General features: G+C 40.6%; 1 protein-coding gene across 1 annotated transcript; it reads left to right on the top strand.

The window, feature by feature from the left end:
* Positions 1 to 22,610: 22,610 nt before the first annotated feature.
* On the top strand, positions 22,611 to 51,591 carry LOC142144008 (mucin-4-like). Its single transcript, XM_075202345.1, has 7 exons — positions 22,611 to 22,684; positions 26,593 to 26,762; positions 40,714 to 40,867; positions 44,445 to 44,639; positions 46,928 to 46,971; positions 47,109 to 47,206; positions 51,285 to 51,591. The coding sequence occupies exons 1-7, from the start codon at positions 22,671 to 22,673 to the stop codon at positions 51,327 to 51,329; spliced, it is 720 nt and encodes a 239-aa protein (XP_075058446.1). The 5' UTR covers positions 22,611 to 22,670; the 3' UTR covers positions 51,330 to 51,591.
* The last annotated feature ends 20,498 nt before the right edge of the window (positions 51,592 to 72,089 follow it).

The raw sequence follows: 72,089 nt of genomic DNA on the forward strand, positions 1-72,089 counted from the left end.
TATACCAGGTTAATTTTCTGACCCTCTGATAATGACACTTATCTGAATGGGCATGAGTCTTTGTGCACAGTTCAGCAAGGATTCTAGTACTTGGGCTATGTAATGATAGATCACCATGATACTTACACTTGGATACAGTACTGTTCTATGAAGGTAAAACAGGCAGCAGGTAATGGAAGCTAATTACAGGTAGAAAACTTTTTTCTTGGAACAATACTTTACAATTCTTTTTAAATACATATAGGTAATTATTGGGAATGTACAATTGTCAGAAGAAGTAATTTTTTCTTGAAAACTTACTTTAGAAAGAAACTGTATTTATTTCTTTATTTCTAGACATGGAAGCACAGATCAATAATACCAACCCAGCTGTCTTTCTACTAAATGATGGCTCTATTACTGCAACCTTTGAGGGACTTCTATCTGTGTCAGTGTCTGCTTACTCCGGAATACTGAGCGCTGTAACCAGTCTTCCCGACCACTTCATAAACAAAACCACAGGCCTGCTGGGTAAGTCTACAAAGCTGAGGTAAAGGTGCTAATTGTGGACCCACAATAGATTTGTTATTTTCCCATATACTTACATACATTTGTTAATGTTTCTTCTTTCTACTAATGTAACATTTGGTTTATAGGTGTTTGGAACAAAGACCAGAGCGATGATTTCTTCAGCCCAAATGGCACAATTATCCCCATCAACAGCTCAGAAGAAGAAATATTTGAGTATGGAATGCTATGTAAGTGGTCGTTAAATCATGGTGAATTGACTTGTTCAATTTGCAGGGTGCAAAATAATGGTCTCCCACATGCACAACCCTGTTTTCCTCTCCCTGTAATTCAGTCTTTCACCTCCACCGCCCCTTCTTACCTTGTATAAAAGCAATGGGATAACCTTGGTATCACACACTATCATGAACATCAACATCACTGATGGACTGTGAGCAGGCAGAGGAGGGAAATCCAGTGATGTAGTAACCACTCTACACATGTTTACAGTCTTTCAATGATCTGGAACAATTCAATGGTGTGTAATACCAGGGACATTCCATCCTCTGCGTGCTGCTTTTATGTGAGATAAAAAGGAGCAGGGAAGAGAGGATGATGGTAGGGTAGGGAAGGGTAAGGAAGGAGAAGAGAGGAGGGGGAGAATAAATTACAGGTGTGGAGAGGATAGCAGGAATGACTAATAAGGAAAGGGTGGTTAATTTATAGGTATAGGTGCTGGTAGTGGAAAATAAGCTAACATTATCAACTGCTAGAAGTTGTCTAAGTCTGACATTATCAAATTAATGCTGACAATAATTGCATTTCAGATATTAGCTGCATTGTACACACACAAATATATATAATTTGTGTGATACATCTGTGTATGTATAATCTCAGGGCATAGAAACAATGACTACATGTAAGGTTCAATAACCAAAATTCTTCTCTGCAGAATACAGATGTATTTTGTTGGTGTTAGATAAACAATGCCATTGGGTGACTGTTAAAAGGAAGCTGTATCTGCTGTGGGGTCTGGTTTGAATCATTCCACTAAGGCTTACAGCATGTTTGTGCTTTGCTCTCCTATAGATCATACTTGCCTACTTTTGGCTTGCTCCCTCCGGGAGATCACTGAAGAAGGGTGTAGGGGGAGGGCGGAAGGGGGGGGCTACGCGAATCGTGGCATTTTGGCCCCCGATCCCAGTGACGTAATGCCTTTTTTGGGTCTTTTTACAGTGGTAAAAAGACCCAAAGCAGGCATTACGTCATTGGGGACAGGGCCAAAATGCCGTGATTCGCTAAACCCCGCCCCTTTCTCCCATACACACGTCCATGTCGACTCTGATGCAGGAGAAATGCCAGCTCTCCAGGGATTCTGGGAGACCTACCCAGAATTCGGGAGTCTCCCGGACATTTCGGGAGAGTTGGCATCTATGCTATAGATATTGGCCTAAGTAACTTTGCATTTTTACTGTGTACTTTCCTACACATACCAGGCAGTATAAGTGCTAAATGCCTGATACACAAACACTGATTTGCTCTGTGAACACTTCCAACAGCACTCACAGAACAGGAAGCTGTGTGCAGGAAATTTCTATGTAAACATGCTTACCTAGGCTATTAAATGCATCTGTCACACAGTGGTGTTGTATAGGGATGGATTGAGGCCCCTTTATTTCTAGTTAACCCCTGCAAGTATGCATATAAATTATCTTATATATTCAACCTGTAAGTTCAAGTGCATAACTAGCAGCTTTAGTTCTACAGATGCAGGAAATATGTTGTGTAACATGTATGCCTTAGATTTTTTAAAAAAAAAATGTTTTGGAGGCCTTTAGATTGAAGTTGAGAACCACTGCCCAAACCCTATTACACAAGATGACAAATTAACTTTAGGGTACACCCAGCCAGATATATTATTTTCTTGTTTAAAGAGATTTTTTTTCCTTCATGCTCCATCCAGGACTGTGGAAAATAAAACAAGCCTAATTTTTTACACCTGTACCTGGTGTGTTATAAGTCCAATCATAGGTGTTTATTATGTTTTTTTTGTTTGTTTTTTTAAATTCCATTAAAGTTAAGGAAAGGCATATTACAAGCGTAACTCTGGCACTGAAACAATTGCATCTGGATGTGGCCTTAAAATAGTACTCAAAGACCACAAAACCATTTTTCAGTTGAGTGGACACTTATGTGAAAGAAAGAACTCTCAACCCTGAATCAAACTATTAATTGCTTCTAAAACTACATTTTTAAATGTCTTATTATTTTTAACTATTATCATTCTTGATATGTCCCATATAATGGAAAGCTGCTAACAATTGGCTCAGGACAATTTTCAGACATTGCAGGCATTACTTAAAAAAAAATATGGAAGTAATTTACTTCTTGTTATGGGCAGCCACTGATACAATCAAATATATGAATCGAGTTGTAGCTTATTTCCTTGGAACAGAAGATCTGCCAAAGTCTATGAATTGGCAGAATCTGGTATTTTCCTGTTCAGAGATGTCATTTAAGCTAGTTGTGAGGAGACCTTCACCTAACTGCTATTTGGGGGTACATTATCTAAGGTGAGGGGTTGCCCAAAGATGGAAACTCTTTATCCTAAAAGTAGACATTCACAAACTATTTAGGTTAAAAAATATTTTTCTTACATGTAGCGACTATTACGTAAAACTGTTACTTAGAAATAAATATAAATGGTTGTATAGAATCTAAAGGCTCCTCACTACACATGGACTATGATAGGATTGCTCTTGTCAGTACAGATAATTTGTCTGGACTATATTTTCAACATTCTCATGTTATTGTACTGTGAAAATGATTCAAATGGGATTTTTACTAACAGTGGAATGTTTGTAGCTTTTAGAAATTAATTAAAAATCATGTTCACATATGTTATAATGTTTCCTCTACTACACAGGGGAGGTAAAGGAGAAGAGCCTATTTACTAATATTCCAGCAAATGGAAAAAGCGCATTCAGACCAGTTTTCTTAAGTGATTTGTCAGAACGAGATCCAACAATGTATATTGAACTGCAGGAAATGTGTGGTAATAAAACAGAATGCATCTATGATGCCATGAGCACCAACAACACTGACCTCGGATTAGCAACTTTGAACATAGCAAACAGCTTACAGGAAACCAACAGTACTTTGAGTAAGTAATCTTATGTGCAAATACCATTACATCTCATACTTTTGATATAAGCAGTTACAATTCTAAATGTAACACATTCCCAGTTTTGATGGTCCAGCTCCAGGGTGACATTCACATGCATTACAATACAAAGTGCATTAAAAACATTTTATATTTTAATGACATATGTTCTATTCTTTATTTCTCCACATTACCTAGTTTTATGTTGATGTTTCAGTTTTATGTACTATTAAAAGAACAAATGTAATTGACTTTTAAACCAAAGGAACAAAAAACTTTTTTTATAGTATGAATCCCATCTTACTATGGATGTATACATTATTATCCTGACATGGGTGGCTCAGTTTTAGCATATATTTTTAGTAACATATTTTTTTCAGATTTGGAACACTCTGTTCAATAACTGTATGTATTTAGACATATGATTTCAGTCTTATACAATATGTAATATTGTCTGCCTGCTTTCAATTCCGTCAATGCTGCACATCATGCTTATCTTGGCTTAGAGGGCATTTTAAAAGTGATGACATAACGTTACATTATTAGTAGGACATAGCAGTATAATTGTGTTCCCTTTAGATAGTGTAACGTATCTCTTGTTGTGTGTTTCAGATGCTGTACCTCCTTCTATTCTTGGCAATGCAACCATACAAGCTTTTATTATGAGCAGTGTTACAGTACAATACACTGCCAATGGGACAGGAGTCATTTTTACTGCTAGTCCTGATGCAAATTCAGATATCATTGTAACTGGTGAGTGACTGTTCTTATTTCATATCACTGTTTAATATACAATATCTCTTCTTGCTGTCTTGTAAGCATGTACATACCATGCCCAGCAGGAAATCAATTTCTGACCATGCTTAGGAACTAATAAGCTGATCTTCAAACATTTATATCCTCTTTTTCCTGGTGCTTTACGGTTAACAAACTATATCAGATAGCTTAAATTCATTTTTACAGGCCTTCTTGAAACTGTTACTAAAAATAACTTTATCTTTTTATATTCCTTTTGAGTTAATCAAGGAAGAATTGCTTATGCTCTGTATATTGGATACAATTATCAACAGAGCAGTATATTGTAGTATTTAAGGGCAAAATAAACAATTGTGAAGTTTAGAGGTGCACAATTTGTGGGCTAGGAATCTTTTGGGGACTTCTGTCTTCCATGGCAGATATACTGTACATTCTTTTGGAAACCATCTCTTTTGGGGTTCCAAAACAATGCTATACTGACAATGGGTATCCCAGAACACAGGCACACTGATAGTTTGGGTACCAGCAGAAGAAAATGTTGTGCTTCACAGGTCTAGATAATGTAAAGTATCAGTGAGACCCCAGATTAGCACTGAATACACAGTGTAACAGCAATGGGTTTCTGAGATCCATGACCATTATATAATTCTCCATAAGTTAACAAAAACCAAGATTTATTTTAACTAGTGTCCAATAGTTATTAATGCCAATTCTATGTGATTTTGGTCTTTCTGTGCACACGCGATGCTGCTATTTCTGACAGCTATTTGGCTCAATAGCCAAAACATGGATTATGATGTCATATAGAGCCTTGCAAACAATCATAGTTTTGAGCAGGGTTAATAAATATAGGAGACTGTGGGGTCAATTTATTATTGAGCAGCGGTAACACTCATTACGTATGGCAGTGTTATGTAATGCAGTACCACTGCTATTTACTATGCTGACATTGCTCTGGAAGCCACAGCGAAGAACCTCCTTCTACACAAACTGTTTTTACTCTTCTCTGGCAAAAATAATTTCTCCTAAGTTAACCCCTTCATAAATTGTGCAAATTGATGCGATGGCCATTCTCCGGAGAAAACGGTTGTTTTCTCCTGGTTTATTGCTGATCGCAGTTTTCTAAATAGACCCCTCGGTATTGAGTGATGGTGTGTTTTTTAGGAGTATTGGATATGGTCTAGTGGACTTGTTTTATTTTCTTTCCCATTTCACAGGGTTCTTGGTGGGGATGGCAGAGTTGCCAACTTTACGGGATCCAATAACTTAGCCTAGCTACTAGCTGCATTTTCAGGACATGGGTGTGGAAATAAAATCCCTTTGCCTTTCCAACACCATTCTAGCCAATTTTCACTTTCTGAATATAGGTATTGTAATGAAGCAGGACTGGATAATGGTCATTCTAATGTCATACACCTCTAATTGAAACTCAGTTTATGCCTACATTTTTTATTGTTAATTACACAGAATTAAGTAATGTGTTATTTTCTCAGCAACTTTCATCACTCATCAATCATTAAATGCATCACTAATCACACAATAGATAGCCTCAAGCTAACCCTATTGTATATTTACCATACATATACATAGCTAAAGATGTCTTTTGTTCCTATTCATTTTCCTTTTATTTTGTTTCAGTTAACGGGACTCTGACATGGACACCAACCAGTACATCAGGATTCACCTTCAGTCTTGTAGCCACTGACTCAAAAAACCTCTCATCCATCTTCCAGCCCAACTTTGTTGTCTGCAATTGTAATCAGAGTTTTCAATGTGATTATAGCACAACAACTAAAGTCAATGACAGTTCTCATTCTGTGAGTAAATTAATCATTTACTAAAGTATTTTTCTGTTAGTGTGTAACACCAGTAATTTTTCTGAATATGCAAGCTGAGGAAATATTTATTGTTTTTTCCACATATCATACTACTTACATAGAGTTATATTACAGAAAATCTTTTGTTGATGTACCAAGATGTTAAGCAGAAGGCACATAACAAAAATTACAGTTTTCTTTCTATTATTTTTAAATATAAAATAATTACTAATAAATGACTCAAGTTTGCAGATATAGTGGTACATTTTCTTGTGAGTTTTTGGGTATCTGCTATAGTAATCTGATTATTTTGTTCTTAATGACAGATTACAGGCTGCAATTGCACAAATAACTACACAGGAGAGTTCTGTGATACCCCTCCTGATCTGTGTGTTCAAGGCTGCTTCCCTAATGTATCATGTGACAGCAATACTGGCTGTGGGTCCTGTCCTCCTGGCTTCATTGGGGATGGATTGCATTGCTCAGGTGAATATACTTATATTTTTTATAATATTGTATTCTGTGTAATAGATATCAAATTGATCCTTACAGGTGTGTTTTGCCAAAACGAAAGACATTAATTATGCTTGTTTTATTCATTTATCTATCCATATAATTTCTGAAGTATGTTTATACTAAATTAACACCACACTAATTTTGTATTTACAATCTGCCACAGATATTAATGAATGTGTGGAAATAAAGCCATGTTCTTCAGATGCTGAGTGTACAAATCTGCTGGGAAGCTATAATTGCACCTGCAAAGATGGATTTACTGGTGAGTATTTATCCCTGTGATCTAGAGAAAAGGGTGGGTTTAAATTCTAGGGATACTGACATTTGAGGAACAAAAGGTTTGGAACAGAGGTTATCAGTGAAACAAGTGTATTCAAGCAACTGCAGTGATTTGCACATTTGTTGTAATCCAGGCACTTCTAATTAAAGTGCCAATTGGCTCTGTAATACATACATCAATTAAAATGTTCTGCAAGAAACTGTACTACACCTCATTCTCTGAAGCTCGCTAAAATGTACACTTTCATTTGCATTTATACAATGTACAATACATATATTATAATGAAATGTAATTGTTTCACATATATTGTTGCATTTGGTTCAACTTGTGTACAGCTCATTGCAGAGACGGCACTAACGAGCTGTGGGCCCCTATGCAGGAAGGCATGGAGGAGGGAACGGGGGCACAAAACCCCCCAACCCTCTGCATCTGCCATGCAGCGATTCCCATTATCTCTTTGGACCCCTGTGCACCTCACCTGCTGCACCAATGGTAGTTCTGCCACTGGCTCATTGATCAGACTGTATTTATATCGGTTCTATGACTTTACAGGCCCATAAACACTTCTTGGTGAGGTTCATAGTCATTGCTCCAAAACACCAAGGTCATACAGATTGTGCAGCCCATTTACTTGTATAAAATAGAAAGTTGATGAACAATGTAACATTAATTCCTACTGTAACCATTGATGCTTACCAAATAACTACAGCATGTAATACCCTTCATCTTGGATAGAAATTTGGCATTGTTTCACAAAATTGACAATAGAAGTATAAGTATGTGAGTAGAAATGAACAGATGTTTTATAATTTTCCATACTTCAATAATTAGGAACTTGTGAATGATATCCCTGCACATCAGCTTCTGAGTTCAGCTTCAATTTGCTAATAAGATAGCAGAAAAAACTCCATAAGCACTTGCAGTATGAGTAGGCCTTGGCAATTTGTATAAGATCATATGCTGAGCTAGAGTCACATGAGATGTCAAGTGAAGTGGGTCTGTCTGCAGTAATGTTGCTTGGGAAATTTCTCCAAAAATATACCCTGTCTAGTTTGTGGGGACAGGAAAGTCTCAGATCCCAGGCACATTATAACTCACCAGTGACACTCCCTGATCCTGGGCACACCATCAACCACAAGTGACACCCTCTGACCCTAACATCACCCGTTATTGACATTCCCTGATCCCAGACTCATCATCACCACTTCTGGCACCTCCTGATCCAGAGCTCATCACCCCCCATTGGTAACTCTCCCTGATCCCATGCACATCATTACCCTCCAGTGACGCATCCTGATCATGGGCACATCAACCACATGTGACATATCCTTATTTCTGGCAGTGAGACCCACAGACCATATGCTTGTTCACAGAAGACTAGTAACCACTCATCATTTTCCTGATCTCCTTGTTCTGTTCCACGATTGAACTTTACTGTCGCTCCAGCTCCAAACCACATTGATATTCCGCTATTACACCATGTCCTATCCAGTAACCATAAAATTGCCCAGCAACCATTAATGACAGATTAAATGACACAGATTGAGAGGGTGGCTGGAGAAGGAGATCTTGGGGTCAATTTATCAAGCTGCTAGTTTACGGCGGTTTTGCAAAGTAGAGATGTTGCCTATAGCAACCAATCAGATTCTAGCTATCATTTATTTAGTACATTCTACAAAATGATAGTTAGAATCTGATTGGTTGTTATGGGCAACATCTCCACTTTTCAAACCCGCAGCTTGATAAATTTACCTCCATGCAACTTCATACACACTGTGCACACCTGCACATGTAAAGAAGGTAATATGTGTTACTAAGTCAATTTCAAGAATATCATCTAGCCACATCTGCCAAGTCCAAAATGTAGTATAGGTGTGTTTAGACTACAGGATGAAACCTCTTTTAATGTGTAATTTGTTAAGTTGTATCTCTGTGTTTATCTATTTTTTCCTTTGAAAAGGTAACGGGACCAACTGTGATGATATTGATGAGTGCCTAAACAACAATATTTGTTTGCCTAATGCAATCTGTAACAACACAATGGGGAGTTACAAATGTATATGCGAAGATGGTTTTATAGGTAACTAAATTCATTTTTCTATAAAAACTAAAAAATAGCAGTCTCAATGAACTTCTCATGCTGCACTTTCGACCCTGGTGAAAGTTGATGTGCCAAATAAAGTTAGAGAAATATGTCAATTTGAAATTCTTTTACTCAAGAACACTACAACAAATTTGACAACAGTTTTTTACATTTCACTTTCACTATACTGCACTATACCCGATTGCTATTTTACCAGCATCCTGGACTGGAGTGTCTGGATGGAATGTACTTTTTAGATTTATCCTTGACCCCATTGCTTTTCAGGCATATATCATCATTATGGTGGGAGTTACACTTTTTGCGAGATTTACTAAAAGTTTGATAGCTCAAGCAACATGCTGTTTTAGTTGTCTTGTCACTGAGAACATAAGAGGAGGCACCATTGACTTTTGAATTATGGTGGTTCTCATTAATTAGTATTAATTATTCATGATGAGGCAACACTTTGAATCAATGGAAGGGGGGATGACACACCGTTTTTTGTTATTTATTCTTTCTTTTATGTGCTGCAAGGGCGCTTATGGTCATTTAACCAGCCCTCAAGCATTCACAACAGATACTCCAGCTGATAGGTGTATCTACGTGTTAATGCAGGTCTGCGTCTTACCGCCCTTACTGTAATCGGTTTGTGTTTGCATGACCCTTCCCTCCTCCGTTCTGTCTCTCCAGGCATACGGAGGTGTAAGCGATAAATATCTGCAACTGTGCATTCGTGCATACGCATGAATTCTCATTGTGGGCATTCACAGTGCAAATTTGCATAAAGTGAGCTACAAAACTGGCTAAAGTTCAGCTCAGCATCAGAGCTATATCTACAAGTATCCTCAAATGCCTCTCAGAACCTGTTTTGCTACACTATATATATTCACTGAACTGGATCTGAAGACATATGTCTGCGCAGCAGCTTGTAAATTCAGCTTTAGTTCAGGAAATAGTGACCAAGTAGACTCCACTGACACTTGCAGTATGAGTAGGGTTTGGCACATTTTTCAAGGTCTAGGAGCCATCATATGCTGAACCAGGGTCATATGAGATGTCGAGTGCAGAGGGCAACGTATGTCCAGAAATATTAATTGGGCCCCTCCTCTTGCAAAAAGAAAATAATGCCACTCTAGATTGTTGTGGAGGCAGTAACGCTCCATGATCCTGGACATACCATCAGCCACTAGTGACACACACTGATCCTGGGCACTTCACCTATCTGTGACTCCCTCTGATCCTGGTCACATAATCGTGCGCAAGTGACACCTCCTTTTTCCGGACAGTGAGACACGCTGACCATGGGATCATGGAGAACAAGTCAACACTTGCCTCTTTCCCAATCTCCTTGGTCTTTTCTATGATTGAACTTTATTGTTGCTCCAGCTCCAATTCACACCAGAGAGTCAGCTATTACACCATGTCCTGTCCAGTCACCATTACAGCTGCCCAGCAACCATTAATGACAGATTGAGAGGAACAGAGTGAGATGGTGGCTGGGGAATGAGAAGAAGATTCACTGGGGCCAGTGAAAAAAGAATTTATGGCTGTTGTGCTGTTGGCTAATGGGCCCATGTGCACTGCCCACCCTGAACCTGGGTAGACACACGAGTGTGCTCAACCTGAGCCCACATCTTAAATGCAGAGCCAAAATGGGTGCAAAGTCTAATAAACAGAAACATATCTGTTGCCAAGTCTATTTGCAGAACAACATCTGGCCAATTTTGCCAAGTTTAATATGTGAAGTTTATTTTGGTCTGTCTAGACTACAGGAACCTACAGTATCTCTGATAATGTGTTATCAGTTAAGTTGTATCTTTAAATTAATTGTCACATCATTTCCTTTGAATAGGTAACGGGGTCGACTGTGATGATATTGATGAGTGCCTAAACAATATGTGTTCCCCTTATGCAATCTGTAACAACACAATAGGGAGTTACAACTGTACCTGCGAGGATGGTTTTATAGGTAACTAAATGCATTTTTATATAAAATCTAAAAAAAAAAAGCATTCTCAATGCACTGCTCATGCTGCACTTTGGATGTTGGTGAGAGTTCATGTGCCAAATTATGTAAGATAGTCAAATTGTTTTACTCAGGAACACTACTACAGGTTTGATAACAGTTTTTTACATTTCACTTTCACTATACTGCACTATATCTGTTTGTTGTTTTACCTGCAAATGGGACTATAGTGTTTGGTTGGAATGTACATTCATGTTTATCCTGGACCCCATTGCTTTTCAGGCATATATCATCAGTATGGTGGGACTTACACTTTTAGCGAGATTTACTAAAAATCAAGTTTGGCAGTGTTTAGTAGAGATGCTCACTGACCCCCGTGAACTGGTTTTGGTTTTGGATCTGAATTAGCTTAGTGTTTTGGTTTTGGTTATGGTTTTGGAAAAACCACCCTCATGTGTTTTGGTTTTGTTTTTGTTTTTTTTTTAAAAAAATCCTAAAATATGCTAAAATAACATCATTTTGCTCTTTTTTTTGTTCCTTCATCATTATTAACCTCCATAACACTAATTTTCAAGTAATTTGTAGTCAATTTAGACCACCTCACAGGTCACAATAATATTTTCACACACTTTCAAACAAAGACTGCAGCGACCTGGCTGGATGGTAAGCGACAGTGCAATTACACAAAAACACGGCAGTTCCTAGCACATCTAGGACACATTGGCACACAGCAGTGGTAGAAAAAATAAATGGGGGTCCGCCATCACTCCCACCCTCCATGATGTTGGATCTTTAAAAGCAAATCAAATCTCGCGAAATCTCAAATCCGACGTCATCACAATGACGTTTTGCCTCGTTTTGAATTCCGAAGGCGCACGACAGTACCGAGCCGGCTCGGATCCCCTAAGTTCCGATGTGTTCGGTTCTCGTGGAACTGAGCCTGAGCATCTCTAGTGTTTAGTGATGCAAACCACCACAATTACTATATGGTGGTATGAGGCTGAAATGTTAAAGCACCAGCGATGTGTGCCAGTTTCAAACATCTAAACCACTGGCAAAGTTACCAGAAAACACGCCAGAAAATAAGCAGTTTTTTTTATAGAAAAAATATAGTTTAAACAAAATGCTGTTTTAGTTGTCTTGCCATTGAGATAATAAGAGGAGGCACAATTGACTTTTGAATAATAGGAGCAATCATTAATTAGTATTAATTATTTATGATGAGGCAACACTTTGAATCGGTTAAAGGGGGGGTGGAACACTGTTTTTTTTGTTATTTATTCATTTATTTTTTTATACACTCCAATGATGCTTATGGTCTTTCCTCCCACCCTCAACCATTCACAACACATACACCTAAAATGCTCAGTGTTAATACCCTTATCATTACTCCTATACCTTAATGGTTGAACACTTAATACCTTCTTATCTAAAATAACGACACGGACACCAGATATAAGTTTGGCAAAAGGGCATATTTATTTAGTGGAAAGTATTATTTTAAAACTCTGAATGGCGACGAGAGTGAAGCAGTCAGCTGACGACTAAACTTTAAACCAATACAGCGTAGGTGAAACTCAATACCGCTGTCCCAAGACTTTACGGTTCCCAAGTCATTATGATTGGTCGGTACTAATCTTGGCGTCATTGTGACTGCCCCCTTCTGGACTCACATTGTCGCATACGACACTATATCCTCCGCCCCAGAGGCCCAAGAGTCAGGTTACTGCAAAAGGGGCAGTGACATGCGGCCAATTAAACAGTAGTACCTTCGATTAGTCGCTGACTGCATCGCTCTCCTACCCATATCCAGGACCCTTTGACGGGTACCTGGCCTGCCACACAGAGAAAGCACTAAGGGACCTACTTGCCTGTAAACGTGAACTATGAACCACTCCAAGCCCTCGTCAGTGAGGTGCACCCCGTCTGGACGGAAAAAATGGGTGTGCCTCATCGTGATCCATGGGTGAGCGATAGCAAACCCACCTAAGGCTTCAACAACTTTACTTGCGGCCTTATTGACCTTCCGAGTTATGGATTTCATAATGGGAATGGGAATTCTCCAAGCAAGGCGGGGAATAATGTGGGACCAACCTATCCTAATCCCAGGCCATCTGGCGTGCAACGCTCTCAAATCCTCTCTTATATTAATAATTAAATCCAAGGATTTGGCATGGCCTAGATCATTTCCGCCTGCATGTGCCAACAGAATATCAGGGGGGCCAAAATGATTTATTTCATTGTCCAGAATTGGCATGATAGCATGCCATAACAATCCCCTCCTTCCAACCCATCTGAATGTTACTGGGTTGGTAAATAGGGACCAGTCGTAGGCCATATGATGTTTCTCGGCCCAATACACATATGAGTGGCCTATTACCCATATGTTAGTCTTCTGAAAGCCTAAGACCAAAAAATATAATTTGTTAGGGCCATAAAATAAGTTGCTCATTCGAACCAAATAAATATATCCGCTGGTGGAATCCAACCTCTGCACATCACAGTAGGTCATATTACAAGATAATCTTGAAGTTTTACTACCCAGCGGTCTATGAGCAACTGCTTACCAATTCACTTTTTGGCATCAAAGAAAAAATTGGAGGTACCAACACCAAGCAGGTCTGTGTGTAACTTTTAACTTTTAAGTGACCACTTTACCCTTAAAACATTTTAAAAATTGGAGGTACACACACCAAGCAGGTTCCGGTGCAACTAACGAACCGCTTTATCATAAAATTAGAATACCAAGCCGATCCAACTGTAACTATGAGACCGCTTTAACCTCCATTAACTGCAGTGTACACATCATCATCATCATCATCATTTATTTATATAGCGCCAACATATTCCTTAGCGCTTTACAAGCTTTACAAATGATTGACTGCGAGCACAGCACGGAAGAGGGGACCAGGGAGAAAGCGGATCGCCAGCTGACGTGACCGCAAGGTAAGTATTTTTTTTTCTTTTTTGCAGGATTTTTTTTTCAGTGCTGCCTCGGACAGGCCCCCAGGGCCCCCAGGCACCTGCCCATTGTGCCCAATGGAAGAGATGGCTCTGGGAGGGGGCGGACTAATGGCGATAGGTATAATCAAATTCTGCATATGTACCGTAGGGGGTGTTTGTGCAACGTAACCAGAACCGTGTGTATTGACATAACTGCCCCTGCTTGTTGAAACCACCGTTTGCTTGTTTACATTCACCTCCTCATTATTACTAACAGGATTTCTGCACCGTGGGGCTAAATTATTTTCCCGTCCGCGATTAGCCGATGGGGATAACCCCCTATCTCACCTTCTCCTTTTACCTCCTCTCATATGTTTACGTGCTCCAGAGTTAGCAGGGCGCACAGCCCGTTCAGGAGCCCGTGACCTTCTGAAGTTGTCCCTTTTATTGCCTACCTGGCGAACAGCATCGCTTGGGATCTCCGGCGCCAGTACCATCAAACTGCCTGCAGCTGCGAGAGGCTCCCCTCCCCCGCTGACAGGCTCATTAACTAACACACTCCCAGGGATATTAGCCACCTGACCAGCTGAGCCCCTATTGCCCTCGGGTGCCCCACCAACCAGTGATGGTGTGAGGCTCCCCTCCACCACTCACAGGCTCTTCAATACCCATTAACCTACCCACATTAAACACCTGGCTACTGGAGCCCCTAGTGAGCTCCGCTGCCAACATATTCTCTTGGCCTGTAGCGGTGTGAGGCTCCCCTCCACCGCTCATAGGCCCCTCTGCAATTTCCCTGCCTTGTATCAGTTGCCCGGAGCCCCTAATAAGCTCCGGTGCCATCACATTGCTGGTGCCTGCAGTGATGGGTGGGTCCCCGCCACCACTGACAGGCGCTTCACTGGCCAACCTCTGTTCCCCCTGAGTACCGGAGCTTCTAGCAAGCCCCGGCGCCGACATTGCCCCAGCGTCTGCGGCGGTGAGAGGCTCTCCTTCACCGCTCGCAGGCGCCTCTAAGATTTTTAAAATGGCCGCCGATGCGGCTCCGGTGGGCGGGGCTTTTGCCCGAACGATGAGACCACTCTCCCCGCTGTCCTGGAAACGGGCTGGGGGGCCTGCACTGCGGCAGGGATGGGACATCCTAAGCACTTCTGGACAAGGTATTACACTACAGGGGCTAAACCTGTGAGAGCTGGGCGATTCTCTATGGAACAGGGAAGGGGAGGGGGAGGCAGGGTTGGTGGGGACACTAAAGGCAAGTGAAAAAACGGACAGCAAGCTAAGAGACAAAGGAGGGAGGAAAAGAAAGGGAAAAGACAGCAAAGGAATAGAGGATAAAAGGATATGAGAAAGAATAAAAGGAAAGCAAGAGAGAAAACAAATGAAAACATTGACAGAATACAAGTATGCAATACAAGCCTTCAGTCACAGCAGTTGTTTCCTATCTGACATCCAGGACCAAGAGAGAGCCAGCCCACAGATCCAATCTAATTTATGACCTCTTAACAAGCCACTCCCCCGGGAGTGATAGGCTGGCTGCCACAAAATGTTTAACCCCTAATGGTCAGTGCTGATAAGTATAACACAATATTTTAATTGCCCTCAGCTTAGGGCTTCACTTAAACTACTGTCAGGTGTATATACATGATCCTGCAGATCTGCATCTTTCTGCCCATACTGTAATCGGGTTGTGTTTGCACAACACTTTCCTCCCCTGTTCTACCTTTCTAGGCATTAGGAGGTACAAGTGTTAAACTCTGCATACAAATGCATTCTCCTTGTGGGCATTCACAGTGCAAATTTACGTAAATTGAGCTACACAAACTGGCTAAAGTTCAACTTGGCATCAGACCCTATATCTGCAAGTATCATCAAGTGCCTCTCAGAACCTGTTATGCTTCTCTATATCTTCACTGAACTTGATCTGATAGCATATGCCTGCACTGCAGCTTGTAAATTCAGAATTAGTTCAGGAAACAGCTGGCAGTCTACACTCCACAGACACTTGCAGTATGAGAAGGGCTTGACAAATTGTGCAAGGTCTTGGAGCAATCATATGCTGAACCAGGGTCATATGAGATGTCCAGTGCAGAAGGCCTATGTACAAAAATATTAATTGGGCCCCTCCTTTTGCAAAAAAACCCCAATGCCAGTGTAGTTTGTTAGGACAGAGGCAGTAACACTTCATGATTCTGGACACACCATCAGCCACTAGTGACACTCTCTGATCCTGAGCACATCATCACCCATCTGTGACACCTCCTGATCCTGGTCACATAATCGTCTGAAAGGGATTCCTCATTTTTCCAGACAGTGAGACACGCTGACCGATTGAATACTTGCCTCTTTCTCAATCTCCTTGGTCTGTTCTGTGATTGAACATTACTGTTGCTCCAATTCACACCAGTGAGCCAGCTATTACACCACGTCCTGTCCAGTCACCATTACAGCTGCCCAGCAACCATTAATGACAGATTGAGAGGAACAGAGTGATATAGTGGCTGGGGAATGAGAAGGAGATTTACTGACGCTGGTGTCAAAGAATTCATGACTGTCGTGCTGTTGGCTAATGGGCCCATGTGCAATGCCCACCCTGCACCTGGGCAGACACACCCATGTGCTAATCCTGGGCCAACATGTAAAATACAGAGCCAAAACTGGTGCCAAGTCTAATACACATAAATATATATGTTGCCAAGTCTATTTGCAGAACAACATCTGGCCAAGTCTAATATGTGATGTTAATATAGGTGTGTTTAGACTACAGGAACCAACAGTACCTCTAATAATGTGTTATCAGTTATGTTGTTTCTTTCAATTAATTGTCACATAATTTCCTTTGAATAGGTAACGGGGTCGACTGTGATGATATTGATGAGTGCCTAAACATCAATATGTGTTCCCCTTATGCAATCTGTAACAACACAATAGGGAGTTACAACTGTACCTGCAAAGATGGTTTTATAGGTAACTAAATGCATTTTTCTGTAAAAACTAAAAAAACAGCGGCTTCAATGCACTTCTCATGCTGCACTTTGGATCTTAGTGAGAGTTCATATGCCAAATAATGTTAAAGAATTATGTAAGATAATCAATTTGTTTTACTCATAAACACTGTTACAGGCTTGAAAACAGTTTTTTACATTTCGCTTTCACTATACTGCGTAATAGCTGATTTTGCTTTACCAGCAAGTGGGACTGGAGTATGGATGGAATGTAATTTTCATATTTATCCTGGACCTTATTGCTTTTCAGGCGTATATCATCAGTATGGTGGGAGTTACGCTTTTAGCGAGATTTTCTAAAAATCAAGTTTGGCAGTGTCTAGTGCTTCAAAGCACTACAATTAATATATGGTGATATGGGGAGAGAATGTTAAACCCCCAGCGATGTGTGGCAGTTTCAAAACATCAAAACCACTGACGGTTTAGACATAGTTACCAGAAAACACGCCAGAAAATAAGCAAGTTTTTTGGAACTGCTTCTGACAGGTTAGATAGCTCAAACATGCTGTTTTAGTTGTCCAATAGATTGTAAGCTTGCGAGCAGGGTTCTCTTACCTCTGTCTGTATGTTTTTCCCAGTATTGTCTTATTAATGTTTGGTCCCAATTGTAAAGCGCTACGGAATTTTCTGCCGCTATATAAATAAATGTTGATAATGATGATGATGATGATTGTCTTGCCATTGAGATCATAAGAGGAGGCCCACCGGGACAGACATAGATACAAAGTAAGAAATAGTTTGTAAAGAATACAAAAAAGTCCCTTTGGAATTATCTATTTTGTATATTTCAGAAAAAGTCCAAGGAAATTCCTTTGAAATTATCTGTTTCGTATATATTTCTTCAGCCGTGTGTTTTTCTCCAAGTGATAGCCAAAAGAAAAAGAAAAAGGAATCATGTGCAGTATTGTTAATACTGAAATAGTTATTTGTCTCAATACCTCCACCTTATGACTAAATCAGTATTTGAGTGAAATAATTAAATACTACTACTTTAGCACCACTTGGTGTGTGTAAGATCAAATTAGATTGCAGGGGCATTAGCCCCTTAAGCTGTACTCACACAATAAGAAAGGAAATGCAGCCTCATGTATACATCGAGATAGATCAATACATCTCCTTTCCTTCTCAGGATTGTCAGAACTCGTGAATATGAAAGATAGAAATATAAAATGCCAAAATCTGGCATAATATCCTTCTATTGAATGATTATATAGATTGCCTCACCTTGATTGCAATCACCTTGAGAAAGACCCAAGCAGTAGGGTTGAAACGCGTTGGTTTGAATTTCTTTTAACTTAACTACTACTACAATAAGAGGAGGAGGCTATCTGGTCTATGTGGCACGAGATCCCACTTCTTTCACCGCTGACTAACTCTGATTTTTGGTAGGAGTATATATGCTTTCTATAGAGAGCAGCTTGATTTGTTATTTGTCATTTGTTTTTATTGTGCTTTTTATTAAATCATATGCATATGCTGTGCTGATTTTTATGGAATTTGGTCCAATTCTACCACAGTTAATATAGTAGGAGAGGCTCCGTTATGCAATACAAAACACACCCCATTTTATATTGATTAAAATTCTATATAATCATTCAATAGAAGGATATTATGTCAAATTTTGGCATTTTTTATTTCTATCTTTCATATTCACGAGTTCTGACAATCCTGAGAAGGAAAGGAGATGTATTGATCTATCTCGATGTATATATGAGGCTGCATTTCCTCTCTTATTGTGTGAGTACAGCTTAAGGGGCTAATGCCCCTGCAATCTAATTTGATCTTACACACACCAAGTGGTGCTAAAGTAGTAGTGTTTAATCATTTCACTGAAATACTGATTTAGTCATAAGGTGGTGGTATTGAGACAAAGAACTATTTCAGTATTAACAATACTGCACATGATTTCTTTTTTTTTTTTTTCTTTTGGCTATCATTTAGAGAAAAACACACGGCTGAAGAATTATATACAAAACAGATAATTTCAAAGGAATTTCCTTGGACTTTTTCTGAAATATGCGAAATAGATAATTCCAAAGGGACTTTTTGGATTCTTTGCGAACTATTTCTTACTTTGTATCTATATGTGTGTCCCGGCATGCGCCCTATATATGACAAGTCAACATATGCCTATTTCCCAATCTCCTTGGTCTGTTCTATGTTTGAACAGCGAGCAGGACAGACTCCACAGACACTTCCAGTATGAGTAGAGCTTAACAAATTGTCCAAGGTCTTGGAGCCATCATATGCTGAACCAGGGTCATATGAGATGTCAAGTGCAGAGGGCCTATGTCCAAAAATATTAATTGAGCCCCTCCTCCTACAAAAAGAAAACAATGCCAGTCTAGTTTTTTGGGGCGGAGGCAGTAGCACTTTATGATCCTGGACACACCATCAGCCACTAGTGACACTCTCTGATCCTGGTCACATAATCGTCCGCAAGGGAAACCTCCTTTTTCCGCTCAGTGAGACAGGCAGACCATGGGATCATTGGCAAGCCTACACATCATCATCATCAGTTGTTTATATAGCGCCACTAACTCCGCAGTGCTGTACAGAGAACACAATCACATCAGTCACTGCCCTATTGGAGCTTACAGTCTAAATTCTCTAACATAGACACACACACAGACAGACTAGGGTGAATTTTGATAGCAGCCAATTAACCTACCAGTATGTTTTTGGAGTGTGGGAAGAAACCGGAGCACCCCGAGGAAACCCACGCAGACACAGGTAGAACATACAAATTCCGCACAGATAAGGCCATGGTCGGGAATCGAACTCATGACCCCAGTGCTGTGAGGCAGAAGTGCTAACCACTAGGTCACTACACATGCCTCTTTCACAATCTCCTTGGTCTGTTCTATGATTGAGCTTTACTGTTGCTCTAAATCCAATCCACACCAGATGTGTGTTTATTACCCCATATCATGTCCAGTGACCTTGACAACAATGCTGCAACCAGTAACAGCCAATTAAGTTGCATAGAGAGAGAGCATGACTGGGGTAAGGGAGAGGAGATATTGAGGGTCCTTATACACTGTACACAACTTCATGGCTATTGGGCTGTTGAATTATAGGGGCCTCATAGCAAAATTACACTTTTTGCTTTGATAACCGTAATATTATTATCCAGAGTTTTTTTATTGCTAATCCTAAATAGGTTGGGAATTTTCTTTCATCACTGAAATTTCACTTCAAATTTAAATATCAGTAAAAATAAAAAATGTAAAATATATCTTAGACCACTTTTGTATATGTGATGTGTCCTATCTTGACACACCAACACTGATAGAAATCTATTATCTCTCCAAAGCATTTTTCTGAAAGAATGTGTTGCACTATGTTCCAGTTGTTCACCCTGCATTAGTTATAATTAGTCAGACCTACAAGAGGACTGATTGTGCTCATTTGTGTGTACAGGTGATGGTACATCATGCTCCTGTCCTGAGTGTGCTGCAGATTACTGTTACAATGGTGGGACTTGCATCAGGTCTGGGCCATCCTGCACTCCTGAATGTCACTGTCACCCAGCATTCTCTGGTGACACCTGCATAATTTCCAATGACAGATTCCAGGCGATATTTAGCCCAGGTAAGTTTAAATATCAAGCTGACTGTAGACCTTTGTTTTATATATACTTCATGTCATATGCTCCAGTGTTTTCTAAATCCAATTAAGAATCCAGATAATTATTTACAAAGATGTCTGAAAGTGTTTTTTGTGTGTTTTTTTTTAAGCTGTTGTTTTAATATAAATATAATAAATAAATAAATAGAATTAAGAAAAATGAATATGATGGTAGATTCCAATCACTATGGGCCTGATTCATTAAGAAAAGTAAAGCAAAAAAAAAAAGGAATAGCTTTGTACCTTGGAAAAACCATGTTGCATTGGAGGGGAGGTAAATTTAAAATGTGGGGACAGATTTATAGTTGGGGTAGTGCACGTTCTAGATCAACTTCAAATTCCAGTGTAAAAATAAAGCTAAAAAAACGGCTATTATTTAAAAATAAACTATTTTTCACCTATTGCATTGTGACATGGCTTATCCAGGAATAAATTGACTCCTTTTTTGCATTACATTCCTTAATGTATCAGTCCCCCATTGTTTGTAATTGTGGTTGTTTTGTTTGTCGTAAATGTGGTTGTCTTATTACATTTATGTCTTGACTATAGATACGAAAAAGAGGTCTGTAATTGTAAATGTAACATCTCTTGAAAGTAAATTTACTTCCAAACAAGCTTATGATAAGGTATGTACATTTTATTATCATACATTATTGTGCAGTATTAGTCCATATAACCTGAACTGTTGGTGCTGAATATGTAATTTGAAATGTTCTTCCTTACTAAAGTTCTAATTAATTTTACATCTTCATGGAGCAAGATTATACTGTTTCTTAAGAAACAGTGGGCCTCAGTCATTAAGGAGAGAAAAACATAAAAAGGAGTAACTTTGCACCTGGGCAAAACCATGGTGCATTGGAGGGGGAGGTAAATTTAAAATGTAGGGACAGATTTATAGTTCGGGTATGGCATGTCCTAGATCAACATTACATCTCAGTATAAAAAAAAAGCTTTCAAGCATTTGTGTGGTGCATGAAAAAACAGTCAGTATTTACCTTATGGGCAAAATAATAAAGTGACTTGCACCCTTTGCATTGTAATATGGTTTGTCCAGAAGCAAATTTACTCCATTTTTTTTTTTTGCTTTGCTCTCCTTAATGACAATATGTTTTTATTTATAAAGTGCACTGCCATTTTAAAGATCTGTTTTCTAATGTCAAGATAGAGGAATTGGAAATGTAATGACACCCAATGACGACTACTGCTTGTACTACTATTACTACTCTTCACTATTTACCCTCAGATTATGTTTCTTATTTATCTGATCCAGCATTGTTATTGCACTGCTTTCCCCCATTACGTTTGCATGATGATTGCAATTACTCAGGCACCACTCATTCTGTAACACAAGCTGTCCACAACTAGAGGCAGATTACTGAAAGGGTGAAATGCTTATTGTAACAATAGGGTTTTTCGCTTTGCCCTTTACATTTCAGGGATTGTTGCAAGCATTACCTTGTTAACCCTGCCAGCTTTAATATCACCATGACTTTGCATGGGGGACCCTGTTTAACAAATATCTCAACATGGCATTAACAGAAGGAGAAAACAAATATTTTTTTATAAAAGTCTCAAATCTGTTTTAAAACAAAAGAGAAGATATATAGATATACCCAACATATAATATCATGTATATTATATATCACTTTTTTACTTTCTTTTTGTTATAATAGAGGAACTGGAAGCGGATATCAAGCTTCTCATTCCACAGACTTGCCAGGCCCCAGTAGGGCAGATCAGAGGCTCCAGAGCAAACGGATACTCTTCATCCCCTTGTATATTTATTGCCATGGCAGTTGAGTATTACTCAGCTGTTTACAGTGATAAAATAATGTTCGATCACTTTGATTAGTGCTACTTTAATAAATCAGCCCCATAGTAACTTGGTTGGCCGGTCCACAAAAATGCCAATAGTTATTGTATACTTTACACTGTTTATGTCTTGCTTATCTTCTTCTGCAGATTAAAAGTGTACTGAATAATGCTCCAGTTGATGTGACATATCTGTTTAGTTATGCCAGTGAAATGGAAATCACTCAGTAAGTGCTATCTGCCTTCATTATTCTAAAAACTGTTTCCCACCTGTATTTCATAATGAATGTTTTATGACTACTATAAGTACAGGGCATCGGCACATTACAAAGTTAAATCAGAAAGATTGTACTGGGGTATGTGGATTCATGTCCCCAGGATTTGTCAGTGAAACATTGCTACTTCCCTAGAGTAGAGATGGGTGAAATATTCTAAAACTATTCCGTGGACTATTCTCATTCTGTATTTGAGTGTGTAGTATCACACATTTCTATTGGTATTTGGGTTTAAGTGTTCCATGTGAAATTACCCCATCATTATTATTCCCAGCTTCATTTATAAATGTCACAAAATGGGCAATGCAGAATTTACAAATAAGGAACAGAATGGACATTCTGCAGAATAGTGAAATTAAAACTCAAAAATTGTATCGTTGGAGCATCACATCTCTGCAATATGGCCTTTTTTCAGATAATGCACCACTCAATAACTTTATGCTATGTATCATGTTTGTATCTATTGCATTAATCTCGTACATGGATTTATAACTGTGAAGCTTTTATATATATATATATATATATATATATATATATATATATATATATATATAGTAACAAAGGGAGGCATTTTTCTGACAAGAGGCAGAGAAAGTATACAAACAGAATAAAACATTGGCACAGTTATGCACCTAGGTTGAGATTAAACCAGGTAAAAACGTATGTTTAGTTTAAAGTTTGTTAACGTACATGATTTCCTCTCAGCAAACAGACAGGGTGTGTCTGGGCAAACAGAGCCACTGATGGTGTTTTCTTTTAAAGAGAAGGTGGGTGTGTCACCTGTCCATCAAGCTAAGGCTGGGGGAGGAGTAACATGTATAAAAGCTTGTTTGTGCCATTTGTTCAGAGAGATCAACGCTGGGTAAGCTGGCTGGTCTTGAGAGAGCGGAGCTATGTCTAGCTAGCGTTTAGGGTCTCCAAGTATTGCTGTGAAATCTGTACGGTTTCAAAACATTTACCATCCTGACAATAAAACTACATAAAAAGGAAGAAAATGTTCGCGTGTGCTTCAGCAGTAGCGGGCTCTTGCCACAAGTGGTGTCAGAAGTGGGATGCTCTGGGAAGCAAGTTTCCGCTACCCAACCCGCGCAGACGTCAACATGGAGGAAGTACTGAGAACCCTCGTGAATGTGGCCACAGCGCAACAACAGCAGCAAGCTCAGATGCTACAAGTCGCCGAGGCACAGGTGGAAAACACAAGGCTCTTAAGAGAAGAGTTAAGCCAGGTGAGACATGACAGAAATGAACCACTTTGTCCTGTTCTCCAGAAAATGTCGCCAGGTGATGACATAGAAGCATATCTGGTGTCCTTTGAGAGACTTGCAAAAAGGGCAAAATTGCCTCCTAAAGACTGGGCTGAGAGGCTGGCGCCATATCTGACTGGTGAAGCTCAGCGAGCTTATATGGATCTTGATGAGGAATGGGCCTCTGACTATCTGTGTCTAAAGTCTGAGATATTGGCTCGCATTGGAGTTCCTGGGCCAGGCCGAGCCCAGAGCTATCACCAATGGCGCTATGATAAAGAAAAACCGGTCAGAGCACAAGTGGCTGAGCTTTCTAAAATTTTAAAGAAATGGCTGCAGCCTGAGGAGAATTCGCCTTCTCGGATTATTGAAGTTCTGGCGATAGATCACTGCATCCGGGGGCTGAACCGCGATTTGCAACGGTGGGTTCTGCAATCAGACCCACAAACTTATGAAGAGCTTGCCACCGTGGTAGAAAGGTTTTGTGCGCTACAGCAAATGACTAAAGAACCGGCATTTGTGCCAAAGCCACTGCCACGCCAAAAGCCAGGTTTGACAATCCTTGCCACAGGGCCCAATGGCAAAACTGCTACGGACAGAGGGCCAGGTGCAAAGCTGTCTAATCTGAAGTGTTTTGAATGTGATGAGCCAGGCCACTTTAAGGCAGAGTGTCCTAAAGTACCGGAACCCATGGACTGTTCCGTGGCACATATTGGGCCTGCTTTTCCAAGCTGTTTTACCATGAGTCCCACATCAGGAAGTCCTTGTTTGTTCCGGGTGACTGTGCTAATCAACCAAAAACTTGTTCTGGCCTTGGTTGACTCAGGGAGTGAACTCTCATTGGTTTCCAGCTCTGCCTTTCCCGAAACCATAACTTCTCGGTTGCCCAAGGTGAAGGTTCTTTGCGTACATGGCACGACAGAGGAGTATGAAAGAACAATACTACCAGTCACAATCAAAGACAAAACTGTTATGGTGGTAGCTGCCATAGCACCTAAACTCCCATATCCACTCATTTTGGGGCGCGACTTCCCACTGTTTAATGATGTCCTCGGTGAGCGGATCCGGCCGGACCTGCCGGCAATTGATGCAACGGTCGGAAGCCCGGTCTTAAAGAAACCGCCTAAGAATCCACAACATCTGGGCATCAATCTTTGGGAACGGCCAAACCAGAATGCCATCCTGGGAGTCACAGCAGGAGTTCCACAAAAGCATCCACCTGCGGGGAAACATGGACAGTCCAAACTAGCATTGGTTGTTGATGTCGCAGATGAGCCCACCCCGCCTGTCAGTGAGGATACGGACTGGTCCGCAATACCAATTTTGTTTCCTTTGCAGGACTTTGCTCGAGACCAACTTAATGATGCCTCCCTTTGTTACTATATATATATATATATATATACACACACTTTTCCATTGTCACAGTGTATATTATTGGAGCCATATCTCACACTATGAACCCCAGTAGCTGAGTTCACAATAGTATCTTTTATTGAAAAATGCAATAATATGATGCAAATCAGTAATAACGCTGTCTGCAAACACACTTACCAATAGTCAGGCGAGACACCAACACCTTGGGCAGTACCCTTACTCACACAGTCCATTATAGCACACAGTAGGTAGAATCCTAGGGCCTGATTCATTCAGGAAAGTAAGGCAAAAAATTAGTACGTTTTCTCATTGACAAAACCATGTTAAATTGCAAGGGGTGCAAATTAGTTTTTTTTATTTTTCACATAAGTTAAATACAAATACTTTAAAGCTTATTTGTACGCTGAAATTTAGAGTTGATCTAGGACATGCCCTAACCCATTTATAAAGCTACCATCACATTTTAAATTTACCTCCCCCTCCAATGCAACATGGTTTTGCCTAAGTTCAAATTTACTCATTTTGTGCTTTACTTTCCTTAATCAGGCCCCTAGTCCTTATTTCACTATAGTAGCAAGGAATAGCTACATGTCCCATGACCTGGGATACCACGGCCAGATAAACCGAAATGGATAGATCAGAATGAAGGAACCTGAATACCTGCACAGCCTTCCAATGAAGTACCACACTTTCTGGGTATTTGCTTCCCATGTTTATACTCCCCGCATAGTGATTTTTTCTTTAAGAAATGGCCTGGTGTCCTGATGTCTGGATCAGCCTGGTCCTGTGTTTATCCATAATCATATTACTTCCCAACTGAAAAGTTCATTAAGTCCCAATGATTAAACAATAAGCACACATTATCTCTATAATAATAATAATACAGTGAACTATACATTCAACTGAAAACCACAACATTGTAACTTATAAAATCCACACCAATGAACAATATAACACTTTTTAATAACTTGGGGTAAGCACAACCCTCAAGTAATGAGACATTGTCCCCTTCAAAGCATCCTGGGGAATATGGAGAACATTAAACAGGACTATAAAAGTACCAGTTCTTTAGTCCATATTTTGTGAGAAACAAGGTATGGGTAAAGTAAAGTGAAAGCAGTCCCCTTGTTTCATAGCATCCAGTATGAATGAAAATAATCCAGATGCAAATTATGTGCTCTTTTCAATTATTTTAATATTTTTATCTGTGTTATTTTACCTTTTGAATGTCTTCTTTTCTAGGAACATTTCTGGTTATTCTGCAAATTTCATTGCTCGATTTACCTATGTGGCAAATATCACAATAATTACTTTTCTGAATGATGACCTGCTAAAGTATCTTCAAAATAACACTCATAGGAACAAACGCTCAGCTGACCTTTACATTTCTAATATCACAGATGGCGAAAAATGTAAGTGTTCACCATTATTTAGGTATATTAGTAAGTGTTATTTTGCAAAGCGTGGCCTGTAGCCAACTGAATTAAATATAGAAAATGTATTATTTAACTGGAGAGTGTCAGCTATTAGTTAGCTATTCAGGAATATAGGGTGAATGCAGAAGAAGCTGAGAGCATAGATGCATATGTGTCAAACACATATTGAGTTATGAGTAAATGAAATAAATATGTTGTTCTTTTAGTAGAATGAACATACCTGTATTGTTCATTTATGTATATCAATTCAAAGAATTTATACATCCATTACATACCATATTACCATAGCACATTATAATCAGCAGTGACCAGCTAATGATATCTAGCAGGGAACAGCATATTATACCCAGCAAACCACTTATCTCACGCCTGAAAATCTGTCTAAAATCTCCAGAAGCCCCTCCCCTCCGCTAAAAAAGTGCCCTACATTGCGGCACTGTACTATACAGTAGCCGCTGCGCTGTCAAAGAAGCGTCCACTGCAGACGCTTCTTTGACAGCGCCGCGGCTGCTGTATAGTACAGTGCTGCCGAAACGGAGCTGCTGTGCATGCGCGGGCGCATGTGTGGGGGGGGTGGAGGGGAAACCCCCCCTTAAAAATACTACATGCGCCCCTGATCTAGCAGTCATGTCCTCCAAAATTTCACTCTGGCTGCTCAAACTTAACACGTGTAAAAACTAAGCTGTTTATTTTTTCTGCAAAACTTGTCCTGATAACCCACTTTGATATCTTTGTCAGTGGAATTGTCATACATCTTGAGCTTGATTCATTAAGGAAAGTAAGGCAAAAAAATGAGTAAATTATCTCTTGGACAAACCATGTGACAATGCAAGGTGTGCAAATTAGTTTATTTTGCACATAAGTTAAATACTGGCTGTTTTTCATGTGGCATACACACACTTGATAGCTTAATTTTTGCATTGAAATTTAAAATTGATCTAGGACATGCCCTATCCCAACTATAAATCTGCCCCCACATTTTAAGTTTACTTCTTCCTCCAATGCAACATGTTTTTGCCAAGGTGCAAACTTACTCCTTTTTTAGTTTTACTTTACTTAATTAATCAGGCTCCTTGTCACTAAAGTATGTTACCTATGTGTGATGTTTGACTCTTCCCTCTCATTCTCTGTTTATATTCCTTTTCTTTCTAAAAACGAACACTTTTGCCTATCATCGAGATCTACCCTTTTCTTTGTCGCCCTACAACAACAAATCTTATACTCGTTTGAATTGCTGTAACCGGCTACTACCACACTTTCCTGATTTCCATCTTTCTCCATTACAAAATATTCTATATTGAGTGCAATTTCATATCCTTCATGATCAGTCCCAAAACATGTCTGCTTTAAATTATGCTCCTGGCTCTCAATGAAATTATGGATCACCTACTAAGTGTTGCTGCTTATCGTCAAGGCCTTCCACTTATCTGTGCCTACATATCTCCTTCATTTATTGCTGTCTCTCTAATCAGGGCTGCCAAGAGGGTTTTTGGGTTCCCAATGCAGCAACTTTTTTGGGCCCCCTCTCCATAGGTGAGCAGAAAGAAGGATGTGTGCCGCCTAAGGGGGCGTGTCCACATGGTGCTGGGGGCGTGGTCAATATATGGGGCGTGGTTGCACCTCTTTAGACATGACATCCTGTATTAAAGCTGTGTTACTCTCAGCTGTTATTGAAGCTTTCCCAACTAACTATTCTATTAGGGCAGCAAGGTGGCCTAGTGGTTAGCACTTCTGCCTTACAGCACTGGGGTCATGAGTTCAATTCCTGACCATGGCCTTATCTGTGAGGAGTTTGTATATTCTCCCCGTGTTTGCGTGGGTTTCCTCCGGGTGCTCCGGTTTCCTCCCACACTCCAAAAACATACTGGTAGGTTAATTTGCTGCTAACAAATTGACCCTAGTCTGTGTGTGTGTGTGTTTTAGGGAATTCAGACTGTAAGTTCCAATGGGACAGGGACTGATGTGAGTGAGTTCTCTGTACAGCGCTGCGGAATTTGTGACGCTATATAAATAAATGGTGATGATGATGTATGGATCCTGGAATGTTGGGATATGTTGGAAAATGTAAATATGGTAAACCGAGCAATAAGTTGACACAGTAAGTAACACAGATCACAGATACATTATAATAAAATATTTCATTTATCATGCCACCCCCCAGACATATCATGCCACCCCCCTGTCACATCATGCCAGCCCCCATCCACATGATGTTGTATATAATACATACATTGTAATAAAACAATAAGTTTATCTTAGCCACATCACGCCACCCCCCAGCCACAGTACAATTTACGCAACCCCTCGGTCACATCACACCACGTCACCCCACAGCCACATCACATCTTATATAATACATACATTGTGAAAGAAAGAAAGAAGAAGAAACAATGCTTTAAATATGGTGCACAACAGTCTTTCATTTTTATAAATTATATGTTTTATATGTAACCCAAAAAATAAATAAACTTAAGTTTTATTTACATTTATAATAAAATTGTCTTCTTTTAAAAACAGCGGAATATGAAGTAAAGTGGATTGTGACTAAAATTGTTGTGTCTATTTCAAGCTCTCTTATTGATTAAATGTAGTTTCTCATCATTTTCGATTCATACATAGTTTCTTTTATACCATAATCACTTACTATTATTTTGTCCTTTATAATTTCTATAGGGTATATTATGGTGTGTTAAAGTGAATTATCCTTATAGTAAACCCGTTCTCTTAGGATGTTTCAAATATCCCTTTTCTGATCACTTCTAATAGGTATGAGCTTAGTATTATCTCCCTAATTCATTAGTAGGGATTATAGCCAGTTCTCTATGTGCGTCTTTCTGTATTAGCTAAGATCAAACTGTAAGCTCCAATGTGGCAGGGACTGATGTGAGTGAGTTCTCTGTACAGCGCTGCAAAATTAGTGGCGCTATATAAATAAATAAATGATGATGATGATGTGTATTCTCTGGATTGGTCACAATTCTAAATTCCTCTAGTACAGATTAAGAACCATAGTAAGATCTAAGTAGTAGTGCAAATTGACATTGTAAATTGTATTTGGAAATCGAATGCACACAGTGAGACGCTAACGCGCATTTCGCTGTGATTGCTATTTTCCAGGCAAACTGGTTGCTTTCAAGAACGTGATTTTTAAACTCACAGAGACAAATCAAAAAATTGAAGTATGAAAATCTCTGATTGGATAGATTCAGTGGCATAGTTAACCTATAGAAATTTTAAAGGGCACAAGTGATTAAAATATAAAGGAAACTATGTATGAATCCAAAATGATGAGAAACTCTATTTAATCTATAGGAGATCTTGCAATACACACATCAATTTTAACCACAATTCACTTTACCTCATATTTCACTGTTTTTAAAAGAAGACAATTTCTCTTTCATCCTATCTGGGGAGCACTGCTACCATGGGGTTGTATGAGGGGAGCTTGGAGTTGGCACTTTACAAGTTAATTAATTAGTTTAATACTTGCTGACAGAACTCCCCCACTCTGCAACCCCCTGTAGCCCCAGTGTTTGTTGAGTGGCCAAGGAGTTGGGCTTGTTTTTCATTGCTACAGCTGACAGGGGACTCCTATGCAGAAAAGAGCTACAGCCGACAGAAACAACATAGTCCAGTGAGAGTCGGATGGCTTACACTACCTGCGCTGCATGACAGGTGCCGCCAGCAGCCTCAGGGACAGCTGTCACACTGGAGCAGAAAGTACAGGTCAGCGTAGTTAAGAGTACCAGCACTGCCATTATGGGCAGAGAGCGCTGGTACTCGATAGATGGCGACCGCCATTTTGATGGATTGTATCAAGTCCCCCGCTCTTCAGAGCATGGGAGGGACAGGAGTACACACTTTTTCTGCAATTTTGGTCAGGAAAGAGATATATGGGGCGGCATGTGTAATGGTTGTGGCACGCTTTGACATATAGAAGCAGCGCGACAGCAAGCAAGTGCCATTGCAGAGGCTGCATGAAGGTGGTGGAAAACTGAGCTACCTCGTCCTTGCAGGCTACATGGACTCTTCCTGAAGCAGGAAGACACACAGGAGATGGAGAGGCTGCTGATACAGACTTGCTGACAGGCTGCTTTCTCTGAGACATGTTGAACTAGAAGTCTGGAGCGCTAAATACCTAATTTTTCTGTCATTATTATTTTATATGTATTATATTTATATAAATTTTTTTTATAAATACCATGTTAACTGCCTGGTGCTTAAATTAAGCAGAGCGCCGGGCACTGGAAATGCAGGAGGCCATTTCCTTATTCTGATCATGCCCCTCCCCCGCAGATGTGGAGGGAGAACTGGGGATCATGATTCAGGCCACAAAGGAGACATAGGAGAATGAGGTTGACTTTACTTTAGAAGCACTACAAAACAGCCGTTTTTGGCAGATACCACTGCAGATAAGAGAGAAAGCACGGTGGAGCAGCCCAGATAGGGGTTCCCCCACCACTCCTCATGTGCTGCAATGCAATGGTTTAGTCCTGAAGCTGTAACTGCAGACAGCAAGGCAGTTACATGGCTACAGGCTCCTCTTCTCTATGACGCCGACGGTCCATGGCCACCAGGCGGGCTTAGTGCTTTCATGTATTTTTTTGCATTTTGATATGTATGTTAAGTGACAGTGTACAGTATCCTGTCTAGAGTTAACTTCGACAACGGAGTATACTCTAAAACAGGTGCCACATATTATATCTAGGGATGTGCACCGGCGACTTTTGGTGTCTCGTGTTTTGTGTTTTTTATTCGGATTTGCTTGAGGTTTTGGGTTCGGATTTGTCTCGCAAAACACCTGCCGAAAGGTTTTGGTTCAGATTTAAGGTTTTGGATTCGGATCTTTTTTGAAAAAAGCATAAAAAGTTCAAAAATCAAGTTTTTATGCTTATTTTCACTCCTACGCTATTATTAACCTCAATAACATTTAATAACAATCATTTCCACTAATTTACCGTGTATTCTGAACACCTAATAATATTGTTATTAGTCCAAAACGTTGCAACGAGGTATCTTTCTGGACTGCGTAGTGGAGTGGTCCCCACAATATAATAAGAAAACCATCAACTGGTCTTAATTACACCAAAAATTGTACCTGGACTGCGTAGAGCAGTGGTCCCCACAATATAATAAGAAAACCATCAACTGGTCTTAATTACACCAAAAATTGTACCTGGACTGCGCAGAGGAGTGGTCCCCACAATATAATAAGAAAACCGGCATCAACTGGTCTTAATTACACCAAAAATTGTACCTGGACTGCGTAGAGGAGTGGTCACCACAATATAATAAGAAAACCATCAAATGGTCTGAATCCCACCAAAAATTGTACCTGGACTGCGTAGAGGAGTGGTCCCCACAATATAATAAGAAAACTATCAACTGGTCTTAATTACACCAAAAATTGTACCTGGACTGCGTCGAGGAGTGGTCACCACAATATAATTTAAAAACCCTCAAATGGTCTGAATCCCACCAAAAATTGTACCTGGACTGCGTAGAGGAGTGGTCCCTACAATATAATTAAAAAGCCCTCCACAGGTCTGAATTCTACCAAAAAAGTTTATGGACTGCATAGTGTAGTGTTCCCCACAATATTATTTAAAAATTTTGCAGCAACAGTCAACGTTGTTTAATATCTGATACACCTCTATCTGGACTGCATAGTGGAGTGGCCCCGGTACTAAATTTGGTACCGGGGCCACAATACCTCCTCCAACTTCCAAGTGTAGTGTTTATAACATATAACCACTACATTAGTTCTAGCACGTCAATACCTCTTGTTTTAAATTATAACAGGGCATTTTACTTTTGGTTTAATTTTTTGAATTTGTTGACATTTTGTTTTACTTTTTGAACATGGCAAACGACTGTTGAATGGTCACATAATGCCAAAAAAAGAGTTGCAAGATGGAATTGTCCTTGGGCCCTCCCACCCACCCTTATGTTGTTGAAATAGGACATGCACACTTTAACAAACCAATCATTTTAGCGACAGGGCCTACCAAACAACTGTGGCTGAAATGATTGGCTTGTTTGGGCCCCCACACCAAAAAAACAATTCATCTCTCTCTGTACAAACTAAACAGGCTCTACTGAGGAAAGATGTCGTCCTCATCCTCAACCTCTGATTCCTCTCCCCCTACAGTGTGTACTTCCTCCTCCTCACACATTATCAATTCGTCCCCACTGGATTCCACAACCACAGGTCCCTCTGTACTATCTGGAGGGCAGTGCTGTACTTCATTGAGGAATTGATTATTCATTTTTATAAACATCATTTTTTCAACGTTGTGAGGAAGCAACCTCCTTCGCCGCTCACTGACCAGGTTCCCCGCTGCACTAAAAACTCTTTCCGAGTACACACTGGAGGGGGGACAACTCAGGTAAAATAGAGCCAGTTTGTACAGGGGCTTCCAAACTGTCTTTTTTTCCTGCCAGTAACAATATGGACTGTCTGACATGTCTATTTGGATGGTGTCAGCAAAATAATCCTCCACCATTTTTTCAATTGTGACAGCATCATATGCAGCGACAGTAGACATATCTGCAATGATTGGCAGGTCCTTCAGTCCGGACCAGATGTTATCAGCATCCCCGCCAGCGGGTCTTTTAGGAAAACTGAGCTTTTTCCTCGCAGCTTTATCCTCCAAATTTTTGTTTTCCATTATATGTAGCACAAGAGAGCGTACCCCTAAGCTACACACACTCGGCAAAGCTTTCAAAAATTAAATGCGGAACAGGAGAGTACCACTGGACTTATACTGCAGAATCAGTGAACTTTGTAATATTTCAGTACCACTGGACTTATACTGCAGAATCAGTGAACTTTGTAATATTGCAGTACCAATGGACTTATACTGCAGGATTGTTTTTGGATATTTTTTTTTAATTTCTTTTTTTTATAATTTTTTTATTTTTTTTTATAACTTTTTTTAATTTTTTTTTATAACTTGGGAATAATGGGGAAATAACAATGCCCTTAGAAGGACAGAGCACAGGACACAGCACCACTGGACTGAGCACAGCACAGCACAGGATATAGAAGGGCAGAGGACCACCTAACACAACCTCCCTCTACCGTGATCAATGCCTGAGTGAAGATGGCGGCGGCCAGCGGGGAATTTATAGAATCCGAGTATCGCGAGATCCGACAACGGGATTATGACTCAGAGCCTCGCTTTCAGTTTTGCAATTGGCGGGAATACCCGGATCTGTCTCGGATCCGGCTCGGATCGGCAAGGTTCGGGTGGGCTCGGATTTCAGATATCCGAGCCCGCTCATCCCTAATTATATCCACTCAAATTGAGATACTGTTTGGGCTGAAAGCCGAGGAAAAACAGGTATCCTCTACATTAACTCATTCTGCACTTGTTATGACTGTGTTGCCTTCCTAAGGTATTAAAAACACAAGGAACTGGTTTGGGGCAGCAGTTACTTGATCAAGGGAACAATGGCTGCAAAAGAAATGCCCGGGCAAAAGACTGTGGGGGTCACCCATGGTGAGTAGAGCCAGGGTAACACACCACCCCAGATATATATATATATATATATATATATATATATAAATACTGTGTGCGTGTGTATATATACATATATATTGTAACAAAGGGAGGCATTTAGCTCACAAGATGCAGAGAAAGCATGCAAGCAGAGTAAAACATTGATGCAGTTATGCACCTAGATTGATGATAAACCAGGTAAAGATTTATGTGTGACACAACAATAGTTTTAGTTTAGTTAACTCACATGGTTTTAAAGCTCCTTCCTTACAGCAAACAAACAGGGTGTGTCTCTGCAAACAGAACCATTGATGGAAGTTTCCTCTTAAAGGGAAGGTGGGTGTGTCACCTGCCCATCAAGTTAGTGCTGAGGGAGGAGTATCATTTATAAAAGCTTGCTTGTGTCATTTGTTCAGGGAGACCAACACCGGGGAAGCTGGCGTGTCTTTAGAGAGCTGATTTTTGTCTAGCTAGCGTTTAGGGTCTCCAGAATCAGTGTGAGATTCTTATGATGTCAAAAAAATTTACCATCCTGACAATAAAACTACATAAAAAGGAAAAGGTTGTTAGCGCGCTACAGCAGTAGCGGGCTCTTGCCACAAGATATATATATATATATATATATATATATATATATATATATATATGTAATATATATAAGCTTGTCTGAAGAGGTGGTTTTTCAGAGAATGCTTGAAGGTTTGACGACTAGAGGAAAGTCTTACTGTGCGAGGGAGGCAATTCCACAAAGTGGGTGCAGCCCGGAAAAAGTCCTCTAACCGGGAATGGGAGGGTGTGATGAGAGGGGAAGAGAGACGCAGATCTTGTGCAGAGCGGAAGTGTCGAGTTATGAGATATTTTGAGACAAGTGAGGAGATGTATGTCTGTGCAATTTTGTTGATGGCCTTGTATGTTAGTAAAATAATTTTATATTGGATTCGTTGAAAAACAGGCAACCAATGTAGAGACTGACAGAGTGGCTCAGCAGAGGAAGAACGGTTTGCAAGGAAAATCAATCTAGCCGCTATGTGCAAAATAGATTGTAGAGGTTCTAGTCTGATTTGCTCAAGGCTTTGTCTGCGATGGCAGACAAAGTCTTGAGTAGAATTGAAAGTACAATGATGAGATAGAGCACTGAAATAGCTGTATTAAACATAAATAGGCTGATTAAACAGAGGGGATTTTGCAGGGAAAATAAACTGACAGATAAAACAAACTTTCATGAGCTGAGTAGAAAATAAGAGCAGAGTCCAAAACAGTCTTCTTGAGGTGTGAAGCTTGTAGCCCGGGAGAGATGTTTTTCAGGTGAATACTGACTGTTGTCCTTGTGTAGCTGTGATAATAGGCAGAATGCTCTTCTCTTGTTTCCTCCCGTTTAACTTCGGTATAACTCCGTATTATGCTATTTAAATTTTTTACACTTGTAACTATACACACTAACTATGGGGCCATTCTACAATGAATATATATGGTTAGCAAACACATGTGATCAGTGTTCTTCAATCAGGCCCCCAACAAACACTAGTAATAAAAGTTTTAAACAGTGAAAGAACAGCATATCATTAGAAATAAAAATGCACTTTCTTAATACAGTTCTGACACTGGTGCAAATAAAGTAGAAGTAATTACCCGTTGATGAAAGAGAGAAAGCAGAGATTAGTCACTTCTCATAGCCTGGTATAGAGGTAACAGATAAATAATAAGAAGTCCGGTATAACTCCGAAGTATGCTATTTAAATTGTTTACACTTGTAACTATACACTTAGAGCTATACACACTAGCTATGCAGCCATCACTATATATATATATATATATATATATATATATATATATATATATATATATGTGTGTGTATGTATATATGTGTATATATATATATATATATATATATATATATATATATATATATATATATATATATATATATATATATATATACAGTATATGTATATATAGATATATACTAGTGTGAGCAGCTGAGCGGACACAGTCAATACCGTCATGCATTCAGCTACTTGCCAGGCCGGCGGAGATATAAGCTAGTGCTGCTGCCTGTTTCAGTGACTATACTTCCAGGGTGGACAAGTACTGACCCCAAAAGTAGATGTGGGCCAGGACCTACTTGGTCACATAGCATTGGGGACTTCATAGGAGAACCCGGTCGCTCGGTGGTTATTGGAGACCTTAAGCAGTTTGACCTAGTTCTTGATCTCACCCATATGGGCACCATGAACATAAGTGTCAGGGATAAACTCAGGCCCACCCTCCAAACCTGACTCGGCAATCTAAAATCACAAAGGCATTGTGGATCTGGTTGTGGCAGGCCACCAAGACTGGGTCCTTATGTATTTAGAAACAAACCTGATTGTAAAATGGCAAAAAGAAGGCTCATAAAACTATGACCCTTATCCCCTGCCGCATTGAAGTATTGTACCGCTGGTATCCGCTGCTTACGACAGACATGACTGATCTAGGGCTCCACCTATTCAACATCCTGGCCATTTGCCAATTGCAGGGTCATTAGGGTGTTGGAGACTTGGGCAGACCAGTGGACAGTGCAGTTACCAGGCACTGCCCCCTTTGGCATGCCATTGTTGGAGGTTTGGGGATACAGGTATGAGGAGACACAGTGTACAGCCTCTTTTCTTTATCTGTCTTAGGATGATTACAGGCTGCGGGACCATCTGAGGTCCTCCTGTGCCGACACAGAGCTTGTAGAAATTCCCCATACCTTCTCCCTATTCAGGCTGGGTCTCATTTGGGGCCAGCGGCTGACATATATTATAAGTTTGCCCACCGGAGAGGAGTGCCCTTCTCCCAGTGTATATTTCAAAACAAACTCAGGCTTTTCTGCCGGCCCCTCTAGGGCGGTTGGTCTGAAAAAATAAGTAGTCCAGAGGCAGACCCTTTTCCACCAAAACCCTTCTTGGAGGGGGGAGGGCTGGCTGATTCTTTTTCTGATACAAGGCTCCCAGAGTTCTTTCCGAAGGGTGTTTAAGAGCTTTGGACCGGATCCTGCTTAGTTCAGTTGCACACTATTACACAGGATCAAACAAACAGATCAGCAGGCTTAATTTTTCCGGGACCATTCTAAAGCAGCTCCCTTGAAGGGAGGACCCGATCTGCTTACCCGACAAGTAACATTGCGCCCAAAAACCAGCAGCTGTAAATACAACAATAACTAGATTACATATGTGGAATTATCTACAGAGGACTATATGACTCCTCAGCCGAGCTGATTCGCCAAAGTACTATTAAGTCCAAGGATACCTATGAAAGTAAGAAAATGAATAATTAATAATTAAGTTAATAGACTATATTTATGAGTTACAGTCTTTCTAGATAGACACTAGTGCGACAACAATATCCAAAAAGGACAATAATACAAACATTATAATAGAACATTACATTTATCATACCCTCCCCAGTCACATCACTCCTCTTCCCAGTCACATCATGCCCTTCCCCCCACCATCACATGAACAAAAAACTATTTGGCTACGGGGGAGACCCAGGCCCCCCAGACAGGCCCAAGCCCCGTTACTTTGTACCTGCCCCCTCACTCGGTGCCCCTATCTCTGTCAGCCACTTCACTTCTACTGCTCTTTCCTGCCTTGTCCCTCTCAGCCCCTTACCTATAGAATTCTCTCTCACTTTGAATATACTAAGCACTTTCTCTTCATCTTTAAGCCCGACATAAAGAAACTTCATGAAGAATTGAAATAAGATCAGTCATACATGACAACGAGTGTGGCAAAGCACAAATATCCACTGCATACTTATCTGCCTTCTGTCTATTTATGTATCTCAACCTAAAGTTAGAATGTTATCTCTCTGGAGTCGGGACCTCATCTCCTAATGCTTGATTCTGTTTTGCCCTTATTGTATTAATATAATTGTATTAAGTATATAATATACTAATATATATTCATAATAAGTGTATTAAAATTTCTTACATTTTATAGCATATTTACCTTCTATTTCAACTTCTTGTATGTTATTTATTTGTGTCATTAATACAATATTTATTATAATTATTGTTATTATTATTATCATTTTGCCCTTACTATACAATATTTCCCTATATTATCTCCTTTAAAGCGCTGTGTAAACCATTATACTATATAAATATATACATACTGTCACGTACAGCACTCACCTGAGCCTGCGTGATGCATGTGTGACACAGGGTTAATCAAAAAAACAACTGGTCTATCTAAAAGGATTAAATCCTTCCCTATCTATGCCACACACTAGCTTTGCGGTACGAACTATGCCACCACCAAGGTTTTTTCTGACAAGAGCTGACACTCTTATTTAGGAAGCCTTCGGTTCTCCCTAGCATTAATCTAGCACAATTTACTTTAATCAGAGTTCACATAAACCACAATGTTTTCCCTGTTTCAATTATGTAGCATCTTGACCAAACTGTCGCGTGAATTCGTAAGAACACAGAGACTTGAACTTATTAAGTGCAATTTAATATGGAAAATACGCCCACAAAGCTTAAGATAAAAACAGTTAATAAAAAGGCATACAAATATAACGCAATTGTTTCTTATAAAATAAAAAGGATAATACACAGAATTGATACCTCACTTATAATCAAGTTTCTGGTGCTGGGAGAGGCAGGAAAAATGGGACCCTCTTCAATCTCAAATTGACTCCCCAAGAGTGAACCAAAACTTACATTTACACTACAGTTTTAAAACCAAGCTGCAGGCCCCCCCAGCCCCCTTTCCTGTGAGGTCAGAACCAACAGGACTGTAGAATGCAAATTAGGGTTTTATGATTCTGCTGTAGAAACCTTTTAAATCAGGTTTTTGTCACTCTGTCCTAACATTTCACCAGTATGACTTACAAACATGATTTTAGCTCCACACGACATGTCATAAGTTTCCCTTCATCTGCATACCACACATGGCTCTGGCAAGTATGATATTGGAGAAAATGATATGATATTTTCCTGTGACCCTATTCAGCTTGAATCTGTCATTAACAAACAACCCGGTCTCTACATATGGCATGTCTGGGGCCTCCCAAACATGTGTTAGATTTCCTTGTCTTGAAAGAGATATCCTCAAAGGCTTTTACATTTGCGATCTGCCATAAATGGTACAAGGTGCTACCCTTATCTACCAGCCCCCTCTGGATAGTTTAACATAGACAAAACTCATTGATCTAAACCATACTTGCCAACTCTCCCGGAATGTCCGGGAGACTCCGGCATTTTGCAAGAGTCTCCCAGACTCCCGGGCTAGTGTGGCAATCTCCCGAATTCTGCCCACTTCCTAGTGAAGTGGGCAGAATTAGATCCCAAACGCAGCGATTCCCGGTGAATCGCAGCGTTTGGCCCTGCCCCCCGCTGTCAAATGACGCGTTTGCATCATGACATCACAGGGGGTGGGGCCGAAATGACGCGATTTTGGCCGTACCGCCCCCTCATGCCCACCTCCACTGGCTCCTGGAAGAGAGCTGAAGAAAGTCGATAAGTATGATCTAAACAGCTTCTCTGAGAGCCATGTCACACTATTTCTAGAAATTAATTCACAAACACATATTTGCAGATTTATGCCTAAAAATTAGCTTGCACATGACACATACCCAGCAGTGTGAATTACATGTAGTAGTTCTAAAGTACAGATGATGCCAGCAGTACACAGCACATTACATCTAGCAGTGTCAAACACATTATACTCAGCAGAGACCAGTACATTACATAACACATACCTGTAACCAAGACATTATGCTACACAGAGGCCAGTATTTTATAGCAATCACATTATACTTGGCAATGATAAACACATTACAGTATAACCAGTAATTATTGAACAGTAATGATCAGCAAGCAATTTATCAGTATGATCTACTTTAAAGCTAATATATATGACATTGCTGCAGATAGAAACGTGACAAAATAGTAATTAAGTCTACCTTTGACAAAGCTTCTCCTGCACTACTAGTTAGCTCCTCCGTAAATCGCTGTGAGATTTTCTTCACAACTTTGTATAGCGTTGTTAAGTTATTTTCTGATAGTAATTGCATCAGCAGAGCAGCATGTAGACTTTTGAATATCTAAAACTGTGATGTATTTTCTGGTAATTCATTAACCTCCATCCCCCCAGCTCTATTGCTAATTCTAGCTTCATATTCTTTTCAAAATGTATTTGTTTATTATTGTCTACCAATAGGTTATAAAGATCAATAGAAAATGCAAATTACTGCTTCAAAATCTAGGGGTTATGGGTTATGGAGAGTACACATTTGTAAATTAATAACATCTATGTATTTTACTACTGCATGATTCTTTAAAACATTGCAGTGCTTGGCAAAGATAACATTTTGTCACTTTGTAAAACCGATACTGTTTGGGGTTTAAGGTTGAGAGAAGTTTGCTGATAATTGTCAATTTCTTTCCTCAGTGACTTTAAAGGAGCTGATGGAACTTGCTAACTGTGGACCGTATAATTACACAGTGAATAATGAAACTTTTAAATGTGATTCAAATTGCATTGTAACTTCATATTGTAAGAATAACGGCATCTGTGAACTCATTAATGGAATAATAAGCTGCAAGTAAGTAGTCATCCTTTGATGAGGTACTGTGTGTTGTGTGCTGATGTGTTGATCTGCTTCTGCGTCCCTCACTTATTTTCCACTTGAAATAGCTTGGGATAAATCATACCTCCCAACATTTATCCAGGCAAAGTTAGGGCACAATAAACTCAGGCCCTGACCCAGGCAAACCACAGCCCCAATTCACAGAAACCCTGATCCACCCAATCACAACCTCTTTCTGATGAATATTGCACATTTTCTGGTGAAACCTCAACCACCAGCAAAACGAGAATATCCCACTGAAATTGGGACAGATGAGAAGTATTGATAAATTAGTTGATATTAAATTTTTTCTCTGCCAGTCACATAGATTATATGTCATTTTATTCCTGTTAGGAGATGAATGACACAAAACCTACATCATCTATTCCCATAGCAATATAAGTAACTGTCAGTGACACCAGATGTAAATGGCAATCGGGTGTCCTCTTGGAGACCCAATCACAAATTATACATATGTGGAATGTGATAGGAGATACCTGAGAGATCACTACTGCTGTGCTTTATGATGGTGCCAATGGAGACCACTGGAAATAATGATGTCACCAGTGTTTCCTGTATGAAATAGATTGGTCTGTGTCCAGTAAGACCACAGCCACAACTCCCCTAGTAGTTGATTATGTGGTTATGTCAGTGGTTCCCAAACTTTTTCAGTTCATGGCACCCTTAGAGTCTCCATAATTTTTTCAAGGCACCCCTCCAAAATAATTACTGAGCAGTCCTGTTTTATAAGTAGTTGGGTCAAAATAACATAATAAGTATTTAGATCTGGACAGAAATACATACTAAGGAATTTGCAAAAACACACATAAATCAAAGGGAAAAGAATATTTTTATATAGTTTTTTCAATTATGTTTCTGTCAAAGAATAATTTACAGCAAATATTAAGAGGAATAAGATCAAACAAAATAAAACAACAACATGTACAAAAATCATCACACTGTGCCCTCCTTCATCCACCCACTCTGTCCCCCCTTCATCCTCACTCTGCCCATCTTCATCCACACACTCTGCCACTCTTCATCCTCCCACTCTGCCCCTCTTCATCCTCACTTTTCCCCTCTTCATCCACACACTCTGCCTCTCTTCATCCACACACTCTGCACTCTCTTCATCCTCGCTCTGCACTCTCTTCATCCTCGCTCTGCTCTCTCTTCATCCTCACTCTGCTCTCTCTTCATCCTCACTCTGCTCTCTCTTCATCCTCACTCTGCCCCTCTTCATCCTCACTCTGCCCCTCTTCATCCTCACTCTGCCCACTCTTTCATTCTTTTGCTCCTCCATTGCTGTTTCCTACCACCATTTCCCCTCCCCTTTCTTTACTTACCATACTTGGCCTTCTACCTTCTATCTTTTCTTGTGTTTTCTTACCAATCCTGCAGCGCCCGGGACCTAGTATCCTCCTCCCTCCTCACTTCTCACTGAATGTCGGGCGTGATGCTGGGTCCCGGGTGCCGCTGGCTCCCGGGTGCCACCGGATTGGTAAGTATTTGTTTTTATTTTCCTGGCACCCCTGTGACAGCGCCATGGCACCCCTGGGAGCCGTGGCGCACACTTTGGAAACCGCCGGGTTACGTGATTACATACTTTACGTTATTCTTCTTTCTACTTTTTCTCTGCATAATGTCCACAAATTAAGACAGATTTTTCTTGATTATGGTATCTCCCCCTGCCAACAAAAAGAAAACATTATTCTAACCAAAACTGTGTGAAAAATGGTTTGGTTTCTTGTGGTGTAAATTTTGCACAAGCCCCATGCTAACGAACTGGTTAAGGCCTTTACATGAAGTTTAGTAATTCAGTCCAGGTTACCGAAGTTAGGAAATACGTGAACTGGAGTCAGTGTGTTGAAAAAAAAATATTCTGACATAATGCAGTGAAAATGGCAAAAAAATTATTGAATTTAGTGATTGATCTGAAAAGGAAAGATGGTGGAGTGGGCTTCTCTGGGCGGATCATGCTGAATTTGTGTTGATAGGGTGTGGGGCCTATTTTGTTCCAATTTTGAATGTCTAAATGTTGGGAGGTATGATATAGCATTAGTCATGGTGTGCGTGTAAAGTGTTTGTGTGCTATTAGTATTTCCTTTAATATGGTGGGCTGAGCTTGCTTACACTATTTGTGTCATCACAACACGTCCCCACCCACTTTAAATGCTGGCAAACATATTTCCAAGAGAGTTGTCTGCTCTTCAGTTCTGATAAGTTCCTGAAATTTTTATTTGTATATTTGTGAATATTATAAGTCGCTCTTTTATATAAACTAGTATTTTAGGTTTACTTTAAGTTAAAGTTTTTGCTATGCCATTTTAGCACTTCTATTTGAAATTTCATAATGTTATCTACATCACACTTTTAACTATTATGTATTCTTTTCCAAAATGCTCATCAATAAATTAACAAACTCTACATTCAGCACTATTAGCATTTACCAACGAAGAAAAAAGCAATTTGCACACAAGTCTTTAAAAAAACATTATTTCATTTCCTACTTTTTTTTAATGTTATGGTCACCACTTAATTACAGGAGGTTTATAGGTTGAAAAACTACAAATATTAACGTGATTATACTTCCTTTGTTTGATCTTAATGAATAGGTTTTTAAAATCAATTGCAGCACTACAAAATATATTTTTTCCACATTATCGTATTGTTTTGTGATTTGTGTCTTGTAGTTATAAAACACTATTTTTAGCCACCTACTCTCTGATAAAGTATATTGTTAAGTTCTAGAATGTAGTGTACTTGTTTAATACCTTTAAAAAAAACCTGTCCTTCTCTGGTGTTTGCCGTTTTCAATTAGTAAACATGAGCCCCAGCTTAGGCTCAGTGGGGGCAGAACAATCTTTTTAGGATATCCAGAGTCCTTCCCCATCCCCCATGCCATTGGAATATTGTATAAATGTCTAGTAGTTGAATAGTCACAAAAACCTTTGTTCAATACACAATTGGAAAAATAAATAGTTTATAAAATTAGAGGTAAACAGGTAAGGTGACATGGTGTTGCCCACGCCCCCCCTCTACCTGGAATCTGAGGGACACAACAAGGCACCAGTACACGATTGGGGGCCATATAAATAAGCCGCTTCCCAACCGACCAGCATGGACAGCTATGCATACCTCTTGAGTACCCTTTTTATTAGGGGGACCCATCACTGGGTTATATATTTTACATTAAATTTAAACAGATTGGATGTACTCAAGGATGGATGATGCAGCACTGTAGTGGTGATGATGGTAGGCACTAAATAGTGCCTTGGCGGGCCTTTCAATCTCCACCACTTGTAGCTCATTTACGAATAGATTATTATGCGCAACTATCCTCATCTGATCCTGATTCACAAAATATTACAACAAATACAGCTACATTCAACCATTCGCAAATAAATAAATGTGAAATCTTATGGATATGTCATATTCTTAAGAAAAAGTATATTTTATTTTACTGACTGTTATATTCTATATAAGAAACTATGTAACTATATGGGTAACCATTATTATAACTTTTACACTTTCTGCGTTTATCCTATTTCAGATGTCAGCCCTTCGCTGTATATACCACATCTGGACCTCAATGTGAGAACCTATCCTTGAACCTAAATGCTTTCTTTGGGATATTATTTGGTACTTTGGCAATCCTCCTCCTGCTCCTCTTGGGAATCTGGTTGGGAATCCGCTGCTATCGCCAGAGGATTGATGACGATGATGATGATGATGATGATACAGATGAGTGAGTGACATCTATATTAGTGTCTGCTCTGCATTTTCATTCTATAATGTGTATAATTATAACATAGGGTGCAGCATATCCTGTATTACTACAAAGGAAGAGCAATATCGCTACAGTATGCAGACAATTGCATAACTTACAGTTTACCAAACTCAACTCCTGAATAGTACCACAGAGAAAATTGCGCAATCACAGACAAGCATATGACTATCAGTGCAAAGTAATAAAATATATCAGTACAGCATTGACAATTGTATAACAATGGGGATATGTTCTGGACCCACAGTAGGCTATATATATAAATCATACACCACACACCTTTATTAAAAGAATAATCAATTCTTAATAATCAATACTCAATTAACAATTAAGATCAACCAATTAGCAAGTTCATAGAAACATTCAAAATCCCTAATTAAACTACTATTGTTTTTTCCATAGCACTAATCATACTTTATTGCACAGTCACAAAGCAATCCTATTAACAAATAATGCAGACAATTAGGAAGCAGTCTACCTGTATCCTTAGCATAGAAAAGAATCTCCCCAGATAATAATTTAATTAAATAATAATAATAATAATCATTTAAGAGGAACACCTGTGCCTACCTAATGGTAATGGTTATACTGAAAGACAGGTCATAAATGTTGATAAATATACTGTCCAGAAGAGGGCCTGGGTATCGGATAAAACCTTCCCACATTGCAGGGAGTTGTGAGGGCCAATGATAAGGAAATCATCCAGGTCGTGAGCCACTTGTGGATGACCTATGCCCGCTTCTATGCACCATTGTAAAAATATTCAATATACGTCCACGATATGCACGATATGTACGTGCATAATGATAGCAAGCGATTCCGATTGAAGAACTGACCGGCACTGCATCCTGACGGCATTGCGATGTCTGTGAGCACAAATTTAAAGCGGCAATGTGGGGACCCTCATGGTTTAAACACTGAACCCCACATTGCCACTTTAAATTTGTATTGACAGACATCGCAATGATGTCAGGTTGCAGTGCCGAACAGTTCTTCTATCGGAATGGCTTGCTGCCATTATGGTGCTTTCTTCGATGATCTCCAGCGTCGTGTTGAAGGTAAGTCTCATTATTTTCAATTCGGTTTTTCATTATTTTGTGTTTTTTTGTAGGGATTGTCCATGTCGGAATTGTGGCAATTGAAAAAACGATTACCACCTCATAATAGAATACTGTTAGATCGCAGGATTGTCTTATAAATGTGTTCTCTTTCGACCTTTTGTCAAATTAGTCTTAACAAACTTAAATGCACATCTGAATGGGACAGTCATACTCGTGTGTCATTAGATGGTGCTAAAAAAATGTGTAGTTTCTTGCTTACCAAGTTACATTGCAACCTTATGGTCAGCAATAAATAGTCACTGGTAATCTCAGTCACAAGTCCAGTGAGTGTTATCTTTAAACAGTTGTCCAACATTTTATAGAGAACTCTAATTGCAAGTACTATATATTCATATAGAATTTGTCCAACTTGTACTTGTAAGCCACCCCTCTATCTCTATTATGACCCATTCTTATTATCATATGACTCCTATTATGGTGGCTAATATAATATGCAGATCCCTATTGTAATAGTCTGTTACAGTGCAGACTTCCATTTCAATTGTTAGAATATGGTGCAAATCCAAATTCTGGTGCTTAATATGTAATGCAGATTCATTTTTGGGGAGTCACTGGGGGGTGATCATTTACATCTAGTCTGCAGCCTAGGTTCCCTAAGATGTTAAGATGTTCAGATCCCTAGGCAGTTGCCTTTCCTGGTCTGCTTATATGTCTAATTTGCACCAACAGCTAATCATCACAATGTTCATTTAAATAGCTACAGGCACCAGACAGAGATGGAGGAGAAATATTTTGTAGTTATTTTTCTATTCAATGGTATGTGTGTGAAAATTTTCATAGCAAGTTAGGTTTTCTCTTCGTTCTATTATTCATCGGCATGACATTATATATGGCATAATATTATTATTATTATTATTATTATTATTATTATTATTATTATTATCATCAGAGATTTGTAAGGTTCCACAGTGCTTCGCAGCTCCGGACAGTTGGGACAACAACACATACATAAAACATACCCTTATTGTACACTTTAAAGCATTTTATGTTTGCTGTATCTTTCCTGCTCTTTTCCAATATGTTTTTTTTACTCTCCTCTCCCAATTTAAACCATTACTCTAGAAATTACATTCTTTATCTGTTCTTCTTATTCTCTAATAACAATATGCATTGTAACCCTCTGTTCAGGTCGTACCAATCTCGGTTTGACTGGAAATCATCCCTATTTCCATGTGAGTACAATTCTTTTCTTTTTTTTACTATATGATTTTTTTTTAAGTTGTTACAGTGTATTTTCAAATATATTTATTCTAAGAATGACTGTTTTAATAATATTGATAACTAAATTTTTCTATTTCTACATTTGTAGCTTTTGAAAGGCTGGGAGAAATTTTAAATCCAGACACAAAAGTGAAAGATTCTGTCAACTGGAAACCGCAACTGGAGACAGTTAACAGTTCCATAGAGGTATATATTACTATATGATTACTGACATTTTAGTACAAATATCTCCAGTTCAGTTGTGTGTTACCAAATATACAATACAAGTTGCTTCACGTATGTATTGGAATTTAACATTAGCATATATCATACTTGCCAACTCCCGAAAACAGAGTGGGCGTGACTGGAGGGCGGGAGGGGGCGGGGCGAGGCCAATCCCGTCATTTTGGCCCCACATTGCGGGGGCGGGGCCAAAATGACGCGATTGGCCTCGCCGCCTCCCGCCCTCCAAAATGGCGTGATTCATAGAGAATCGCGTCATTTGACGAGATTCTCGGTGATATCCAGGATCCGGGAGAAATGCCAGCTCGCCCGGGAGACTAACACGAATTTCGGGAGTCTCCCGGACTTTCCGGGAGAGTTGGCAAGTATGGCATATATTTATGTATGTATTGATGGCTTAAGCATGCAACATGCTCATTTTAGACAAAAAGGCAAAACACGGCACCACAAGGCAATTTAGGCACACAACATTCACATACAGATTATATCAACATACACAGACAGGGCTGCCAAGAGGAATTCATGGGGCCCCCCTTATATTCGAGTATGCTAAAAAAAAATTGCGTACGGTGGCGCAAAACTATTTGGAGGTGTGATCATGCATTTGGGGGTGTGGCAAATGTGCCATTGGGGCGTGGCTAACATTTTGCCGTAGCGTCACATATTTCCAAGCACTCCTGACTTTCAGGACATCTAGCATCACAGTGTAGTATAGAAAGAATGCAGTGTGTACACAAAGAGTTCAGTCTTGGCCTGCACCTTACATTGGGCAGAATACTCGCCAAAAATTGCCATTGTCCCTACTAGAATCACAACATTTCACATACTGTCCTGCTCTCTCCTATCTGTTCTTCTCACTTTCACCACCTGTGGCTGCAGGTTTCTTTAGTTGCGGCTTTTCTGGATCCTGGAATGCTGGGGGCCCTATTTGGAAAAAATGGCTAAATTTAGATAATTCAAAACAACCCTGTCTCACGGGCACTAGGAGTCTTTACCCAGGTATCACCAGATGATAGACTTACAGGGTGATCACGGAACAGGAGACAGCAGGTGATAAGAGAATGCTCGAGGAAAGTCTATGACTAGCAGCACTGGTAATAGGTAGATTACTGTACACAAAGAACTGGATGGACAAGGAAACGTGAGGGTAGTCAGTGGTCTGCGTATAGCAAGTTGTACCACTGCTATAGTGAGGAGGAATGTCCAGGAGTAATGAGGAGGTGATGAGAGTCAGCGGTCTGCGTATAGCAAGTTGTACCGCTGTCTGGGTGAAGGAATGGAATCCAGGTGAAGGTATCCGGGGAGTCAGTGGTCTGCGTTAGCAAGTTGTACCACTGCTATGTGAAAGGATACTGGAAACTGGTGACTCAGAAAACAGGGAACAGTGGTCTGCCTCTAGCAAGTTGTACCACTGAAATATATAAGTGAGGAGGAGCACGGGGAGATAAATGAAATGCAGAGTATACACGGGCACACTGAACTTGATCCCACGATGATATGCACACAATAATAATAACTGAGCAGCACTGCACAAATATACAAAGTCACTAGAACTATCCAGGCTAAAAGGTAACACAGTCAAATGATAGCAATAGTCCCAGTGGATAGGAAACTCCGGAGGAGAACAACTCAGTCCAGCTAGATATGCAATACACCAGCACAGTCAATGAGAAGTATGCATACCGTGGTTCAGGAGAGCAGGCTGTCAGAGAAAGGTGCAGGGATACCGGAACGGCTGGAGGCCGGCAGGATGCGAAGTCCCAGCAGGGTGGAAGCGGTAACCAAGTAGGTGCAGCGCACGGTAAGTAGACCAGCAAGGATGTAAACAATACTCAGGAAGCAGTAGTATATAGAACTGGACACCTAGAGAACACGGGAGAGTTGAGGCGGTCTAGCTGAGATGAAAGCAGCGGAGCGTTGATCCGATGCAGACAGGCGAGTTGACACAAGCAGGAACGCTGTAGAAGCACGGAGACAGCGGATCGGCTGGCTGCAGACACGATGAGTACTGGAGGGTTGCGATGAGCAGGACACTGCAGATACACGGAGGCAGCGGATAGGAATCAGCTGGTGCAGTCACGATGAAACACGGGAGAGTTGAAGTGGTTTCAAGACTGTAGAAGCACGTAGGCAGAGGATAGGAATCAGCTGGTGCAGTCACGATGAAACACAGGAGAGTTGAAGTGGTTTGGAAACTGTAGAAGCACGGAGGCAGCGCATAGGAATCAGCTGGTGCAGTCACGATGAAACACGGGAGAGTTGAAGTGGTTTGAAGACTGTAGAAGCACGGAGGCAGCGGATAGGAATCAGCTGGTGCAGTCACGATGAAACACAGGAGAGTTGAAGTGGTTTGGAAACTGTAGAAGCACGGAGGCAGCGGATAGGAATCAGCTGGTGCAGTCACGATGAAACACAGGAGAGTTGAAGTGGTCTGGAAACCACAAACGAACAACAGGAATCAGCAGGAGCTGAATACACGAGGAAACACAGGAACACCTTCAGAGGCTCATGGGGAATGAGACTCCAAGATCAGGCAACGAGGTATTGACCACAGGTGCTTTAAATAGGGAGTGTTGCCTGATCAGCCAATTAACTAAAAGGAACATGTACTGAAGGGTTGAAAGGGCTGCACATGCGCAGACCCTCAGGGTGGTGGACGGCCACGGTTCCTAAACACACGAGAAGTAGCACTCACAGTCCGGTGAGTGACACCCTGGCGTTAAATCAATACCACCCACGATTAATAATTAGACCTTTCTCCAGCTCCAACATTACAATATTGTGCCCCTTCATCATTGCCATGCCTTATGATCACACTGCGCTGTCCATGCTGCTTTTGCCCCTTCACCTGGCTCCCCTTCATCACACTATAATATGCTGCTCCCCCCCCCTTTTTCAATCCCACTGTACCATGCCTCCCACCCCCGTTTTTTAACCCCACTGTGCCATGATGCCCCAGTTTTTAACCCCACTGTGCCATGCTGCCCCCCTGCTTTTAACCCCACACTGACATGCTCTTCCCTTTTTTTAACCCCACTGTGCCATGCTGCCCCATTTTTTAACCCCTCTGTGCCTGCCCCACCTTCGTTTTTAACCCCTTTGTGCCATGCCTCCCAGTTTTTTAACCCCTCTGTGCCATCCCCCCCTCATTTTTTAACCTTTCTGTGCCACGCTTCCCCCCTTTTTCCTCCCTACTTACCTTTTCCTTTTCTTCTCTCTTGGTCCTCTCTGCTTCATTCAGACTGAATGCCAGGCGTGACATGATGACATGATGACGTCATGACCGGCATTCAGTCTGAATGGAGCAGAGAGGAGGGACGGCGGCGCTGTGATAACGTGAGTATGTTTATTTTTTTTAACTACCCTGCTCCCCCCACCAACGACCGAGCCCCCCCCCCGCCGCAAAAAAGAAAAAAAAGGAAAAAAAAATTGTCGCGCGAGGGCCCCTGGCATGCCCGGGCCCGAGAAATTAGTACCCGCTCCCCCCCCCCCTTCTTGGCGGCCCTGTACACAGATTATAAAGAATGCGTTAAGGTATTGCATTATGTGCTGTGTCCTGTTGTTTTTCTCATCTAAATTTGCTTCACATGTAGATAAGTTGAATTTCACTTGATCTTTGTATTGACAGTTTAGCTGTACTATATTCATGTTTTATTAACAATTTAGTCATATGTTGTATTTGTAGATATATTGACAGTTTAGCAGCTTGTTGCTGTAAATTGTTCACAGAAGGACTCAATATTTTCGTTAAACATTTCTTAGTACATCTTGTCATATTATGGAAACATTTTACTATATAGAAATCTATTAGTTTTATATCAAAACAGATGTAAAAAATTTAGCTTCCAATCTTATCATCTTGCAAAATCATAAGCCTAATACTTTTTCATTATAGATATTCCGTATTGTCAATATAATTTGTCTTTTATAGCATTATCTACTTTAATGTATACATGTATATATTTTATTTTTTGTATCATCTATTTTAATATAATATTCCTTTTCACCTGTATAAGAAATGTTTTCTTTTTCTTTGTTGTAGATAAAGATAAAACGACCGGAAATTAAAAGTGACTTGAATGAGTAGCAATAGAAAATCGAAACTATGTTAATATGTGCCTATAGGCCTCCGCCTTCTACTGATGGAAATATTTACATGCTAGCCAGTGCAAGGCAGTGTCAAATCAGACCTGCTAGTGCTAAAGAAGTCATATAGCTGCACCATGATTATGGGTAGTGATTTAACATTTACCCACACCTGTTAATTTATGGGAAAAGATAAATGTAATGCAGTGCAATAAAATAATATTATATAATGCATCTTTCAGAAACTTGAATATATCCAACAAAGCGGGGACTGATCAATTGTACAGTGCACTGTTTTGTTTTTTTTGTCTACTATTAACAATGAATAATAGAATTTTGTTTTGATTTTGTAAATGCTATATTTTTATATTTTAAAAATGAATTCATTTACCCATTTAATAATGTACTGCATATATATAATGCATAAAAACTGTAAAATGTGACATTGTGATTATAACATGAAAAAAACATGAACATTTAATAAATAAAATGCATGCATTTTAATTAAAATTTTGGCTGTTATTTGAAGCAAGAAAGAAATTAGTCCCTAAATGTATCTATGTGTACCCAGGTATTGGGAGTTTCTGTGAACCAACAAAATACTTGAAGGGGAAGACCAGGGAGCAGAAAAGGAATACATGTAAAATATAAATCTTCCACTACGTGTAACCCCAGGAATCAAAATGTAAAAAAATAGACTAAAGAAAAATGACAAGTTAGATATTAGATATTAACAATGACTATGTTCTAATGGTAAAATAGATGCAGCCATGTTGCCTGGATCCACAAATGATCTATAGACCTCACCAAGGTGTGTGGGAGTCAGTTAGATGACGTGGCCCGATTCATCAATGCATGTATCTTATGCAGAATCACTCTGCACATGCCCTAACTGATTTGCGGTGCCATCATTTTTAAAAAGTAAAATATACACCCATTTGGCCTGACATTTGTGTATTTTATAAAAGCCACTAAATGATTCCTTTATCAATAAAACATTTAAAAAAAAAACCTATGTGGCGCTATCTCCACTAATTCTGTTAATTTGGGTACATCAAGATTCTGACTATATGTTTATTGATATGTTAACTTAACGTATAATTGTACACCTGCATCCACTTTGTGTCTGCAAACTTTAATTTAAATCTTTTATGCAAATCTTTTATTTGCAAATATTTCCACAAAAAAAATTCTGTAGAAATAGCAGAACATCTTAATATGCAAAATAAAATATTTCAAACTTCTGCAGTAATTATAATTATTGTAATGTTTAATCTGGCTACTGGCTTTAAACATTACTTTCACATACATGTGAAACAAGTCCAGGTAATTTTTCTCCAGTTTGTGGAACTTTTTTTTCACATCATTGATGTTAGCCCTCAGTTCTCTAAAATATTCATTTAGCTTTTCCATCTTCCTGGGCACACCTTTTACATCACCGGAAGTTATATAAATATTGATGCGTGTGCCCTTCTTCTCTCCTTCCAAAGTTTCGTCAGATATGACAATGGTATCTATATGAGGAAAGGAATTTTTTTTTAATTATGTTTAACGATGAAACGGAACACAACATCGTTTTTACCAGTGGGACTACTACCATTTGCTCACCTTGGACACTGCTTGAAATCACTTTATGCTGATGTCCCTCATGGGTGTGGCCAGGCATGCTGCTGTACTGGTCCATACCAACTGAAATATGGAAGCCATTTTTTAATATAACAGTAAAGGATACACCTTACTTTTTCTAACCTTTTTAACATTCTTTAAATACCTTCTTTCTGTTCCTCTTCTATTTCCCCAATTCCTATCTCAGTGATTTCTTGTTTTATAGTCAGCCCCAATGGGGCACGGACTGATGTGAATGAGTTCTCTGTACAGCGCTGCGGAATTAGTGGCACTATATAAATAACTGATGATGATGATGAGAGTCACTCTATCATCTTCAATTTGATTTTTTTTAATTAGATATGGAGCACACTTCATCACACATTCTTCTTTCTGTAAACAGATGTCAAACTTTTACTAATCATTATTGTTACCCTTAATTACTAACACCGTTTACTAATTAGCTTTACAAAGTTTTAATAACCGCTTTTAATACTGACTTTTTTAATGTTCACTCGGAATCTCTTGAGCCTTGTTTGCTCCTTTTTTTTTTTAGGTTAACCATGTCACACATCAGGGTCTTAGCACATCCGTAGCCATAAGATAACATGCTTGAAATCAACATCTTAGGCTGTAAACCTATTTGAGGAAACCTAAACTTTCTTGTTGGCTACTATATAACTCAGGAATCAATTAAAACCTGAACACTGCTAACTATATTATATATTATTGAGGCATTGTTGCCCCCATGTGGAAAATAGCACATACTGAAACATTTCTATAATCAGAGAACAATTTAAATTGTGAAATCTCACTCATTGTATTATTAACTTTTTTTCTTCACCTGCTGCAATGTCGCTGACCAATCTCCGACCCCCAAATAGTTTTCCACTTCATGAACCAACTAGAGTGCAGGATCCATCTACTTCCACAAAAAGGGGATATTTGGATACATCTCTTTCTATTCCAGTTCCAAAATACTCTATGCCCCAATAGACTTTGTCATAAACTCAGAGTTTGATGCATATTTGCCATCTTTTTCTGGTGCTCTCCTGGGAGTTCCTGGATGGGTATGGGTCAGAGGAGACAGGACTTAGAAAATTGTCTCATTTTAGTCCCATCCCCGTGATTTAAGGAGGTGATTCTTTAAGATTTGAGTCATTGTGGCACGAATTCTGCCCACTTCACTAGGAAGTGGGCAGATGTGGGACGTTGCCCTGCTCTCCCAAAAGTTTTTGAATTTGGGTGTCTCCCGATATTCCAGAAGAGTTGGCAAGCATGGTCTGGTGCATCCCTGAATGTAAAACCATGCCCCAAATGCATACAGATGGAGCTTTCCACTAAAACTGCTCGTTCACTATGAAGGTTTCACTTATATGAGTTCTGCAATGGAAGCTGGTGTTAAACTCCTGGGAAAACGGAAAATCCAGTTACTTCTAGTTCTACTAAATCGAGACAGCCCCTACAAGCTGAGTGGTTCCAGACTGACCAAAATGACTCATAGTTATTAGTTTGGCAGTATTTTGTTTAGTCACATTTCAATATTGTTCTCTTCTCAATGTTGAAAATAACTGTTTGTCTAATGGTGAGTGTCTCCTCCATCACCAATGAAATTCCAGAGAGTTTCTCAGGGGCATTGACTTTCCAAAGCTCTTTCTAGATCTCTTAGTTTTCCTCCAACTCTTACCTCAGACTAGAAAACTCTGTAATGTTTAAATGGAGTTTTATGTTCCGGATTTAAGTTTTACTATTTTTATGTTTAAGTGTGAAACTGTTTGATAATTCTTCTATTGGATGTTTTTTCTTGCTCACTGGTGAGAACAGCTTATACTAGGTTATGTAGCTACTGTTCAGTTTTATTTGTAATTAGATGCATGGGTGTTGGCTCCATTGGCCACCCCCCACAGCTTAACTACTCTACTGCATTCCTTCCCTTGCAGAAAACAATTTAGCCAAGTGTACCGTGCTTTCTCATTTTGCCCCTCCTTGATTAATCCTTTCTTTTCCCCTATCCTCCACACCCCCTTCCCTCATGGGACAAACTTGGTTTTTATTATGTCTTCATAGAGTACCCATTACTTCTACACTCTTATATAGCCTGTTATGTCAATTTTTCTCTTGAATTGTTACACTAGATATGGTTAAGTTTTTTTAATTGAATATAAAGGTGCTTAACCCCTCCCAAAAAATGTAGGCTTGCTGTTTTCTTTACATATATATATATATAAAGCTGATGTGTTAGCTGTCAAGAAAACTATTTTTTCTTCTTTCTTCCTCTCCACTCTTTAGAGACAACAGGTACCCAATGTGTTTCACTGTAAATGACCCATTTAAAAGAAACGGTGTTGCTATATTATTCAGTGCAAAAGAATAATTTTGTACATAAAACTAAAATAGAAGATAAAAGTGGAAGATATTTTATTATAATTGGCCAACTTGAGGACAGGTGGTTTTGAGGAAATACATATAATCAAGAAGGGGAATTTTACTTTTTAGGAGATTTTAATCTAGTCAATAGCAAAAAATAGATAAATAGCATTCTGGTCATAGTAAATCAATCTCTGATACAATAGGCCCTTGCACAGCACGCTGTAAACTTAAAGCACCCAGGAGAGAGACTTTACAGTTTTCTCTAGTGTACACAACTCTTATTCATGTATAGATCTAATTTTGTCAGATAAGTTGACCCTACAACAATCTAAATTGTTCAAATTCTTCCAGTCCCCTGGTCAGATCATGAGCCTTTACTGCGGTCTTGGGGCATCAAACAATCTAATGTATCCCCAGGCCTTGTAGACTACCTCACTATGGCTTTATTGGATGGCCTCATGCTATTTACACAAACTAACCATCCTAACAACACATCAATATAACATACTGGTGTACTTTAAAGGCCGTGAACAGAGGGGAGGAGTCTCAGTCCTGGGGAGGAGGCCTCCTGAGAGAAACTGCTGTGGTCTATCCCACAAAAAAAGATAGGTGTCACTTTGTAATGATCTTACTTTTTCCATCGTGCACATTTCCAGTTGGACCCATAATCACCAGGAGCAGTTTCAAACACTTGGGTGTGGCATGAATATGAATATGCTAGACGGAAAATTACAATCGGGTGACGTTCCAATATAAGAGCTTGATGCGGGATCTACATACATAAGTGAACTGGTTTTTATCATGTAAGTGATTCAGTTTTGTTTGCTGTGCTACACACGTGTGGTGGTGATTAGCTAATTGTTTGTTAACCCACGGTGTGAGTTCGCTAATACTGGATGTAGAATCGTGATACACGGTCTAAATATTTGCTCTATCATTAATACACTATATGTGTTTATTTTTGTCCTATCCAATACATTCAATCATTTGGAGACGGTTTATATGATAAGAAGGTCCTCGTAGATGACATCAGCTCTAATAACATCTATTGAGAATATTTCATCGTTGGACTTCAAAAGAGTGTTTTTGTGTTTGTGGACATTGTGGACTATTATTTAATTCATTAGTTTCCTATACTGAATTTGCTATATGCATTTTATGTCATTCTTGGAAGATAAAGGTTACTTGTTACAAAAATAACAAATGATAACAACTAATATATTACCGATTTCATGTTTACTTAGAAGGAGTGGAGAACTCATTAGCTATATTTTTTGCCCAGTGCGCCTTGTTGTATTTTATTGTTTAAATTTGTTTTAAATGCAGTGGCATTTATTGTATACTTAGGCTGCAAACGGGTAGGGAGCGCTGCCATTTTGGGATAACATTTTTTGTCTCTGAATATCTACAAGAGGTTCCTCCAGATTTGGTAGCTTGAATGGAGGTAAGTAGACTGTAATGAAACATTGATGGATAGGTGAATTGTGTAATTTAAAGTTGTAACATATTTGTACATTTTACCACTATACAGCTAAATCTAGAAAACTAAACATCTACAATAACATTCATAAAAATTTTGTAAAACTGTAAATGAGTATTTAAAAAAGAAATTATCGCTACAATAGATATGGATATGAAGTAAATGATAGCAAACACCCGTGTATTGGTGAGTACAATACACCATAATATCCTACACTCTTCACACCAGAGAACAATCTCAATGTTGTCAATACTAAAAGTGGTTAAAATAAGCCACCACACTTTAGACTATAGTGTCACTATTGTCCAATTACTCATATTCTTAGAACATGTTTTACATTTCATCTGTCTACTGATAAAAGTATATGTTGTAATGTTGTATAGAAACACTGCTTTTATAGAGTGCATATATATATATAATATATATATATATATATATATATATATATATATATATATATATAATCACTTTTTCTTGCTTTACAAGGAAATACTACAACTGAAGTTTTAATTGTAACCTTACCTAGCAATGGAACAACAAACACTGTAGCAACATTACAAAATACGACACCATCAAGCAGTACATATCCAACAGTATCTAATAATCAGACCATCATTACCACAACTACCAACTCCTGTATGACTAGTGTAATGCTTGTCACAGGCACATCAACAACATCAACAGCTACATCAACTACAACATCAATAATGACTGCAACTTCAGCCACCACACTGTCCAGCACAAGTGATAGCTTGAATAGAGGTAAACAGAATGTATTGAAACATTGATCCGTAGATAGATTGTGTAATTTTAAGTTGTAACACATTTCTACATTTTACAATACAGCTAAATGTAGAAAACTAACATAAGTAATATATATGATTTCCCACAAAAGAAAAAAATCTTTCCAATTAATGTATATTTTCAGGACATGATTTAATATGTTAGTATGATAGTATGAGGTGCTTCTTCCAGTAGTAATGTATTGTATATAATAGAAGAGAAAGAGAAGTACTACTTATATGGAAGGCACACTCATGGAGAAAATCCTGTGTTGTTGATGGGACACTTCATTGTGGATAACGAACGTGGATAGAAATGAGCAAATAAATTGACACTACACTATAAAACTACTATTTATTAGTCATACAAATAAAACTGAATGGTTAAAAAGAGTCTTGGTCGGGTACATATATTTAGAAGATCAATTCACTTTATTTAGTTGTGTAGATATATACCGGGAGTCTCTATCTATGGTAATTATATTGTACAGATGTCTTATGATGGGGTCTTAAGAATACCAACAATTCATGAATTGTGATCATATAAGGTAAGTGTATTGTCTCTCTCCTAAATGGAAATACCTTTAATCTCAAATTGACTTATGAATTTAGTCAAAACTCAATAAACTTTCTTGATTTATCTATTTCAGTCATGTCCAACAAAAGAATAAAAACCGATTTATACCGTAAGGATACAGCAACAAACAGTCTTCTTCTCAGCCAAAGCTTTTATTTACAATATACAATTAAACAACTTAAGGAAATCATGGGAGACCGCATCTCTATGAGTTGCAGAAGAGCGAGAAACTTAAGAGACATGCTGGTGCATAGTCACCTAACTTCAAAGTTGAAGAATCCGTATAAGAAACAGTAATTTTGAGGACATCATTTTACTGTTCACTTAGATGGAGCATTTGTGGTTTTGAGAACATCGAGCAAAAGGAAAAATCTTTTGATTTGATTGGTAAAGATATGTAATAACCAATTAACACACAAAAAACACAACGAAAAATATGGAGTTTTTATTTTTATTCTTATTTATTTTTATTCACTATTATTTTCACTTTTAGTTAGTGTATGTATTAAATATACACATTATTTAATTTTCCTCACTTATTCAATTATTACATTTTAGCACATTCACAGGTTGCACTTCCTAAATCACATTTACATGTTTCACTTTTGAGTATATTGTCACTAGAGATGAGCGGGCTCGGATATCTGAAATCCGAGCCCACCCGAACGTTGCCGATCCGAGCCGGATCTGAGACAGATCCGGGTATTCCCGCCAATTGCAAAACTGAAACCGAGGCTCTGAGTCATAATCCCGCTGTCGGATCTCGCGATACTCGGATCCTATAAATTCCCCGCTAGTCGCCGCCATCTTCACTCGGGCATTAATCAGTGTAGAGGGAGGTTGTGTTAGGTGGTCCTCTGTCCTGCTATATCTTGTGCTGTGCTGTGCTGTGTTCTGCTCAGTCCAGTGGTGCTGTGTCCTGTGCTCTGTCCTTCTGAGTTCAGTGGTGCTGCTGGGTCCTGTGCTGTGTCCTGTTCAGTCCAGTGGTGCTGTGTCCTGTGCTCTGTCCTTCTAAGGACATTGTAATTTCCCCATTATTCCTAAGTTAAAAACATTTTTAAAAAAAGTTATAAAAAAAAAAAAAGTAATTATAAAAAAAAAAAATAAAAAAAAAAATATCCAAAAACAATCTTGCAGTATAAGTCCATTGGTACTGCAATATTACAAAGTTCACTGATTCAGCAGTATAAGTCCAGTGGTACTGCTATATTACAAAGTTCCCTGATTCAGCAGTATAAGTCCAGTGGTACTGCTATATTACAAAGTTCACTGATTCAGCAGTATAAGTCCAGTGGTACTGCTATATTACAAAGTTCACTGATTCAGCAGTATAAGTCCAGTGGTACTGCTATATTACAAAGTTCACTGATTCAGCAGTATAAGTCCAGTGGTACTGCTATATTACAAAGTTCACTGATTCAGCAGTATAAGTCCAGTGGTACTGCTATATTACAAAGTTCACTGATTCAGCAGTATAAGTCCAGTGGTACTCTCCTGTGCCGCATATCATTTTTAAAGGCTTTGCTGAGTGTGTGTGGCTTAGGGGTACGCTCTCTTGTGCTACATATAATGGAAAACAAAAAATTGGAGGATAAAGTAGGGAAAGATCAAGACCCACTTTCTCCTAATGCTGAAGCTGCTGCCACTAGTCATGACATAGACGATGAAATGCCATCAACGTCGTCTGGCAAGCCCGATGCCCAATCTCCTAGTACAGGGCATGTAAAATCCAAAAAGCCCAAGTTCTCAAAAAGTAGCAAAAAGAGAAACTTAAAATCATCTGAGGAGAAACGTAAAGTTGGCAATATGCCATTTACGACACGTAGTGGCAAGGAACGGCTTAGGCCCTGGCCCGTGTTCATGACTAGTAGTCCAGCTTCACCCAAGGATCTAAGCCCTCCTCCTCCCCCCCTCCAAAAATTTAAGACAGTTATGCTGTCAGCAACAACAACAAAACAGCAAAGAACTCTGCCTTCTAAACAGATGACATCACAAATCCCCAAGGCGAGTCCAAGGGTGTTGGTGGTTGTGAAGCCTGACCTTCCCATCACTGTACGGGAAGAGGTGACTCCATCCAGCATTTGCAGCACACCCTCTGCATATGTTGGAAGGATCACCCACAGTGTAGATCCAGATTTGGATAATCAAGGTGTCAATGTTGTACACCGGGAGGAGGCTATTGATGTAGCTGGCGCTGTGGAGGAACTTGATGATGAGGATGGTGATGTGGTTATTGTAAATGAGGCACCAGGGGGGGAAACAGCTGATGTCCATGGGATGAGAAAGCCCATCGTCATGCCTGGTCAGTAGACCAAAAAATGCACCTCTTCGGTCTGGAAAAAAAATACATTGTTCCTCCATGTTTACACTCTAAAACACCAGTAGGTACTCTTAGTTGTCCTGCTTGATCTGGGTCATCATCATCATCTATTTATTTAAATAGCGCCACTAATTCCGCAGCGCTGCACAGAGAACTCATTCCCATCAGTCCCTGCTCCATTGGAGCTTACAATCTAAATCCCCTAACATACACACACACACACACAGACCAAAAGAGACTAATAGCAATTTAATAGCAGACAGTTTACCTACCAGTATGTTTTTGGAGTGTGGGAGGAAACCGAAGCACACCCACGCAAACACAGGGAGAACATACAAACTCCACACAAATAAGGCCATGGTTGGAAATCAAACCCATGACCCCAGTGCTGTGAGGCAGAAGTGCTAACCACTATGCCACCGTGCTGTCTTTCACACAATGTCACCTGTTCTCTGATAAACACTGGAAAACTAATCTCCGTCTCCATGATCCCCATTGGTCTATGGACCAAAAGTGGTGCATCACCAGGTCCCAGCCGCACAGCATTACTGTGCATGTGCGTCTTATTTGCCTACAGTTTCTCTCTACACAACAGTAATTTCGAAGCCTGCATGGAGGTGCAGTATCTTACAAGTGTCTGCCCTGCTAAGACCTAATAGGTAGTACATTGAGACTAATCTATAAGCTGTTACTTGTATTTCACAATAGTGCCTGCTGTATACAAGACTGCAGATTGCTGTATACCTGTTTGACTGCAAGTAACATAAGCTTCACAGTATTCTGCGTATTCTGTACATCAAATAAACCATCAACCTGGTTAAGTTTGTCCTTCTCACATTTCGCTTACACCTATTTTAGACCTCGGCCCATAAGTTCTGCCAATATTTACCTGCTTTAAGTTGGTGCTTGGCAAATAATGTGATTGCGTGTGGAGGTCTATGTGCAGGGGATTATATTAAATGCTGGAAGGGAGTCCAATCATCAATCACACATTCATTTTTACTGTGCACAGCATCAGTACAGACTCTATCCCATTGCCTCCATGTATGTATAAAAGGCTTATGTCTGATATCTTAACCCCTTTACCTTCTTCTTCGTCATAATCAACTATCACCTTAGAGTAACAACACGAGATATTGATTGTGGAAAAATTAAATGAATTTATTAACAATGTGGAGGAGAAATAAAGCAGTCAGTCCGATGTGTGCCAGGGCAAACCCAACTGTTCTAGCCTCTCCTTAGGACTTCCATCCGGGGCGCCAACACCCCCTGGGTTCACGTGGGGGACAACCAATCAATCCCAGGTGCACATATCTACCTGGATGGGGCACTACGCCTGGATTCTACCGAACCCGCCCATTCTCTGGGCTATAAGGAAAGCAACCACAGGGCAACCCACAGGGGAGGTACCTGAACCGAGACTAATAGCCGATTCACTTAAAATGAGGCGGGTTCAACATGCCCTAATACCGTAAATGTGCACCCACACAACCACTGGCCGTCAACTGAACTGCGTTTTCCGGCGACGCCCGGATCCCTAACAGCAGTGGCCCACCACCATGCCTAAATCTAGTGATGCTAAAAACATATAAATCTCCTGAAAAAAAATAACTATGCTTTCATCACTCAAATGCACACCATCCTCCCTATAAAGTGAGGGGATCTGAAAACGAATCTGCGGGTGTTCAATCCGCCAACCACCTATGGAACGTATGAAACGTGCTACAACAGAATTAACCTTCCTCCTCACCTCATCTGCTACGCGCCTATCAGGAAATGAGCGCCAAATCCTCCTTGGTACAATATCTGACCAGCAAATGACAAGGGAAGGTCAGGAGGCATGTACCCAAGCCAAATTCTCCTGAATCCATAAAATGAGATCAATCGACTTACTATCACCTATGTCATTTCCTCCTAGATGTATCACTAGCACATGAGGGACCCCTTGACTAGCCACATTACCCATCAGGAGCTTCCAAAACCCAGGCCATCTCAAACCTCTACGACCTAACCACTGCACGACCACTGACCCCGTAAAAAGCGAAATATCCCTAGCTGCCCTGTGCAAACCAGCCCAGTGAATGTATGAATGTCCCAGCAGCCATATCCGCAGCGGGTCCGATGGTCTGTAAGGTAGGAGAAAAACCAAATATTAGCACCAAGCAAAATACCTATGCTTACCAGCAAGAAGAAACAGTGCTCCAAGTAGCACCTTGATGTTGAAATTTTTAGAAAAAGGTAACAAAATGAAGAGACTAGCATAGAAACAACAAAACACTCAGCACACCACAGAAAAACAAGCATCCAAGACTGCATTGCACACCGACAAGAAGAAGAAACAAAGGTTTTGGGTGGAAGCACAGACGAAGGTAAAACCATAAAACCCAGTGGGAAAAAAATGGACAAATCCCTTCGCGGCCGACCTCCAAAGGCCCAAGCAATCTAAAACCTGTGCCACCACCACAGAAGATAGATAGAAAGATAAGATGATTTTAGGTAAGAAGAGCAGGACGTACATAACCCTTATATACCTTGGTTTTCCACCTACCAATCCCCTGTATGGCCTGCTCAGATGCGCCAGCAAAGCTGCAGACGTGGCGGCACCGATTCTGAAGGAATCAGTACCTAACTGGGATCCGTCCAAACCCAGCTTAGATAATGTACGCTTAAACACTACCGTAAACTGGTACCTGGTGAAGGGGGTACCATCACCATGCACCAGCCACGGAATGGCAGACACTGGACGAATAACAGCAAATTCTTTAATAGTCACAAAAGGGCAAACAGAGATAACCACCCTAGGGGCCAATGTAATCCAAAGTCCTCTACCTAACTGGTCAGACTTGGATCTCCTGACTTTACAACAGACCGAGAAAGGGGAAATAATTATATTGTAAGGAATTACCTTGACATTTGCACCTCCGACCACTAAAGGTCTCTGTATTTGCAAACTTGCCCTTAGATTTGCCCTTATCCAAGATGGCCAGTTTGGAATCAAAGAGAAACCATCTTGGATCCTGTTTCCTGGTTCAGACATATGCTTGAGTATTCTGCTTGCTCAGCTCCTGCTACCTGCTACTCTACCTTGCATCTGTGACTACCTGCTTGTGTACCGACCCGGCTAACGTCTGACTACCCACTTGTGTACCGACCCGGCAAACGTCTGACTACTGTCAGGCGCCGTCCGCACGGCCGCCTGACTGTATGATCGCGCGTCTGGTTGCTAGGCAACCAGACGCGTCATTTCCGGATCCTCGGCCGCCTGACCTCTGCAGACAGCGCGACCCGTTGCTAGGCAACGGGACGCTATAGTGATTCCCGGCGCTGAGGATGACAGCGCTGCAGCGCTGATTCTATTGGAGCACTCCAGTATTTAAACCTTCTCTGGCCCTCCTACCAGTGCCAGAGTATCAGGTCTTCCTGCCTCCAGCGTTTCTGTGTACCAGTTGCTATATTGTTCCTGACCTTCCTCGTGCTGCCTGTGACCCTTTTGACCCGGACCGTTTGACCACCCCTATCTGGATTCTGCCTTGTACTGCGCTCCCTGTAGATTACCGACCCGGCTTGCCTGACCATTCTTCTGGATTTCCCTTTGTACCTCCTCTACTTGAACGTTGCCGAACCGGCCTGTCTGACACTCCCTTGTATCTCGCTGTGGACTCTAGGAAGGACCGCGACCTGCGTGTCCCTGCAGCGGAGTCCATACTTCCTTGCGGGGGTTCCTGGTGAATACCAGGGGCACGTTAGACTCCGCGCCTTCCTCTGAGTTGCGCCAACAACAGCAGGTACCTTCTACCAGTCAAACACCCACTACAGTCGTGACAGTATACTCTGGCCATGACAACGGAGGGGTCTGGTGAACCGTCTGCTCGTGACCTACTCCTGCATTTGGCCCAACGTGTGGAGCAACAAGAAGCAGCCCAAGCGCATCTTCTACAATGTGTCCAAGGGATTGCTACCCGCTTCGATACATTTCAGAATGCTGCACCCGCTACACCAGCCATAACCTCTGCGGCATCCACAGCATCCAGTGTGGTTACGGTCTCTACAGCGGCCTCCGGTGTACACATCCCGACACCCGAAAAGTTTGACGGTGATCCCAAGAAGTGCAGGGGCTTTCTGAACCAATGTGCCATCCAATTTGAGTGCAACCCAGGGGCCTTTTCTTCAGAACGCACCAAAGTAGCTTTTCTCATCTCCCTCCTCAGTGGTCAAGCCCTTGCCTGGGCCTCACCTTTATGGGAACAAGGGGGTCCACTTCTTCATAACTCCAACTCTTTCATTGAAGCTTTCAGGAAAGTCTTCGATGATCCCGGAAGAGTTGCTTCTGCAGCTACCAGCTTGTTAAACCTCCGCCAAGGTGACCTGTCCGTAGGGCAATACGCAGTTCAATTCCGAACCCTGGCTTCCGAGTTAAAATGGAATAATGAAGCACTGGTGGCAACCTTTTGGCAAGGTCTGGTGGATCGGATTAAGGATGAGTTAATTTCCAGAGAACTCCCGGCTGAGTTAGATTCTCTCATCTCCATGTGCATAAAGGTGGATTTGCGTTACCAAGAGCGCACGCAGGAACGCTCTCCTGGCAAACGGTTCATACCACGGCTAGCACCCCAGTTCCAAAATCCCATCCTGCCAGTGGACGAACCAATGCAAGTAGGACGCTCTAAATTATCCCTTGAAGAGAGGGAGAGACGCTTCAAACAACGCCTGTGTCTGTATTGTGGAGATCCGGGACACCTGCTAAGAGTTTGTCCCAAGAAACCGGGAAACTCTTCCTCCTAAATGGTGGCGGGGAGGCCGTTTTAGGAGAATCCACAGTTGCTCCCTATTCTAAAGAAAATTCTCCAGAATTTCAGATGGCTGTCATCCTGAGCACCCCCAAGGGTACCTTTTCCACCACGGCCTTTGTGGACTCCGGCTCCTCCGGGAACTTCATTTCGGCGGATCTAGCTTCGCAGCTCCAGATACCTCTGAACCCGTTGCCCCAACCGTTATCTCTGACGGCAGTCGACGGAAGTCGTGTCACTCACGGCTCCATCTCCTCCGTGACTTCTCCTGTTCGGTTGAGGGTAGGAGTACTTCACAGCGAAATTATCCAACTTTTGGTGTTGCCGAGGTCCATTAATCCCCTCATCTTGGGGTTACCATGGCTGAGAAGACATTCTCCTCAGATGGATTGGGACCACGCTCAAGTTATGTCGTGGGGTGAAGGATGTCGCTTTGAATGTTTGTCTAGAGTCTTGCCTCCTAAATGTCAAGTAATGGCTCATTCCGAGCTAACCCACCTTCCTGAGGCTTATATGGAATTCCAGGATGTATTCAGTAAAGTGGAAGCGGAGATCTTGCCTCCCCATCGTCCCTGGGATTGCGCTATTGTTTTATCTCCTGACCAACCCATCCCCAAAGGGCGGACCTACCCTTTATCTCGTCCAGAGACGTCAGCCATGTCTCAATATATTTCAGAAAACCTGAAACGGGGATTTATCCGCAAATCTACTTCCCCAGCGGGTGCAGGGTTTTTTTTTGTTAAGAAGAAGGATGGGTCTCTTCGGCCTTGTATTGATTATCGTCCTCTCAACCGCATCACTGTCAAAAATCGATATCCACTACCTCTCATCTCCGACCTCTTTGACAAACTCAGTGGATCTCAAATCTTTTCCAAACTAGATCTCCGTGGGGCCTATAATTTGATTCGCATCAAAGAAGGAGACGAATGGAAAACGGCCTTTAACACCAGAGATGGACATTTCGAGTACCTGGTGATGCCCTTCGGCCTCTGCAACGCCCCAGCCATCTTCCAAACCTTCGTTAACGATATCTTTCATGACCTGTTATACACTTCTGTGGTAGTATATCTAGACGATATATTAATATTTTCTAAAGATCTGAAGACTCATCGGGAACAAGTAAAGGAGGTCTTACGTAGACTTCGGGAACATCACCTCTATTGCAAGCTGGAGAAATGTGTGTTTGAGATTAGTCAGGTATCTTTTCTTGGTTTCATCGTGTCGGGTCAAGGTCTTTGTATGGATCCCTCCAAGGTGTCAGCTATTCTGGACTGGCCTCAGCCACAAGGCCTTAAAGCTATTCAAAGGTTCATCGGCTTTGCAAACTATTATCGCCAATTTATTCAGGGATTCTCCACCATTATAGCCCCCATTACAGCGTTAACCAGGAAGACTGCCAACCCTAGGGTCTGGTCTTCGGAGGCCATGTCTGCCTTCATAACGTTAAAGAAAGCATTCTCTTCAGCCCCAGTTCTGTCCCAGCCAGATCAAGAACGACCTTTTTTCCTAGAGGTAGATGCATCCTCAGTAGGCATTGGGGCGGTGCTTTTTCAAGAGTCTCCGGCTGGCTCACACAACCCGTGTGGGTTTTTCTCCAGACGATTTCTTCCAAGCGAATGTAATTATGGAATAGGGGACAAGGAATTACTGGCCATCAAGGCGGCTCTGGAGGAGTGGCGACATCTGTTGGAGGGGGCTATATTTCCTGTTACTGTGTTTACCGACCATCGGAATCTAGTGTTCATTCAAGAGGCTCGTTGCCTTAATCCTCGGCAAGCCCGCTGGGCATCCTTCTTTGCTCGATTTGACATGAAGCTCACATTCTGCCCGGGAGCCAAGAATGGACGTGCTGATGCATTATCTCGCTCATTTGACGATTCCGATCGTTTAAGACCATTGGTTCCGCAGCATATTATTGATCCTTCTAATATCGTAGCCCTTACTAGGACCAAAACGTCCTCTCCTCCTCCAGGCCGGTCATTTGTGGAACCCCATCTCCGATTCAAGACCTTGCAGTGGGCTCATTCATCCCGCATTGCCGGCCATGCTGGAATAAAGAAGACTACATCGCTGCTTTGCCGACGCTTCTGGTGGCCTAATGTACGTGCCGATGTTGAGAGATTTATTGCTTCCTGCACTACCTGTGCTCAACACAAAACTTGTAGAAGAGTCCCGGCAGGCCTTCTTCGTCCACTTCCTATCCCCGATGCTCCTTGGGAAAGTGTGGCCATGGATTTTATCACAGACCTACCCCTCAGTGCAGGGTTTACCACTATCTGGGTGGTTATTGATCGATTTTCGAAGATGGCACATTTTATTCCTCTAACTGGACTGCCCACGGCCAGTCGTCTGGCAGATATCTTTATCAAGGAGATATTCAGACTACATGGGTGCCCGAAGGAGATCATTTCGGACCGCGGAGTCCAATTTACATCCCAGTTTTGGAGAACCTTTTGTAAGAGAGTAAACATAGAATTGAAATTCTCTTCGGGATACCATCCGCAAACCAACGGACAGACGGAGCGAATCAATCAGGATCTCGAGACATTCCTCCGCTGTTTTACCTCCGACAACCAGAATAAATGGTCTCAATTCCTTCCTTGGGCGGAGTTCTCCCATAATCAACACATTCATGAGTCTACCGGATTCTCTCCGTTCTTTATTGTATACGGAAGTCACCCTGTGTTTCCGGATCCTTTTCCAGTGTCCTCTTCACCGGTTCCAGCTGTAGATACTCTTTATCGGGAATTTTCTCGCATTTGGGCTAAGACTAAGACGGCTTTACTCAAGGCTACTCAGCATCACAAGATCTTTGCAGATCGTCATCGGAGGGCCACTCCTCTCTTAAAGGTGGGAGACCAGGTATGGCTATCCACCCGGGACCTAAGACTAAAGGTCCCTTCTATGAAGATGGCTCCTCGATTTATTGGCCCGTACACCATCATGCAAGTCATTAATCCTGTATGCTTCAAATTGAAACTTCCTCCTTCTCTGAGATGTCATAATACTTTTCATGTCTCATTACTACGACCACTGGTACTCAATAAATTCTATCGACCTCCCGGTCGTCCCCCACCAATACAAACCTCTTCTGGAACTGAATTCGAAGTCAGTCGGATCTTGGCTTCTCGCATTCTTCGTGGCAAACAGCAATTTCTGGTCCATTGGAAAGGATTTGGCTCAGAGGAGAGATCATGGGTGGACAAACAGGACCTTCACGCTCCTAGAATTCTCAAGAAGTTCCTTCAAACAGGAGGAGGAAGAGGAGGGTATACTGTCAGGCGCCGTCCGCACGGCCGCCTGACTGTATGATCGCGCGTCTGGTTGCTAGGCAACCAGACGCGTCATTTCCGGATCCTCGGCTGCCTGACCTCTGCAGACAGCGCGACCCGTTGCTAGGCAACGGGACGCTATAGTGATTCCCGGCGCTGAGGATGACAGCGCTGCAGCGCTGATTCTATTGGAGCACTCCAGTATTTAAACCTTCTCTGGCCCTCCTACCAGTGCCAGAGTATCAGGTCTTCCTGCCTCCAGCGTTTCTGTGTACCAGTTGCTATATTGTTCCTGACCTTCCTCGTGCTGCCTGTGACCCTTTTGACCCGGACCGTTTGACCACCCCTATCTGGATTCTGCCTTGTACTGCGCTCCCTGTAGATTACCGACCCGGCTTGCCTGACCATTCTTCTGGATTTCCCTTTGTACCTCCTCTACTTGAACGTTGCCGAACCGGCCTGTCTGACACTCCCTTGTATCTCGCTGTGGACTCTAGGAAGGACCGCGACCTGCGTGTCCCTGCAGCGGAGTCCATACTTCCTTGCGGGGGTTCCTGGTGAATACCAGGGGCACGTTAGACTCCGCGCCTTCCTCTGAGTTGCGCCAACAACAGCAGGTACCTTCTACCAGTCAAACACCCACTACAGTCGTGACAACTACCCACTTAAGCGGCGCGTGGCAAGTTTAACCACCATGCTAATTGATTGCCAGGCAGAGCTGAAATTCCTGAAGGACAGTTTTGTGACTCTCGAGGCACAGGTTAAGCAAGAGTTTCAAGTTATCTCACAAAGCCTGTAGCTTCACCATCCCCTGCTGCTCTCCCTCTCCCACCAGCCCGGTTTGGAGCGGACCCTCAAAAGTTCCGCGGATTTATCAATCAATGCCAGCTGCATTTCCAACTGTATGAGTTCCATTTCCAGTCTGAAAAGTCAAAGGTGCTGTGTATGCTTTTGCTACTTAAGGACACTGCCCTTGCATGGGCTTCTCCTTATATTGAAACTTCTAGTCCAATATTAGAGAAATTTGATGACTTCCTCAAAGTAATGAAACAAACCTTTGATGATCCGAACCGGAAAGATACTGCTGAAAAAACATTATTGAAATTACGCCAGGGGAGAAGCTCAGTTGTGGAATATACTGCAGACTTTTTATGGACATTATGTTTGCTAAGAGAAATAAGATTGAATTTAGAGAGAAACAGATACCAGTGTTAATGGAAACTGTGGATGGTTCTCCTTTGAACTCTGGTCCAGTTACTCATGAAATTGAACCCCTGGACCCCGTAATTGAGCCAAACCACCATGAGACTCTGACATTCTTACTGATCTCTTCTCCCCAGTTTCCTATTATTCTGGGAATTCCTTGGTTGGCTGCAAAAAATCCATCCATTAACTGGGAATAAAAAACTATTTCTTTTTCACAAGAAACATATGCTCCGGAGACTAAACCTGAATCCTCTGTTGAAGAGGTGAGCAAGTTATATAATTCCCCTCCTCATGTTTTGGACCAGTTACCTCCACAATATAAGGACTTTTCTGATGTCTGTAGTAAGAGGAATGCTGACAAATTACCACCTCACAGACCCTATGATTGTCCTGTGGATTTGTTACCTGGGGCTGCTATACCCTTTGGACGTATTTATCCATTAGCCGAGCCAGAGTTAAAGGTCCTCAAGAACTATGTGGATGAAAGTTTGGAAAAAAGGTTTTATTCGTCCTTCTGCAGGCGCACCTATTTTCTTTGTGAAAAAAAAGTATAGTTCATTACGACAATGTATTGACTATAGAGCGTTGAATAAAGTGACAATCAAGAACCGCTATCCACTCCCACTTATTTCAGAATTACTGGAGAGCCTTCGCTCAGCAAGAATTTTCACAAAATTAGATCTACGAGGGGCATACAATTTAGTTCGCATACGACCTGGCGATGAATGGAAGACTGCCTTTCGATGTAAATATGGACATTTTGAACATCTGGTGATGCCCTTTGGACTGTGCAATGCTCCTGCTACATTCCAACATTTCATGAATGATGTTTTTAAAGATTTAATTGACCAATTTGTTGTCATTTATCTCGATAACATACTAATTTTCTCAGATTCTCAAGAGGAGCATCAACAACAGGTTCGAACCGTACTGGAATGTCTTTGCAGACACTGTTTGTACATTAAGTTGGAGATGTGTGATGTGGGAAATAAGGAACTATTAGCCATTGTGGCTGCATTTACTGAATGGAGACATTTGCTTGAAGGTGCTGCACATCAAATTACTGTGCTTACTGACCACCGAAATCTAAAGTTTGTTCCGGTTGCCAAAAGACTTTATTCGCGACAAGCCAGATGGAGTTTATTCCTAAATCGTTTTGATTTTGTTATCTCTTATAGATCTGGATCCCGAAATGGGAAAGCTGATGCTCTATCCAGAGCATACATGGAAGACTCACCACAGCTTGATCCGGAAAAGATAATCCTCTCTAAGTCAAATTTCCTGGGAGCTATTGGCACTGGTGAGCTGTTGTCTGACATCAAAGAGGGTTATAGAACTGATCCGATCCTTTTAGAACCCCCTACAGATTTACACTTGACCTAACAAAATAACATTTGGAAGTATGGACATCGCTTGTATGTACCAGCAGCAGCACGATTAAGAGTACTGCAATTTGTCCATGACTTTAGACTGGCAGGCCATAAAGGTGTTTGGAAGACGCATGAATTATTATTAGGGATGTGCACCGGCGACTTTTGGTGTCTCGTGTATTGTGTTTTGGATTCGGATTTGCTTGAGGTTTTGGGTTCGGATTTGTTTCGCAAAACACCTGCCGAAAGGTTTTGGTTCGGATTTAAGGTTTTGTATTCTGATTTTTTTTGAAAAAAGCATAAAAAGTTCAAAAATCAAGTTTTTGGGCTTATTTTCACTCCTACGCTATTATTAACCTCAATAACATTCAATAACAATCATTTCCACTAATTTACAGTGTATTCTGAACACCTCACAATATTGTTATTAGTCCAAAACGTTGCAACGAGGTATCTTTCTGGACTGCGTAGAGGAGTGGTCACCACAATATAATAAGAAAACCATCAACTGCTCTTAATTACACCAAAAATTGTACCTGGACTGCGTAGAGGAGTGGTCACCACAATATAATTTAAAAACCCTCAAATGGTGTGAATCCCACCAAAAATTGTACCTGGACTGCGTAGAGGAGTGGTCCCCACAATATAATAAGAAAACCGGCATCAACTGGTCTTAATTACACCAGAAATTGTATCTGGACTGTGTAGAGGAGTGGTCCCTACAATATAATTAGAAAACCATCAACTGGTCTTAATTACACCAAAAATTGTACCTGGACCGCGTAGAGGAGTGGCCCCACAATATAATAAGAAAACCATCAACTGCTCTTAATTACACCAAAAATTGTACCTGGACTGCGTAGAGGAGTGGTCACCACAATATAATTTAAAAACCCTCAAATGGTGTGAATCCCACCAAAAATTGTACCTGGACTGCGTAGAGGAGTGGTCCCCACAATATAATAAGAAAACCGGCATCAACTGGTCTTAAT

This window comes from Mixophyes fleayi, chromosome 3, assembly GCF_038048845.1.
Source record: "Mixophyes fleayi isolate aMixFle1 chromosome 3, aMixFle1.hap1, whole genome shotgun sequence".
NCBI lineage: Eukaryota > Metazoa > Chordata > Amphibia > Anura > Limnodynastidae > Mixophyes > Mixophyes fleayi.

Excerpts from the sequence above, each read along its gene's own strand:
- LOC142144008 (XM_075202345.1), top strand. Across the intron at positions 26,763-40,713 it reads TATCACAGATGGCGAAAAAT|TGACTTTAAAGGAGCTGATG; the intron begins GTAAGTGTTCAC and ends TTCTTTCCTCAG. Across the intron at positions 40,868-44,444 it reads AATGGAATAATAAGCTGCAA|ATGTCAGCCCTTCGCTGTAT; the intron begins GTAAGTAGTCAT and ends ATCCTATTTCAG.